Genomic DNA, 72,089 nt, shown 5'->3' with positions numbered 1-72,089 from the left:
CCCCAACACCTGGTCTCCCAACTTATTAGCCTGTCCTTCACTGAGGAGAATGAATTTGGACTCGGTAACACTCCTATCTAGCTAGCAAGCTGGCCACTGGAACTGAGTGTTATGGAAAAAACAGGCCAGCCAAGAAACAAGCACCACTCGGAGGGTTGGAGTACTCAGATTTATTATGCCGGCGGGCTCAGAGCGGCTTCTGCTCCGAAGTTCTGAGCACCTCCAAGACGTGCACATGAGGTTTTAAAGGGTTAATTACAAGTAAGGGGTATTAGCCAATAAGGCTCAAACAACAAAAATCAAGGAATCAGTACACTGGAGCTTATCAACTTGTAATAGATCACGTTAGTGACACTTGTTGAGCTTGGATTTACGAGTTAGCTTGTTAGCCCAGTAAACTGACACTAAACTTCAGATTTACGAGTTAGCCCAGCAGAATTTAGATCATTAAACCGACAGTTATCACACTAAGATTTGTGACTTAGCTTGTTAGCCCAGCTGGGCATTTCCTTCACATGAGGATAGCTCTCCCACACCCAGGGAACTACTGTGAGCCCTTGATGGTTCCACTAGGGTGGGGTGTGGTTTACCCGGAGGGGATGGGGACTGTGCACCAACAATCAGGCAGTCTGCTCTGTCTGGGGCTCTGATCTTGTACCACCCCGCTCCCCGCCAGCCCAACACCTCGGAGAGTGGAACTAAGGCAGAGATCATGCCTGCCTGTTTCCCAGAGTGTAAAAGGGGAATATGTACTCTTCCCAAGGTAGTTCTGAGCGACAACACTTGCGGTTGCTTGGTTCCCAGAGCAACAGAAAACCCAGCTCCGCGTGGGGGCAACGGGTGTGATACCCATAGGGGTTCTGCAGAAGCATTGGATGGAGGGCTGGATCAGAGAGGTAAAACATGAGCTGCGGGCCTTGAAGGGTTACAGAATGGTACAGAGGCAGGACTGCAGCCTCCTTCGGGGCGCCTCCAGAGGTAAAGCTGTTTCTCTCCATCTCCGCTACTACCCTCCCCTCTCCAGAACCCTCCCTTTTCACTGCTCTTCCTGTCCATCTGTCTCCCTCCACTTTTCCCCTCCTCTCTTCCCGCTCCCATCTTCTCCCTCCCTCGCTGCCCCACCTTCTCTCGCAGAACCCAGAGTGGATCGCTGGCCCTCCTGCGCATGGGCAGTCGGTGCCAGCTGGACCGCGGGTTGGAAGCTCCAGCTCCGAGCCGGGGATCGGCCACAAAGGCTTCCCAGCACTGTTGACCGGTAGGCCTTTAGCTCCTGCCCGGGGCCGGGTCCTCTGGCTGTGGAAGTGCAAGGTGGGGGGCTCCCGGGAAAGGGGTCAGGCGGCTGCGGGAGGGTGGTCGTCATGTCACAGCCCCCCCAGGGCGACAGTCAGACTGTGTTCAGCTGAATTACTCGGGCCAGACCCCTCTGCCCGTGCCACCTACCCCGGCGCCCCGGCCACAGCTGTCCATGGCCAGGTGTGCACCTGCAGCCTCTCACCCAGCCGGGCTCCCCTTAGTCCGCGTCTGGCGTCCCCTTCCCGTTTCCCGCCCATGAGTCCTCTCCTCCCGGGCTGCCTCTCCTCGGCCGACGGCCGGTACCCGCCCCTTGGCGGGCTGTGTCACGGGCGGGCGGGTTTTCGGACAGGGAAGGTGGAGGGCGGCTAGGGCTGAGGCTGGCCTCCGAACTGGGCTGCAGCCAGCGTTTCCACCCCCCCCCACCGCTTTCCCTGCCCCGCGACCCCGGGGCTGCCCTGCTCTTCCTTTTCTGCTCCCTGAGGACAAGATCAGCGGCGTGGGCTCTGCTCCCTGGGCTGAGAGGATCCGGTTGTTAAGCCCAGCTTCTGGTGGAGTTGGGAAAGTGGATCATCAGTGCTGAGCGAGTTTCCGTTTCCCCCCTCAGTGTTTCTGCTCCAGGTAAGTACCTTGAACAATTTCAGGTGTTATGATGGCGGTGCTTGTTGATGTCACGTGTTTTTATAGTGCCAGGGATTACAGTGTTGAAAGCAGGGCTTGGTTCAGTTAAAAATGAGCAGAAGGCATGAGGCTGTGACATCCTCCTTCCTTCCCTCTCCCAGGGTGAAACGTGTGACAGTGGATTTTAAAAAGATACTTACAGCCCCTAACTAGCCCAGCCCAGCTAGGGTGCATTAACAGGAACAGCACCACCAGAGGCGTTGGAGACCCAGGGACATTGCAGTCCTAAAGAGCTCCTGGCAGGGTTTGGTTTGTTTTGGTTTTTTGTTTTTCTTAAATCGTGGGGCAGACTAGTAGTATGGAGGGAAAAATAATTGTCAAGAAATATTTTTTCATATAACAGCTTTATTGTGATATTGTTCACACACCATGAAGTCCATCCATTTAAAAGGTACAATTCAGCAACTTTTAGCATATTCACAGTTGTGCAACCATTATTATTCCAGAACGTTTTCATCACATCAGAAAGACCAGTGGAAATGAGTGACATATCCACCCCTCCCCAGTGGTGTTTCTAAAGAAGTTTCTTGGCTATTCCTGACCATAAATTAACTTGTTACATTCCATGAAAAATCTGGTAGGAATTCTAATCAGAATTGCAATGAATCTGTGTATAAAAACAGGAAGAATTAATGTCTTTATGGCATAAATTTCTTCTACCCGTGAATATATCTGGGACTATATCTTTTCATCTCTCCAGAGCCTGGTCCATGTGAAGTCCTCACTAATTTTTGGGCGTGTGAAAGATGAGATTCTATACATCGTTAGTTGCTACTGTAGCTTTTCACAGAAGAGAAAAGTAACCTCAGTGAAGCCAAGTGACTCTCTGATGGTCAGAAACAGTGACAGCCAATGCTGGAGTGTTCCAGTGGACTTGGTGTTTGCAACCAGGATTCTCCAGCACCTACAGATTAAGGCATTACAGTATTCTGGTTTTTTTTTTTTTTTCCTTAATGGCGTGGCTTTTATTTTTACTTATTTTTTTAATTTATTTTTTATTGAAGTGTAGTCAATTTACAATGTTATTTTCAGGTGTACAGCAGAGATACAGCTATAAACATATGCATATGTATATACATATGTTTTAGATTGGTTTTAGTAGAACAAATTACAAGAAATTGAATATAGTTCCCTGTGCTATATAGTAGGTCCTTGTCATTTATTTTATATTTATAAATGTGTATCTGTAAATCACCCTTTCCTGCCCGCTAAGCACAGTTTGCTTTCTATGTCCATGAGTCCATTTCTAGCAGCATCGTTTTTCCTAGTAACATACGCTGGTTGACTGCTTTCAGCTTCAGTAATTCCATCTTATCTGTGGGCACTTTTCTTCTGGTGGACCTTTATGTGGTTTGCACACGTGATAATAGAGATTTGTACTTGGGAGAACTCCAGGCCTCGTGTAGTCCCTGGAACAGAGTGCCCACTGAGTTGATGCTTGAACTGGGAAAAAAGCAGAGTAAATGTTGGAATTTCCACTATGGTTGAGACTTCCAGATTTCTATAACCTGTTTAGCCCACCTTAAAATTGGCTGCACACATACTGGGTAATTTGGTGGAATTTCATGTTATGGTGGTGTAGAGACAGGGCCTTGTATGCTTCTTCTCTTTCTTTTTCTAACACTCATTCTCCTGGTTCTCCCAGAACCTCCCCCAGCAGTGCCCAGGGCTGGCTTGGTGCTGCGCTGAGGCAATATTTGTTAATAAGGCCCTTTCCTCATCTCTTCTGACCCTCCGTTTCTTTCTCTGCACAATGAGGGCTTACACAAGATAAGTGCTTTTCAGTTTCTTTTAAAGCCATGTTTCCTTTGAGAAACAGAAAATGCAAATCTCTCCTCCCATCCCAACACTTTAGATTTTGTTACGTCCTGCAAGGAGTGACATAGCTCTTTGTGGAAAATTGATGTGATTGTGATTCCAGGTGGCACAGAAAATACTCTTCAGAAATTTATTGCAGGGAGAAGGCAGGAAAGGGGCAGCATGTCACACTATCTAGTGTGAGCACTGGAGCAGGGGCTTGGATTTAAATACGGTGTCTGACGTGGCCTCTCTCTAATCTTGTACAATATGATAAAATTCTCTACCTCAGTTTCTTGATGTGTCAAGTTGGGGTGATAATATTTTAAGGCTTTTGTGAAGCATTATACACATAATCTATTTGTGTCTCAGTAGAAACAAGACCTGCAAGGGATTCAGGGATTAAAAAAAAAAAAAATCTTGCCCATAGTACTATGTCCCTGTGTACTTTAAATTTCCTGGAGGGTGAGGGTTGAGTCTAAAGTCCATCGTGGGACAGGTGGCCCATAGTTCTCTATGCCCCAGATTGCCCCCTCCTCCCCAGTCCTCTTCCTCAGTCAAGGATGAAGTTCCCTAGTAGATTTACACAGAGGTCTTGTGGAAATGGCTTTTCATTTTATTGTTTCACCAAGAAGGGCTGCCATCATGATCACTGTGGTCAGGTTTTGAAGGGCTGCCATCATGATGTCTAGTCAGGTGAAGGCTATGCAATTGGTAGTTTCTATTTAATAAAAAGAAAAAAATTACAAATAGAAAATTAGTACAAGGGTGGTGACAGGGTCTCTTGGAAGTGAGCAACATTAGCTTTGTTAGCTTCAGGTGCAGTGGCCTCTTGCCACGAGGACCCATCCTCTTGCTCTGAAGTTGGAGGGATCAGTGGGTTCAGTGGGAATGATAACTGAGTGTATCTCATGTGCTGGGCATTGTCCTATTTGTTCTGTGTGTTCCTTTTTTGAGACAGTGAGCTCATTTAACCTCAATAGCCTCTTTAAAAAAGTAGAAATTTTATTTTGAGATATAATGTAGATTCCCATGTAGTTGTAAGAGATAATATGGAGAGGGCCTATGGACCCTTTGCCCAGTTTTCCTTAATGTTTCCATCTTGCAAAGTTGGGGTACAATTCATTATGGACTCACTAACAATTTGAGGTTTGTGTTATTGCCCTCATTTCTATTCACGATTAAACTGGGGCTTAGAGAAGCACACAGGCCTGACCAAGTCACCCACATGGTTAGTGTAGAGACGGGTGGAACGTGGGCTTGGGATTTCCAGGCAGTATCATCATGATGGTCTGTGGCAGGGATCAGCATTCATTTTGCTGGTTTATTCATTCATTCAACAAACATTTATTGAGTAACCTCTGTGGGTCAGATGCTTTCATAGGGTTTCTGATTCTTCAGCAGTACTGAGAATCAGGTAATGTTTACTTTTTTTTAAATCTGAGAAAATTAGCTCTGAGAGGTTATAACCCCCCCCGAAGGAAATATAGCTCATAAAGGAGGGATAGTAAATTTGTAGTCACCCCTTTTTATGCAGGTGGTACCCTAGACATTTTACATTTTCAAACTTCTGTAATCCAGATATATTATTTTAAGGCAAGGTTTTTTTTTTTTTTTAATTGAAGTATAGTCAAGTTTACAATGTTGTGTCAATTGCAAGGTGTTTTTTGAATTTTGAATTAAAAAGTATTTTTTGAGGAGGGTAATTAGGTTTATTTATTTGTTTCATTTATTAAAATGTGGTACTGGGACCTCGTATATGATAAGCACGTGCTCTACCACTGAACTGTACCCTCCTTCCCAAGGCAAGTTTTCTTATCCATTATTCTGCAGCTTAGGGGTTCAAATAAATTGGAATTGAAATCCAGATCTTTTGCTCCTACTGTTGTCCTTTTCTTTATATTCTGCTGAAGGGGGTTGCGGAAAGCAGTTCCTTTTTTCATTTCTTTATTCAGCATTTTTGAGCAGTGACTTTGCATCAGGGCCTTGCTAGGTGCTTGGAAACAGAAAACAAGAAATGACCCTTCTCTGCAGGTGCAGGAAGCCTAGACCAAAAGCTGGGTAATGTGATCCAAGCTACAGTAGCCATGTGCAGGCTCTGAAGGACAAACTGTACCCCCGGATTTGCTTGGGCTTCCCCTGCCTTCTGGCTGGTACACACCAGGTCACCGCAACCCAGAGGGGCCTGTAGCCCACAGCACAATATTTACCTCGATCTCCTCTCCCCTCTCGGCAGGGCCTGCAACATGAGCATCCCTGACTACGTGCAGTGTGCTGAGGAATATGAGACTCTTCCCGTGGTGGTCCAACCAGTGGGGATCAACTCAGAGGAGAATTTCTTTTGCATCTAAAGGCTAATCTCCTTGGTGAGCCAGATCAGCCCGTGCAGCTCCCAGGGGGCACTCTGTATGCACTACAGGCACCACTATGCACCCGAGAATGGATGGAGTGGCTTCCAGACCTACCGCAAGGTCGTGGGCCTTGTCACCATTACCGACTGCCTCTCGGCCAAAGCCTTCGAGAAGCTCAAAGTGCAGAGGAGCTGTATGGCACCACGCTTAATGACTCTCAGCTCTTTGTCTTTGTGCTGCATGGGGAGGTAGCCAAGCAGAAGCCCACCGACGTGGCCTTCAATCTACGAGGACTGCAGGGTGGTGGAGAAGAGGATCGAGGACTTCACTGAGTCACTCTTCATCTGGCTCAAGTCCAAGTGGCTGGATGGGGCCCCTGACAAGTCTGGGGACAAGATCCCACTCCTCTGCATGCCGTTTGAGAAGGAGGACTTCATGGGACTGGAGACAGACAGCAGATAAGTTTACCTGGAGGGCTGTCCACCATGGCTCTGTGCCGGGTTTCTTCCCTCCATCCGGAAAGGGTTCAGCAAGGAATAGGACTGTCTTGTAGCCAAGGGGGGAGGGAGGTGCAGCCTGCCGTTTTACAGACATTTAAAAGTGAATCCACCTTTGTTTCAGAGAGATCCTTTTAGTGTTAGTGAGGACACTTACTCCTGCTTTTCAGCCAGGACCATGGTGGGACCCCTGGAGTTGCTGTTCAATAGAGTAGCCACATCCACTGATGCTAGGAGCACTGGGAAGGAGGCTGGTCTGAGCTGAGATGTGCTGTAGTTCAAATGCACATGAGAAGCAAAAAAGGAAAAAGATATTGATTCATCCTGAGAAAACATTTTTCTGAGAGTCAGCAGTGAAGAGGGTGAACACTGAAGAAGGTGATCTTTGTTCGATTGAGACGAGCCCCGGGTTGTACGGAGTCAGCATCCTTGTCCTGGACACGGCCAGTGTAGAGCTGCGTGGTGGGTGAGGCGGCGCAACCGTGCAGGGAACGCGGATGCCGGGCTGTTGGGCTGTGCTTAGGCCCGGTGGGGCTTTCTCCTAAGGGCAGTGGACCGTCATTGACAGATTTTAAATAGGGGAGTGGGGTGCTCTCGTAGATCACTTTTGTCTTGTAGAATGCTTAGAAACATTTAGAAGGCTCGGCAGGAGGTGATGTGATGAGTCAGATTAGGGTGGCTGCAAGGTGTAGGAGTGTAGAATTTTCAAGTGGCTTTCAGTCCCAGTTTTGTGGCTCAGTAGCCTTGTGACTTTAGATGATGCACTCAAGGAAGAGAAACAATTTATCTAATCAATAAAAGCAGTGATGTACCGACCTCCCAGGACTGCTGTGGAGATCCAGTGAGATAACGTGTGCACAGCGAGCAGCATGGTCCCCAGCACAGAGTCAGTGCTGAGGGAGTGCCAGTGAGAGCCTGGTAGGTGAGGTGTGGGTGGTGGGACTCGTTGACTGAGGAAATTGGGCCCTGAAGGAGGGGTCCAGTCACATCTGTGAGTGATGGGCCTGAGCTGGGAGAGGCAGAGAGACCTTGTCCCCCGACCAGGGGCCCTGGGCAGGACGGCTATTGGAGGAGCACCATGAAGTCAGCTCTTTGCAGGTGGAGTTGGAGTTGCCCTTGAGACACCTAAGTGCAGAGTCACGAGCTCAAAGAGGATGTCTGGGCCCAGGCTGTGCATTTTCCTATAATCTTAATCCCTGAGGACGCCGAGGTATTGATCACTGAACGTGAAGACATACTTTACAGGACAAGTGAATAGTAGTATCATCTCTGTCATCAAAGCTCACGTCTCTTTATTCATCACCCACTTTGCTAATTGGGTACTTACAGAGCTCACTTCACCGCCCTCCCCTAGGCTCAGGCTCCACAGTAAAGAGCTGGTGAGCCTCCCTGCTTTCCAGAAGATGACACATTTTGCTGGTAGCCTTCTGTACCTCGCCAGCCTTAGAATTTTAATTTGTTGATTTAATTCTATTTTCTGTTAGCCATCTCCTTACAAGAGAGACCTTTTACCTCATGGTCATATTTCAATTAGCTGTTACTGAGAATTGCTGATCTGATACATAGAGTAAGTATTATATTAACCTTGTAGAGTATTTATTATTTTTCTGTCTTTGCCCTTTAATTTTCTATGCCCTTTCTCTATCCTATTTGGGGCCTTTTTTTTTAATTAAAAGATGTCTTTTTGCAGTTAAGAAAACAAAAGAAAAAATACACATGATAGCTAAACTTAGAAAATACATAGTGTGTTTTCTGTCTCGGCAATGGAGGGTTGTAGAAACTCTTGAAAAACTTCATTACACAAGTTTGTTAAAATGCTGATTAAGAAATAATACCTTCTTTCTTCATCTTTCACGCTGCACAGCTAATTGTCAAGAAGGTGAGGGGAAATCCTCAGAAGCCCAGACAAACCAGAAAGCAGGGATTCTGGGTGATACATGAGCCTTAGAAGCCCTGGGGTGCCTGTTGGCTCCTGTACTGAGTTTCAGTTGCCTTGACAGTAGGGCAGGAGGTGAGCCCGAAGCCTCTCACACTGGGAGTTGGATGACTGATCATATGTAAGGCCAAACCCATCCCGAGAAGCATGGTTTACTAAAGGGTGAACTAGGAAAAAAAAAATTCCTCAAGGCAAGACAGTAAGGAAAGTCAATTTTGTTGGAAGAGGGGAAAAATAACAAATCCAAAGTAAGGATATAGTTTAAAGCTCTTTTGGCATGAGAGTGACCACAAACTCCTGGCAGAGAAGCACAGCTTCTCCTGGAATGAGAAGCTGTGATTTGAATGAATCAGTGAGCAGCCATTCCGAAAAAGGCCTCCAGAGTCTTGTGGATCAAGATACTGGAAGGCAAACACCTCTCTTCCAAGGTCTCATTGAAATAACCGGAAATGTTTTAAAGGAAAGAAGCCATAATCATAGTTCTATTTATTAACATTACTGTATGCTAGGAATTCAGAGGTGACTATGGAGTTGACTCCTCATTTATGGACCTTACTTTCTCTTTGGGGAGACAAACTGACATAGTTGGGGAGCTTGGTGGAGGGAGGTGTTAGTCTGTTGCAATTAGCCAGGAGAGGAGATTAAGAAAGCAGTGAAGGGTGGGTGAACTTTTTAGCTGAGGACAGTCTTGTTCAGTTGGCTTTTAATTGCAGGCTCAATGAGTAGTCACTGGAGGGAATAGATCTTACGGAGGATGGACTTAGCTGAGGCCTCTTTAGAATGGACAAGTGAACCTGGAGAAAGACAGTCAAATCTGTGCAGAAATTGAAGTTCACTTGAACGTGCTGTATCCCTGAGCCAAAGATCGGACAAGTAGAAAGCACTTCTTGAGGATAGAGGAGTGGTTTTTAAGGTTCTCCAAGAATGAATCCCAGGGAACCGAGATGGCCAGTTGTCAAACTGTGACTTTGCTCTTTGGACGGTGTACCCACCAAGGTTATTGGCCTTTTATAGGTTACCATTTCTCTTTAATACATGTCAGGTGATGAATACGTGGGCACAAGTATTTGACACCTTGTCGAGGCGACTTTGGTTACCTGCCTAGAAGCACGGGCACAGCTACGGCTGTGTCATACATCTTGCCAACCATCCTGTCCTCCAGCTCCGTGATCACGGCAGAATGGTTCCTTGTTGACATGTCCATCTCCTCTGTGACATCATAACCCATAAAATGACCGGAGCGTATTAACTTGGCTTTGTTAACGTCAAACGAACTGATCAAATACGGAGTCAGATTTGTTCTTTCCTATTTCAGTAGTGCCATGGAGAAGGCAGTTTGGGCAGCTTTTTGTAGGGCCCTGGAGGCTTTCTCTCAACCTCTGGGCACCTTTACTGAAAACCCTTCATAGCTGTCTGGCGTGCTGTAAAACCACTCTGCCTGGTTTGCCCTGAAGATGTGTTCAGTTTATTACTCATCTCTACTCCTTGGAAAACAACTCAATAAAAACTCAGTTGGTTTTCCACCAGCCATGGGCAGGGGTGGGGGATACCTTGTTATTATTTCATAAAATAAAAATAACAATAATAATAGTAGTAGTAATAATAATAATAATAATTAATTATAATAAAAGAAGTCTTAAAACAGCACTGGGCACATTGGAGAGAGTCAATAAATGCTTCCTGGCTTAAGTCAAAAGTGATGACTCAGTGATTCCATGGCTGCTGTATTTGTTGAGCTAATTACTCCTTTGCTCCATTACACATTTTTTTTTAACTGAAAAAGAAATACATGCAAATGGTTAAAAAAAATTGAAACAGCACAAAAATACACAAGTGAAAGAAGTTTACCCTCATCCTCTGTTCTTTCAGCCCTCCCTGGAGATGCCACTGTTTACTATCCTTTGGGTGCATTTCCAGATATGGTATGCACATTCCCACATATGTATGTAAATTCCTTTAAAGTTTTAGTTATTTTTATCTTAAAGGGATTTAAATCCTCAAGTGGCTTCTGCCCGGGTAATAAAACAGAACAAATCTGACTCCATATTAGATCTTTTCATTTGACTTTAAACCTATGCTCTGTCTCCTAGGCTTCATCTTGCTTGTAAAACAATGTTGCTTAGAGCCTGAAATATACAGAAGAGAGCTATTCTGAAGGCTCTGACCTTTAAGGATATTTAACACATTTTCATTCATAAAAAGATAACAAATTACAGAATAGAAAATAACGTTTGTTTTGTTGGAGGTTTACAGAGATTTGACCCAGGCAGATAGCTGCAAGAACAAAGGATTCTAACAAGAAGGAATTCCTACACCAAGAAGATTGCAACAACCAAGCACGTAGGAAAGGAGCCTGAATTCTGACTTGGGGAGATGATTTTCCAGGACATTAGTTTGCCATCTAGGTCTACAGAAACTTGCTATTCCTTGCCCCAACACCTGGTCTCCCAACTTATTAGCCTGTCCTTCACTGAGGAGAATGAATTTGGACTCGGTAACACTCCTATCTAGCTAGCAAGCTGGCCAATGGAACTGAGTGTTATGGAAAAAACAGGCCAGCCAAGAAACAAGCACCACTCGGAGAGTTGGAGTACTCAGATTTATTATGCCGGCGGGCTCAGAGGGGCTTCTGCTCCGAAGTTCTGAGCACCTCCAAGACGTGCACATGAGGTTTTAAAGGGTTAATTACAAGTAAGGTGTATTAGCCAATAAGGCTCAAACAACAAAAATCAAGGAATCAGTACACTGGAGCTTATCAACTTGTAATAGATCACGTTAGTGACACTTGTTGAGCTTGGATTTACGAGTTAGCTTGTTAGCCCAGTAAACTGACACTAAACTTCAGATTTACGAGTTAGCCCAGCAGAATTTAGATCAGTAAACCGACACTTATGACACTTAGATTTGTGACTTAGCTTGTTAGCCCAGCTGGGCTTTTCCTTCACATGAGGATAGCTCTCCCACACCCAGGGAACTACTGTGAGCCCTTGATGGTTCCACTAGGGTGGGGTGTGGTTTACCCGGAAGGGATGGGGACTGTGCACCAACACTCAGGCAGTCTGCTCTGTCTGGGGCTCTGATCTTGTACCACCCCGCTCCCCGCCAGCCCAACGTCTGAGAGTGGAACTAAGGCAGAGATCATGCCTGCCTGTTTCCCAGCGTGTAAAAGGGGAATATGTACTCTTCCCAAGGTAGTTCTGAGCGACAATACCTGTGGGTGCTTGGTTCCCAGAGCAACAGAAAACCCAGCTCCGCGTGGGGGCAACGGGTGTGATACCCATAGGGGTTCTGCAGAAGCATCGGATGGAGGGCTGGATCAGAGAGGTAAAACATGAGCTGCGGGCCTTGAAGGGTTACAGAATGGTACAGAGGCAGGACTGCCGCCTCCTTCGGGTGCCCCCAGAGGTAAAGCTTTTTCTCTCCATCACCGCTACGACCCTTCCCTCTCCAGATCCCTCCCTTTTCTCTGCTCTTCCTGTCCATCTGTCTCCCTCCACTTTTCCCCTCCTCTCCTCCCCATCCCATCTTCTCCCTCCCTCGCTAACCCACATTCTCTCGCAGAACCCAGAGTGGATCGCTGGCCCTCCTGCACATGGGCAGTCAGTGCCACCTGGACCGCGGGTTGGAAGCTCCAGCTCCGAGCTGGGGATCGGCCCCAAAGTCTTCTCAGCTCTGTCGACCGGTAGGCCTTTAGCTCCTGCCCGGGGCCGGGGCCTCTGGCTGTGGAAATGCAAGGTGGGGGGCTCCCGTGAAAGGGGTCAGGCGGCTGCGGGAGGGCGTTCGGCATGTCATAGCCCCCCAGGGCGCCATTCAGCCTGTGTTCAGCTGAATTGCTCGGGCCAGACCCCTCTGCCCGTGCCACCTACCCCGGCGCCCCGGCCACAGCTGTCCATGGCCAGGTGTGCACCTGCAGCCTCTCACCCAGCCGGGCTCCCCTCAGTCCGCGGCTGGTGTCCCCTTCCCCTCTCCCGCCCTAGAGTCCTCTCTTCCCGGGCTGCCTCTCCTCGGCCGCAGGCCCGTCCCCGCCCCTGGGCGGGCTGTGTCCCGTGCGGGCGGGGTCTGCGGACCCGGACGGGGGCGGACGGCTGGGGTTGGTGCTGGCCTCCGAGCGGGGCTGCAGCCCGCGTTTCCACCCCCCCCCCCCGCTTTCCCTGCCCCGCGACCCCGGGGCTGCCCTGCTCTTCCTTTCCTGCTCCCTGAGGACAAGCTCAGCGGCGTGGGAGCTGCTCCCTGGACTGAGAGCCTCTGGCTGTCAAGCCCAGCTTCTGGTGGAGTCGGGAAAGTGGATCCTCAGTGCTGAGGGAGCTTCTGTCTCCTCCCTCAGTGTTTCTGCCCCAGGTAAGTACCTTGAACAATTTCAGGTGTTATGATGGCGGTGCTTGTTGATGTCACGTGTTTTTATAGTGCCAGGGATTATAGTGTTGAAAGCAGGGCTTGGTTCAGTTAAAAATGAGCAGAAGGCATGAGGCTGTGACATCCTCCTTCCTTCCCACTCCCAGGGTGAAACGTGTGACCGTCGATTTTAAAAAGATACTTTCAGTCCCTAACTAGCCCAGCCCAGCTAGGGTGCGTTAACAGGAAAAGCACCACCAGAGGCGTTGGAGACCCAGGGACATTGCAGTCCTAAAGAGCTCCTGGCAGGGTTTGGTTTGTTTTGGTTTTTTGTTTTTTTAAATCGTGGGGCAGACTAGTAGTATAGAGGGAAAGATAATTGTCAAGAAATATTTTTTCATATAACAGCTTTATTGTGATATTGTTCACACACCGTGAAGTCCATCCATTTAAAAGGTACAATTCAGCAACTTTTAGCATATTCACAGTTGTGCAACAATTATTATTCCAGAACGTTTTCATCACATCAGAAAGACCAGTGGAAATGAGTGTCATATCCACCCCTCCCCAGTGGTGTTTTTAAAGAAGTTTCTTGGCTGTTCCTGACCATAAATTAAGTTGTTACATTCCATGAAAAATCTGGTAGGAATTCTAATCTGAATTGCAATGAATCTGTGTATAAAAACAGGAAGAATTAATGTCTTTATGGCATAAATTTCTTCTACCCGTGAATATATCTGGGACCATATCTTTTCATCTCTCTAGAGCCTGGCCCATGGGAAGTCCTCACTAATTTTTGGGCTTGTGAATGATGGGATTCTATACATCGTTAGTTGCTACTGTAGCCTTTCACAGAAGAGAAAAGTAACCTCAGTGAAGCCAAGTGACTCTCTGGTGGTCAGAAAGAGTGACAGCCAGTGCTGGAGTGATCCAGCGGACTTGGTGCTTGCAACGAGGATTCTCCAGCACCAACAGATAAGGGCATTACAGTATTCATTTTTTTTTTTCTTAATGGCGTTGCTTTTATTTTTAGCTATTTTTTTAATTTAATTTTTATTGAAGTGTGGTCAATTTACAATGTTAGTTTCAGGTGTCCAGCAGAGATTCAGCTATAAACATATGCATTTGTATATACATATGTTTTAGATTGTTTTTAGTACAACTCATTACAAGAAATTGAATATAGTTCCCTGTGCTATATAGTAGGTTCTTATCATTTATTTTATATTTATTAATGTGTATCTGTTAATCTACCCTTTCCTGCCTGCTAAGCACAGTTTGCTTTCTATGTCCATGAGTCCATTTCTAGCAGCACCGTTTTTCCTAGTAATATAAGCTCTTTGGCTGCTTTCAGTTTCAGTAATTCCATCTTATCTGTGAGCGCTTTTCTTCTGGTGGCCTTTATGTGGTTTGCACACGTGGTAATTGAGATCTGTATATGGGAGAACTCCAGGCCAAGTGTAGTCCCTGGTACAGAGTGCCCACTGAGTTGATGCTTGAACTGGGAAAAAAACATAGTAAATGTTGGAATTTCCACTATGGTTGAGACTTCCAGGTTTCTGTAACCTGTTTACCCCACCTTATTATTGCCTGCTCCCATACTGGGTAATTTGGTGGTATTTCATGCTATGGTGGTGTAGAGACAGAGCCTTGTATGCTTCTCCTCTTTCCGTTTTCTAACACTCATTCTCCTTGGCCTCCCAGATCCTCCCCCAGCAGTGCCCAGGGCTGGCTTGTTGCTGCGCTGAGGCAATATTTGTTAATAAGGCCCTTTCCTCATATCTTCTGACCTTCCGTTTCTTTCTCTGCACAATGAGGGCTTACACTAGATAAGTGCTTTTCAGTTTCTTTTAAAGCCATGTTTCCTTTGAGAAACAGAAAATGCAAATCTCTCCTCCCATCCCAACACTTTAGATTTTGTTACGTCCTGCAAGGAGTGACATAGCTCTTTGTGGAAAATTGATGTGATTGTGATTCCAGGTGGCACAGGAAATACTCTTCAGAGATTTATTGCAGGGAGAGGGCAGAAAAGGGGCAGTATGTCACACTTTCTATTGTGAGCACTGGAGCAGGGGCTTGGATTTAAATATGGTGTCTGTCTTGGCCTCTCTTTAATCTTGTACAATGTGATAAACCTCTCTACCTCAGTTTCTTGATGTGTCAATTGGGGTGATAATATTTTAAGGCTTTTGTGAAACATTATACACATAATCTATTTGTGTCTCAGTAGAAACAAGACCTGCAAGGGATTCAGGGATTTAAAAAAAAAAAATCTTGCCCATAGCACTATGTCGCTGTGTACTTTAAATTTCCTGGAGGGTGAGGGTTGAGTCTAAAGTCCATCATGGGACAGGTGGCCCATAGTTCTCTATGCCCCAGATTGCCCCCTCCTCCCCAGTCCTCTTCCTCAGTCAAGGATGAAGTTCCCTAGTAGATTTACACAGAGGTCTTGTGGAAATGGCTTTTCATTTTATTGTTTCACCAAGAAAGGCTGCCATCATGATCACTGTGGTCAGGTTTTGAAGGGCTGCCATCATGATGTCTAGTCAGGTGAAGGCTATGCAATTGGTAGTTTCTATTTAATAAAAAGAAAAAAATTACAAATAGAAAATTAGAACAAGGGTGGTGACAGGGTCTCTTGGAAGTGAGCACCATTAGCTTTGTTAGCTTCAGGTGCAGTGGCCTCTTGCCACGAGGACCCATCCTCTTGCTCTGAAGTTGGAGGGATCAGTGGGTTCAGTGGGAATGTTAACTGAGTGTATCTCATGTGCTGGGCATTGTCCTATTTGTTCTGTGTGTTCCTTTTTTGAGACAGTGAGCTCATTTAACCTCAATAGCCTCTTTAAAAAAGTAGAAATTTTATTTTGAGATATAATGTAGATTCCCATGTAGTTGTAAGTGATAATATGGAGAGGGCCTATGGACCCTTTGCCCAGTTTTCCTTAATGGTTCCATCTTGCAAAGTTGGGGTACAATTCATTACTGACTCACTAACAATTTGAGGTTTGTGTTATTGCCCTCATTTCTATTCACGATTAAACTGGGGCTTAGAGAAGCACACAGGCCTGCCCAGATCACCCACATGGTTAGTGTAGAGACGGGTGGAACGTGGGCTTGGGATTTCCAGGCAGTACCATTATGATGGTCTGTGGAAGGGAGCAGCATTCATTTTGCTTGTTTATTCATTCATTCAACAAACATTTATTGAGTAACCTCTGTGGGTCAGATGCTTTCATAGGGTTATCTGATTCTTCAGCAGTGCTGAGAATCAGGTAATGTTTACTTTTTTTTAAATCTGAGAAAATTAGCTCTGAGAGGTTATAACCCACCCAAAGGAAATATAGCTCATAAAGGAGGGATGGTAAATTTGTAGTCACCCCATTTTATGCAGGTGGTACCCTAGGCATTTTACATTTGCAAACTTCCGTAATCCAGATATATTCTTGTAAGGCAAGGATTTTTTTTTTTAATTGAAGTATCGTCAAGTTTACAATGTTGTGTCAATTGCAAGGTTTTTTTTGAATTTTGAATTAAAAAGTATTTTTTTGAGGAGGGTAATTAGGTTTATTTATTTGTTTCATTTATTAAAATGAGGTACTGGGACCTCGTTCGTGATAAGCACGTGCTCTCCCACTGAACTGTACCCTCCTTCCCAAGGCAAGTTTTCTTATCCATTATTCTTCAGCTTAGGAGTTCAAATAAATTGGATTTGAAATCCAGATCTTTTGCTTCTACTGTTGTCCTTTTCTTTATATTCTGCTGAAGGGGGTTGCGGAAAGCAGTTCCTTTTTTCATTTCTTCATTCAGCATTTTTGAGCAGTGACTTTGCATCAGGGCCTTGCTAGGTGCTTGGAAACAGAAAACAAGAAATGACCCTTCTCTGCAGGGGCAGGAAGCCTAGACCAAAAGCTGGGTAATGTGGTCCGGGCTACGGTAGCCATGTGCAGGCTCTGAAGGACAAAGTGTACCCCCGGATTTGCTTGGGCTTCCCCTGCCTTCTGGCTGGTACACACCAGGTCACTGCAACCCAGAGGCGCCCGCAGCCCACAGCACAATATTTACCTCGATCTCCTCTCCCCTCTTGGCAGGGCATGCAACATGAGCATCCCTGTCTATGTGCAGTGTGCTGAGGACTATGAGACCCTTCCCGTGGTGGTCCAACCAGTGGGGATCATCTCAGAGGAGAATTTCTTTTGCATCTAAAGGCTAATCTCCTTGGTGAGCCAGATCAGCCCGTGCAGCTCCCAGGGGGCACTCTGTATGCACTACAGGCACCACTATGCACCCGAGAATGGATGGAGCGGCTTCCAGACACACCGCAAGTTCGTGGGCCTTGTCATCATTACCGACTGCCTCTCGGCCAAAGCCTTCGAGAAGCTCCACATGCAGAGGAGCTGTATGGCACCACGCTTAATGACTCTCAGCTCTTTGTCTTTGTGCTGCATGGGGAGGTATCCAAGCAGCCGCGCACCGACGTGGCCTTCAATCTACGAGGACTGCAGGGTGGTGGAGAAGAGGATCGAGGACTTCACTGAGTCTCTCTTCATCTTGCTCAAGTCCAAGTGGCTGGATGGGGCCCCTGACAAGTCTGGGGACAAGACCCCACTCCTCTGTATGCCGTTTGAGAAGGAGGACTTCGTGGGACTGGACACAGACAGCAGGTAAGTTTACCTGGAGGGCAGTCCACCCTGGCTGTGTGCCGGGTTTCTTCCCTCCATCCAGAAAGTGTTCAGCACGGAATAGGACTGTCTTGTAGCCAAGGGGGGAGGGGGGTGCAGCCTGCCGTTTTACAGACATTTAAAAGTGAATCCACCTTTGTTTCAGAGAGATCATTTTAGTGTTAGTGTGGACACTTACTCCTGCTTTTCAGCCAGGACCCTGGTGGGACCCCTGGAGTTGCTGTTCAATAGAGTAGCCACAGCCACTGATGCTAGGAGCACTGGGGAGGAGGCTGGTCTGAGCTGAGATGTGCTGTAGTTCAAATGCACATGAGAAGCTGAGGCTTGTCTACTAAAAGCATATAAACTATCTTGTTACTTCCTATATTGATTACAGGTCAAAATGATAGTATTTTACATACAGCAGATTATGTAAGATATGTTCTTAAAATCAGTTTCTAGTACTTGTTTTTTGTTTGTTGGTTTGTTTCTTTGTTTACCGTTTTAAATGTGGCAACTGGGAAACTTTCTTTACATGGCTCTCATTTCATTTCTGTTGGGCAGCCTTTCCTGGGACAGTCTCATCCATTTGCTTATAGATGAGATGCTGAATCCTGAGAGGGACAATGAGGAGCTGATTGAGCTGGCTTGGAGCCAGTGTCTCCTGCCTCCCAGGCTCAGCACCTGTTCTGCTCAGGCCCTCTCTTCCTGCCCGACAGCCACCATGCCACGTTAGGACATCAGAAACACCGCCAGGGACCTCCGAATGAACTCCTTATGCAGGGAAAGGCGTATCACGGAGTATGGGGAAGAGCAGAGAAATGTTCATCCTCACTTTGTCCCAGTGATTAAGTCAACGGCCCCACTTTGCCTCGGAATTACAGACGAGCTCTTCTGTGCTGCCTAACCCCCACCTTCTACTCTGTTTCCCCGTGTATCTATCGTGCTCTCCCTCGGGCAGAAGAGGGTGAGATGCCTTTGCCGAGAGGTGGTCCCCCTTTGCTGGGGAGAGTGAGGGAATCTGTGTGCCCCCGGCCTACGGCCTCGGGTCTTGAGTCCGGAGAGCGCTCATGGCGGTCTCACAGGTGACGGTCGGAGGGCCTGGCACATGCTGCTGGGCCCGCTGTGGAGGCGGTGCTCTGTGATTCTTGAACTTAACTAAGATCAGCTTCTACTTTCTGGTTGTTGGTATGTTGGAGGAGAAGATGCCATAGAATTGATAAAAAGAATATCCAGAACAGCCCTGTGAGTGATAGGCAAGAGGACCCGAGTCCCACCTGCGTGAGGTGCCTAGCGGGCTCTGGATGAATTTTCTGTTACTTCCGGACATGCTTAAGGAAGGGGCAAGGCATGTCGTGGCCATGATCTGTTCTTGTCCTCACAGGGCCCTGTGATCTACATGCCCGTGCTCCCCATCTGCTCCTTGGAGATGAGGTGTCAGGTTTAGGAGCCTGGGCACTGCTGAGGGCATGGCTGCCAGCACCGTGCTACACCGAGGCTGGCTCCGTTCACCTCACATGTCACCTCCTGCTGATCCCCTAGGCATCAGTCAAGGTAGGTGCATCGGTGCAATGTAAGCAGGGACCATGTTCTCCCCCTGGACAGACTGGTGGGTGAGCAGCGGAAGCCTGGAGCCCTGCCCCAGCCCCCAGGCCAGTGCCTCCTCTTTTGTCACAGGAGGCACTGGTGACATTTTTGCTCAGCAACTGCTTGGCTCTGAGTCTGCTGACCCACTAGAGAATGCCAGCTTGTTTTTGCCTTTTGAAGTCTGCTCTTGGGATTTGGCGGAGTAGCTGGATATGTGCTTAGCCCATAGCGGTTGACAATGTCACCATTGTTTACCCAGAACCTCGTGTACCAGGCATGGCTCCCGGCATCAAAATATAGCAGCTCATTAAACCTCCCTCCTGGTGCGTCTGTCTGTTTTGGTATCATAAGGTCTCAGCCAGCATCTGAACGTCAGTGAGATAACGCGGCCAGTGAGCTCGGGTCAAGCACGTTCTCCTCCAGTCACTTTTACTCCATTGTTGCTTTTACTATTCCGCAGACATTAATTTTTTAAACAATGCTTTGGTGCAGGAACAGAGCCTAATTCTCTCCTGCTACTCTTGGTGGGAGTGCGAAAAACTGTCCAGCCTGAAATGTGACCACAATTTGTAGCTTAAGACCTGCCTAGACCCATGTAGGTGGAGTTTTGGTTAGGGGCGCTGACCACGTTGGGGTCCCCCGGCAGCGCCGCTCCCCTCAGGCCCCTGCCTTCCCTGGAGCAGGAGGTGAGGGTGGGTCTCACCATCCCCGGGTCCCTGGCCTCACACACTCACGTAAATTCTTGTACGTGCTGTCAAACTCATTTTTGTTCTTGTGTGTTTCTAATTTTCTCTTGTTCCTCTTTTCCTTTTTCTTTATTCCTTTTTCTCTTGTACTGCCCTATGAGCATGTTGTTGCGTCTGAAAATGTGGGCTGTGCACACCCTGCATTGGAAATAGCTAGATCGCCCTCCGTGCTGTCTCCATCGCTTTAAAAATCAAAAACTTAACAGCTGCCCTGATCCTTGTGTTATCCTTGCCATCTTTTTTTTTTCTAATTTTTTGTTAGCACATCACCCACTGGTGTTTGATAACTCTTAAAATCCTTGCTTTAAGGAAACAGTTTGGTCCTCCTTATATTTGGTGACAAATGCACCCTTATTAAATTTGTTTGATTGTTTTGAAGAAGTGAGATGCGAATTGATTTAGGCGGCTGCTGAGGGATGCTTTTCATGGAGTATTTAAACTTGTAAAGCCAAATTCTGCAGCATCTTGCTCGATTCCTGCTTTTACACAAATGTGCTTGGCACTCGGTTCCTGGCTGTCGCTGTGTGACGTGCGTGACGGCGCTGCCTGGCCGGCGGTCACTGGTGAGGAAGTGGCAGGCTCGGGGGTGAGCAGCTGTTGGAGGAAGCAGTCACCGTTTTGTTATTTAACTTTTTTTTTTTTTTGCATTTTACTTCCCGTGCCATTTACTTTACTTTGCCTTCATAAAGGGGCAGAAGTGCGTCTAAAATCCATGCCACTATTTTGTTCCCTTTACGAGGCTGGTTTTTCTGAGTATCAGGACAACATGTCCTTCTCCTAAGTAGCTGGCTCACCTGCATCTGGTGGATATAGGGACTGCTAAAGGGGACCGTAGCTTCCTCTCTGCTCCAGCCAGTGGGCATTCAGAGCCGGGTCGGTGGTTTGCCTCAGCAGCCATGCAGGCCTCCCTGCACCGGCCTTTACTATTGACCCATGTTGGCAGTAAATTAAGCTGACTCCGTGTCTGTTGCAGCTGACGTCCACCAATGTCGGCCTTGTCGTTAGTTTGCTGTAGTGAGTCTCCAACACCCCAGTCAACTGTGAAGGAAGATGCTTTGGCCGACCTATGACCTTGGATTCTCACCCCCACCATGGTTCATCTCACCCGGTGGAAGGGTTTGGCCACCACCATCATGCTGACCATGAGGCCTTGTTTCTCCTTTCATGCTCTGGTCCAAATGTGGACACTTCATTTTTCACTGAATTTGTCTCGCTTGAGACAGGCCAGAATATCTGAATGAGTCCATCACATTGTGGGTGGGGAACAGATCAGAAGTAAATGTCACAAGTAGAAGGAGTCTAGTCTGTCCGGGTTGGCAAATGCAGGCTGGGATCTGTGATGGCCAGGCTATGCCCTGGACACAGGCCTTTCCCGTGGCTCCTGAGAGCCCAGGGGTTGGAGTGAGAACAGCCTTGCCTAGGTTCCTCCATCCTCATCTGCTTACTGGCAAGTGTGTCTGCTAATTAGAAGCTCCCCCACACCTCGGGTCCTTCAAACCTCAGACCACGGGAGAATCTTGTGTCCCTTCTCCTGGGCCTCCTTTGTGAGAATCCAGTGCCTTCTGAGGTGACCAGTGGCAGGAGATGCCTCCCCCTCCAGGGAGCACCCTTTGGAGGACTGTGACTCAGTGCACCATGCTGTGAGCTTGTGGGGTTCCGGCCGTGGTCCCTGCAAAACCAGACTTGAGATGGGCTTAGCGACGGAAATAACAGGACTGATTCCAGGGCAGGGCTTGGGGTAGGGAACAGTGGAAATTGAATGTGACCTCAAACACATAGGTGGGTGCTGGGGCTGTTACTAAAATGGGGTGTCTGGGAGGTACCTGCCAGGAATCGAATTCCAGAGTAAATGGTGGACATGAGGCATTTTTAAGATGCCATTTGTCATCCAAGTTAGGACTTCAAAGAGGCACTCGGGTCTATGGCCCTGGGGCTCAGGTGAAGGAGCCGGACTAGAGATACACGTTGGGAGTCGTCATTCTTAGCTGGTGTTCACAGCCTTGCATGTGAATTAGATCATCTTGAGAGCTTCAGACTGAGGCTGAGGCAGGCAGGGCTGTGCCTGGGTTGGAGGAAATCCCAGACCATGCAGCTTTGGTGTGTCAGTCAGCGGCGTTTGCGATTTTCACACTAATGCCATTTATCCTTAAGGGGCCGGGGGTTGGGCAGGGCCAGCCAGGAAGAAATCTGAAGGGAGGGTCGTGGCCACGTGTGTGTCTTGGGCAGATGCAGAGTCTGCAGGGTCAGGGAGGGTAGAATTCTAAGGAGCTGGAGTTGGAGTGGGGAGAAAATAGTCACACTCACCTGTGAGGGAGGGAGGGAGTCCTTGGGAGTCGCCACCCTACTGGACTCGCTTTCCAATGAACAGAAGGCAATCAGACAGAGGATCTGAGGTGAGAAGTGATGGGCGCTGGGAGGGAAGCCAACCTGGGGAATGGTGCTTGCAAAGTCCTGGAATAGTCTCCCTGAAAAATAGAGTTAAAAATACCCAGAATCTTAAGAACATTGATAGTGACAGGGGAGGAGGCAGTTGTTTTCCTTGCCTCCTAAGGGTAATGCATGTATCCAGGGATACACAGAAGATTCGGGCAGTCTGTTTCAGGGGTTTGATCCTTATCGGGGGAACAGTGCAAGTTTAAAGGGGGACAAGGGCAGCGGAGGGAAGCTAGCCAGGCCCCGTGTCAGGTACCAGTCGGCAGCCCTACTTGCGTGTTGCATTCTCATCCATGCCTCCCAGGTTGGCGGTGGCAGCCCCCTTTTGCAGATTGGGAAGACTTCTCAGAGGGGTTAAGGAATTGGTCCGTTTAGCGGCTAGTAAATGCTGTAGCAGGATTCAAGCAGGGACTTGTCAGACTTCAAGGGCATGTTTTCTCTACTAATTCTGGTACCTCCCTGTTGTACCTGGAATGGTGAAGTGGGTCAGTTTTGGAGCCTTTCAGAAAAAGTGCGATTTAAGTGCCTCAGGACTGTTTCACAAAGCTCAGTGTTCTTTGATGGTTCGGAAGCACCGCAGTGCTTTTCGCCCCACAGAGGTAAGGTCTTACTCCTTGACGATGACGTGGTTGCAAATGACGTACAGGTGCAAAACCAGACTTAGCAGCTTCTGAAGGGAAACTCTCCAGTTCTCCCTTGATCTGCTTTCTTCCACGGGATGTAACTGCTGCAGCGTAGGCCTGAGCTTTCCATATGGAGTGAGGGTTTGATATCCAAAGTTAGCATAAAACGGTCAGATGAAGAAAATCGATGTTGACAATTTATTTTTGGGTTACATTAGTAAAGATATTCTATCAGTTAATGACCCATATATCGAATGAAATTGAGTACAGAACATTGCATTTCTTACTTTCTATTTAGAGTTTTCTTACTGCATTAGTTTGCCTGCTTTGGAACATCAGCTCCTTCACAAGGGCGCTTGTCAGTGTGTTGGTGTGATTGCATTTACACAGTGAATGTAATCTGGGCTTCCTCAGCCCAAACTCTCTAGTGCAGAATCACGGGCTGTAGCCATCTCTTAGTCACGCAAATACTTCTAAAATTATATGATGCCAGAAAAGAAAGAAGAGAGAGAGAGAGAGATTGCTTTTATCAAAATTCCTTTCAATTCTGACTGCAAACTTTTGTTGAGCAGCTCTGGTTTCCTTTGGATATGAATATATACATTTCTTTGCATGTAACCTGGGTTTTGGACTAGAACACCAAGCCCTTGCTTTCCGCAAGCCACAAAAATAGTAGCCAAATTGCACACTTGTGAAATATTTTATTCTTTTTCTGAGAAAGAATATTTGAATTTGGGACTTCAGCTGTGATTTTTGCTTTTTGCTTCTCCCACCCCTCTTGTAATCTCTCACTCCTTCCCACATGGCCCCCAATAGGTCGTGGTCCCAAAGGAGCAAGCAAACACCCAGTTGGTCACCATGCAGTGCTGTTATAGAGGGAGCCCTGCCAAGACCTAAAGGATATTATCAGAGAGGACTTCCTGGAAGAAATGGGCTCTACATTCAGTTCTGAAGACAGAGTAAGGGTCAGCCAGTAGAAAGCGTGAAGACTGTGGCTCATGTGGCAGAGCAGCCCGGGTAGAAGCCTGGAGGCTTGTGCAGTGGGGACTCGGGGAGAGTGCCATTTGTGGTCCAGGGTGGTGGGTGCCCCTGCTGGGGAGGACACTGGAGAGGGCCTGGGTGGAAGGATTTGGAAGAGCTTGGGTTTTACTAGAACTGACACAGGAGGCAGTGAAGGGTGTCAGCAGGAAGTGACCCTCCGGAAAGGTACTTCTGGTTTTGCTTCTGATATTCTACAGTAAGAAAGGTCGGGACGGGCGAGAGCAGGTCTGGCTGTCCCTTTGAGACCCACCCCATCATTCATTTATTCATAACAGGCACACTTCTGAGTGTCTAGGGGAGAGAAGTTGGACCCACATTAGTAAGCAAAATGCTCCTTGGGAGCTTAGCAGTGTCAGAAGTTGACTTAGCCTATAATGTTCTAGGAACAGAGGACCAAATTGCAGAGGTTGGAGGGAGGGTAGGCTTCCTTGAGAAAAAGTCAAAATGAACCTGGAGGCAAGTGGGAAGTAGGAGCAGGTCAGGGGGCCCCTGAGGTCACTAGGGACCTGGGTACTGAGGTGAGGATGGGCGAGCAGGGTCGGGGTGGAGCTAGAACTCTACCAGGGAGCCTCTGAAGGGTTTGAAGTGGGGTGATGTAATCAAATTTATGCTTTGGGAAGGCTGCATTGGCTCCACGTGTGTGTGTGTGTGTGTGTGTGTGTGTGTAGCGGGGAAGAGGGGGGGTTGCCACCAACTGGGAGTGACATTAGAAGACCATTCACAGGCTGGGAGGCCACAAGTGGGAGAGGGGCGTCGGGGCTGCTTGAGGAAGGCAGGGGCAGTGTGGATGCCGGATTTCCTTATGGGGAGGACTTGTTAGCTGGGCCGCCCTTGTGGCGCCTTTTGGCTTGAAGAAAACAGATGGAGACTGCCAGGTGGACTTTCCTCTTTTCTTCTTCCCTGCCGTGTGTGATGATCTTAGCTCAGCCAACATTTGGAAGAGAAGAGCTAAGTTCCAGGGTAGCTCAGGACTTTGTTGACCTCGTTCGAGTGATATCTGATAGGATTTAGGCTTGTGTTCAGATCTGCATGTTCACTTAGCTAGAAACGTCCTGTCTTTTGAATTTCCATAGGGGTTTTTACTCTTGATAAAGATTGCTTTCTTGGTGAGAGGAAATTTAATACAGCTGTTGTCTTTCTCAAAAAAATCATATCTTTTAAGAACTTTAATATTCAAAAAATAGAAATATTTAAAAATGATAAAGTAAGGCTTTGGTGTAGTTTCTTTGGTTTCCTGGTTAATGTGGAGTTAGAGCCTTTGCATTACTTAATAGCACATCCTTATCAGTATTTAAAGAGCTGTTAGTGAGCGCCCCAGGCCCCACCTCTCAAAACATCATTAAAATTTGCTCTGAAATAGGTCATAAATGTCTTGTTTGCAGAAGCCAAACACTTGGTTTATAATATGAAGCATAGCTCCATTTATAAAATAATAATAGGTTCAAAATTAAGAAAGTGGAAGATAATTGTGTTTTTTAAAAGCTGAAACATAATCTTTCTTGTGCTAATGTTGAACTGGAAATTTCGAAACGAAAAATCCTACTGTAATATCATCTACGTGGAATACATATATGCTTTCCCGTTTGAAAAGTAAGTGCGCAGTGGTTTTTGAAGTCAGGAGCGTTCCAGCTCAGATACTGGCAGTTATGGTTGCTGGTTTTCAATGGCAGAGCCTAAATTTGCCTTCTTAGCTTTTTTTTTTTTTTTTTTTTGTAGTGAGAGGGTTGAGTTGTGCTTTGCCAGCATGATTTTGTGGCAATTTGGGGGCAGATGTCGTACACCAGCAGTGAGATATTTCCATGCATTTTATTTTCCGGACATCACCAAGGCACATGTGGGGTTTGTGCCTGCAGGCTGGGATGCTGCAGGACTCCCTGGTCCATCACAGTTTTGTCCTGGAGCTGCTCCGGTCAGTGAATGATTTTCTGTGGCTTCGAGGTAAGTTGGTCTGATGAGATGATCAGATGTGTAGTTAAAGTGCTATTACATGAAATAAGAGAAACCTAGACACATGAGGGAGGAGAATTGGCTGAGCTGATTTCGGTGGTGAGTCTTCTCAGGTGACTCCCGCTCCGTGATTCCTGCCAATATCCTCCCCAGCCCTTCACTGTAGTCCTGCCGAAGCAAGCATGCACTTTGCTCAGAAACAGACTGAATTTCCTTGTGCCTCTGTTTGTTGGCTTTTTTTTTTAAAGCACATCTTGCACTTTGCTTAAATGCCATCCCTGCTAGTGACCTCTTACACTCATTCTTCTGGACGTCGTCCATACATAGCTGCTGAATGGATGAACTGAATGTAGTATCTCCATGTAGTGGAATATTATTCATACGTAAGGGTGAATAAAAAGGAAAAAAAATAAAGGGTAAGATGAAAAAGGCCACCTGTTATGGGAAGTCCACCCTGATTACTCAACCCGCCCTTTTCCCTTTGAATCCCCACCCCTTATGCTCCTCTCTACTCTTTTTGATAGTACTTACCACCTTCTAATAAACTTTAACGTTTTCAAAAAAAAAAAAAAAAAGAGAGAGAGAGAAATGTTGATACCACTTCAACATGAACAAGACTTGATAACAGCACGTTAAGTGAAAGGAACCAGACACAAACGGCCACATATTGTTGACTTCAGTGATATGAAATGCGCAGAATAGGCAAATGCAGAGGCAGAGAGCAGGTGATGGTTGCAAGGGGCTGGGTGGAAGGGGGTTGGGGAATGACTGATAGTGACAGGGGGGTTCTTCTGGGATGATGGAGTGTTCTGGAAATAGATGGTGGTGAGGGCTGCACAACCGTGAGTGTGCAGAAGACTCCTGAGCGCTGTCTCTGGGAGTGCCTGTGGTTGGTGCGGCTTTATTTTGTTCTCACCCTGCAATGTGAACAGTCATCTTGTGCTGAGGCAGTTCTACTCCTGTGAGTGGTGAGGCTCAGAGACTTTGCAGAGTCATGTTTCTTTTCTCCCCCTTGCTGAGTGTAGGCAAAAAAGGTTTAAGCCTGAGAAAGTGCTCCATCTGCAGAAATGTCTTTCAGTTTTGCATGGTGTAAAAATCTTGAGAGGTTTTTAATCGTTGACAACAGTCTGTGGGGGGAAACAGCCCGTGAAGCCTGGATGCGACCTGGAAGAGCCGCACTTCCCTCCCTGACATGGGTGGGGATTTCACCGCCGTTCAGGCAGTGAAGGGCCCAGACCCGTGAGCGGAGTTGACAATCATGAATATTTACGTGTATCCGCTGCTTCATCTTGGATATTAATTTCAAGTTCAGTCAGTTTGTGGCGGCAGCCTCATCCTACATCAGGAATTTATAGTATCTGCTCTTTGAAGTGGAGACCAGACAGACTTTATTATTTAACAGTCTCCCTTGAATTGATATCTCAGATTCCTTTGTAAAAAGTAAAACAGCAGAAATACAGACGTCCTTTAATGCCAGTGTGACCTGGATCGGGTTTAGTCTCTGTGCCTCAGTGGCCTTAACTGCGGGTGGGGAAGATGATAACAGTGCTTCCCTCAGAGGGCCTGGTGAGGGGGGATTGAGAAGCACAAATTGAGGACTTACACGAGGTGCTCATGAATGACCGAATTTAGTGCTCTCAGCATGGTGAGGCCTCAGGGGCAGAGATGTCAGAACAGAGCATTCCTAGCCGGAGCTCGATCCGTGTTGGCAGCTGTTACAATCACTATCACCACTGTGGGTTATCAGGTAGTTTTAAGACTTGGTAATATGAATTCTTGAATAATGTTAAAAGACTAGACATCTCAGATCCAGTTTACATAGTTTTTAAGATTTCCTCTGAGAAATGAATGTTTTATTCCCCATCAAAAGTCTGAGTTGAGTCTCTAAAAAAATTCTGTATTCCTCCAACTTTTTGCTTTAATTCTCCATTTCTTAAAAAAAAAGTTTTTAAATGGAATTACTGGGGACTGAACTGAGGGCCGCATACATGCTAAGCACATACTCTCCCAAATGAGGTATAATCTCCCCCATAATTCTTTTTAAACTTTACTTTCTTAGTATTCAGAGTTTAGAGGCCTCTAATTCTTTTTCTGGAGACTTGTCCATGAACCTGTAAATCTATAATTAATGGACAAATTTTGTTTTATTAAAAAAAATCAATAGAATATTCTGCAATCCATCCAAAAGGAAATGCTCATTGATTTAAATGTTTCTCCTTTATGGTGATTTCTACTTTCTGGTCTAGCTTAATTTATTAACACCCATCCTCATCATCATAATGACCAAACTCGCTCTGAGTGGACACCTACCTAAGGCTAAAATGCTTTCCTCATCTTTTACTTCATAGCAGGTGTTTGACGGTAGGTATTATTGTCTCCTTTTTTGCAGCTGAGGGATTGAGAGATGGAGCAGCTTGTCCCAAATTACACACAGCTGGCAGTGGCTAGCTCGGTGCTGGAACCCTGGCTGCACAGGATGCATTTTTAATTGCTCCTCTAATCAGCCTCCCGTTGAGTGGTTTCCCGAACTCCTGTGACTCCATAAATGGCCAATTTTAGTGATCTCAGCCTGATGAGGCCTTCAAAGGAGAGACACCAGTGAGAATGTGAGACAGAGTGGCATAAATTAAAATTGTACATTTTTACAACAGTTTTATTCTCAGGTAATGACTTAAAAAGTTAATTTTTTTTAATTTTAGTGCTCTGTGAGCACTAAAAACAAAACATTAAAAATAGTTATAGTGCAAAAGAGAAGTGGGCTTTGAAAGTCCAACCATTGCTAGTGATGTTACTTGCTTTTCTCTAGTGGCCCTTATTGACAGAAATACTTAGAAAGACTGAATTGGTTTTATATAGTCTTAGTATGGAAGAAAAGATTGTCAGTGAATATTGTAAGTAAAATCATTACTCTTTTCTTTCCTAATGATGAATAGGTAAGTTGTTTTTATGGCTTAAGTACATTTCCTCATTTGTGAAATTTGAGTAATATCGTTTTCCTTGTCTAACTGTGAGAGTTAGACGCCTTGTATACAAAGCACCCAAGAGGTGCTTAATAAAAATGTGCTGTCACAATGACAGGTATTTTAGAAGGATCAACTCTGAATACTAAAGGGTGTGGCTTATTTCTGATGCATATTCAATATGTATATATATGATATATATGAATATGACTTAAAGTAACAAGGATTCATTTATTTTTTTTAGTGCACTATGAAGTTTTAATGAAATCTGTATCATTCTATTGAGACAGGGACTAGTTAAATTGCCTTAAGCAGACGACCTTGAAGATTATTTACACAGAATGTGTATTGTTACAACTCAGAATTCATGTTGCCGTGTAACATCCACTCAGACATTTAAATTCTTGGATTCTGACCAGATCCATTAAGTTTAGAAATATCCACATTTATCATTTTCAGGGTATAATCTTCTCTCTTTTGTGATTAAAGAAAATTTTGATTTTTTTCCTGCACTTTTAACAGTTTTAAAATATCAAAACATTGATTTGACATATAACATTTTTAATAGAATAAATCTCATGCTGTTTTAATATGTAAATAAATGTTTTTGTATTTCAACAAACTTTTACGATTTCCTGGCTCTTTGAGAAGTATTTTGCAAGATACTTAGATTACCTACTGTTGGAAAAATATAGACGTTACTTTTATGAATATAGGCCTAGTAAAGATCTGTTGGTTTTTGCTACAATGCAAGACATGAGGCCTAGGAGAGCTTTGCTGCCGATTGCCAGGAGGACAGATCCCAGGTCTCAAGTCTCCCCTCCTGTAAACTGAAGAGGCTGGACTGGTTTCTTTCCTCCTCTAAGATGAGTTTCCATAAGCCTATGTCTTTTGTTTATATTCAGGAGTATTAGCAATATCAGATTAAATACTGAATACCCCTCCCTTACCCCGAAACAAAGTGCAGTATGTGCAACATAAGCTTTTAGTTATCTGATTCTCATTTCTGATCCTACAGGCAATTTTGTGTTGCATGTTTCCCGGCAACCTGGAAGGTCTTTTTAGCCATAGGAGGCGCTGTTGCACCTTCATACAGTCTTAATTTTCCTGTTTGTAAAAGAAGGCTTAAACAACGTTATTTTATTTTGATTTCTGTGCTTAATGCTTCAGAATAGCACAGTCTCCATTATGTCTGTCTACCTGGAAAAATTATTCTGCTTATAACTTAGTTTTATTCTGTCATCTCGCTGTGAGCATTTCAGACTTGCTGTGCAAACAATGGCAAAATCCAACTTTTCTTCCAGTGCTGGAAACCAGTGAGCCGGGAATTTATAAAACAGCTAGAAGCGGCCTCTGGAGCACCTTAAAGCTGAAAAGTGTACTGAGTTCCCTGAGTATTGACCCCGCCGCTTTGTGTTAATTGGTGGTAGGAGATTTGGTACATATAGGAAGGGGTGTAGTTTTTTGACTTGGGTTTGCGTGCACACGCTGCCACTGAGCCACGTGAGCCTGAGTCAGTTCGTTCTGAGATTTTCCCTCGTCTGTGAGATGGGGATGCTCATATCTGCTTTGTAGAATTGTGAGGATTAGAAATTATGTAAACTGTTTACCACACTGTGTATGTCAAGAGGGCTCATAAACTTTAGCTACTATTTTGTGAGAAGCCATCATTTGATAGTCTTTGGCAATTACTAAGAAACAGGAAAATAAGGAAAGCTGGTTTTATGATGAAAGATATTTGAGGAGGTTCCATAGTTCCTATACCCATAATTTAGCATCAGCAAAGTCAGAGCTGTTACACAGTTGCCCTGAACCGACGTTAAACCACAGAATTTTTTGTTACTTCAAATATGTTGGGGCTTAAGGGGATCCAATACTCATACACATGTTGTCTCCAGCAGCCAACTGAGAGATGACACAAAAGAGTAGGCAGGCAATAAATGTCTTCTTTGTTACTGATGAAGCCACGTTCTCCATGAAATTCAGGGTTGTGGGAAAATGCGTGTCATTATACTGTGTCCCAGAAGTAGAGACTCACCCTGTCCCAGGTAACTCTGGGCCACAGCGAGCCTTCCCTTGAGAGGATCTGCCCCATCATGCACAGGGCTGTCCTGCCATGGAGCTGAGCATCCCATGTGTTTCCCAAGTGTGGCCAGCACTGGAAGGAAAGGAACGGTTTCACATACCCTGCTTGTCTCTCAGGACTCACACCTCACTCTGTTAGTGTGATAAAGGCTAGCTGTGGGCCATGGGTCTGCGGTGTGGAGAAACACTCTCCGTGGCCAAGAGGAGTGGGGAGGAGGCATCCCCTCCCTCAGTTTAAACAAGTGGTGGTATGGAACATAATGGTGCTCCCCAAGAGTTTATAAAAGGAGAAATAAGGATTTTTTTGGGGACTTAGTCTAGCCAGGAAACACAGAAGATGATTAGAAAGGAGACTTTTAAATCACTTTAATATTAAGTTGATATTTGTTGAGCACCAATTATGTGCTACATTCTTTTCTGAGAGTTTTACAGAAATGAATCCTTCAATCTTCTCAACAATCGAGTAAGGAATCTTTGATTTTTATCCCAGTTTTACAATGTGGAAATTGAGGCACACAGAGGGTAAGTAAGTTGGCCAAGGTCACAGAGCTAGTAAGTGGCAGAGCTGGTATTTAAACCCTGGCTGTCTTGTTTTGAGGCTCCCAGGGATGGGCTTTGGGTGTTTAGAGGTATCAGCATCCCTGGATCTCTGTACCTCTGTGCATCAGTTTGCCCAATAAGGACAGGGAAAGGAGAGTTACACAGGTGCTCACAGTCGTGTCTCAGCCACTGTCCACTAAGAGTGCACCGTGATTAGCATTAATTGTTTTCCAGGCAGTAGATCTGTTGGTATAACAGAAATTTAGTCCATTGAGTTAATCTAGAAACCCTTCCTGCTCTGCTTCTGTCCATGTTTGCCATGTGACTGCCTGCCCGTGATTAGGCCGTGGAGGAGAAACTGCACTCATGGTTGAACTCTGATATTTCAGTCTGGTTCATAGTTTCACATATTCTGTTACCTTAATAAGTTAAGTTTGTGGTTTTCTTACATCAGTGTCTCGTGAATTTGGTTAATGTGAAACCAGCCCATGGGAGCCCAGGGGTGCTGACGGTATAATTTCTGAGCACGTTGTGGCACTTCTACACGTGCAGTCCTGACTGGAGGATGTCCGACTTCCTCACTGATTTCTCCCAAGAGCAGAGTCCTCTCCCACTCCCGGATGTGAGGCTGGGAGCTCTCTGAGTAGGCCAGTCAGCGGCCAAGTCCACCAATCAGAAAATGATGAAGTACCTGGAAGTGGGTTTAATAGAAGAAAAGGGCTTCCAGGTAGTCCGATGGGCTGTTTGAGTCCATTTGGTGAAAAGCTGTCCACTGTCTGTGGTTGAGCTGCTGCTTTGCTGTTGAAAAGTCTGAATTAGATGAAGGGATTTTAAAAAGCAGAAAGGAGTGATTTCAGGTGGTACATCCACACCGTTGAGAAGTGATGGATGACCGCCTGTGTGAGGCATAGACAGAGTCTTACAAACTTCATAAAACAGTTTTAAAAGCTCTGCTGTCTGAGTGCACTTCATAAGGGGTCCAGATCATCACTGGTCACACTGAGAGGGCAAATAACTGATGATGGCATAAAGGACACAAAGGCATCAAAAAGGTCTCAGTCATGTTCCCTATTTAAAGGATGTGGCACAGTGTAATATATTTGAGCTGGTTTTTCACTGAACAATTTTTCGTGTTTTCTGGGACTTCCAGCTCCCGAAGTTTCCACGCAGCTGCATGTCCCCTCACTGCAGCTCTGTCAGCACTTGTCCTGGGCTGACGTGGTGTCACGGGGAGCAGGACGGTCAGCGTCCCCGGCTCCTCCGAGCTCCGCCTCCTCATCCGCAGTGCTGGGTTTCTCATCCGTGTCTACTTAGAAGGGTTGCTGAGAATCACACGTGATGGTTGTCAGGGGTGATTTGTGGTTGTCCCTGTGTTTGAAATACAGTCAGTATTTTATAAAAACACATGTTTTTTATTATAGTTCTGGCTTCTACATTGCAGTGGTTTTTAGTCTGCATTTTTTTTATAACTTTTTTCTTATTTTTAAATAAACACTTTTTTTGGGGGGGGCGGGAATTACTGGGGATTGAAGCCAGCACATTGTGCATGCTAAGCAGGTGCTCTACAACTGAGTAATACCCACCCTCCTTGTCTGCACTTAAAAATAAATATTGCAATAAACAAAATAGCTCTTAAACACCATCATGGGACCTATTTTCTGTATAGACAATTGAATACATATGCTATTTCAATAAGAATAAATGTTGGGACATACCTTTCTGAATCTGTTTACTTGTTTAAAAACGATCATAGCTAGTGATAAACACGAGTCTTTGATCCAGTACTTCTTAGGGTCTGCTTTGACATCATGGGAAATTACATTCTACAGAGAAGGCAAATTGGGTCTCGTTGATATTTGGATGATTTAGCAGATGATCAAGTCTTTCAAAACTTGACAGTTTTGTATTTTAAACTAACTGCAAAGTTATCTTCTAGAAGTTGGAATTCCTAAGCTTGTGAAGTGCTCAGTAACTCAGTGTGTATGTGTTTGTGTATGTGTGAACGTGTCTGTGTCTGTGTGAACATGTTTGTGTGTGATTTCAGGAAGGTAGAAATAAGTTCCACGTAGCCCTCTGATACCTTCCTCCTCCAGTTCAAGATGTAGGCATATATTTACACAAGTAAATTGATATTCTTTAGTCATTTGACATATTGGTGGGAATACGAGGTTCTCACACTTGTTTCAGAAGGGTTGGGGAGCATCAGGTTTGAAAACAGGAGGGGAAAGAGGCAGGGAGGCACTTCACACTTTGTGCAGGATTTGAGGAACAGTAGCTTTTCTTTTTTCTTCTAAAGCAAACTGGCACTGAATTGTAACATACTATTACTCAGAATTGCTTTTCTGATCAGATACAAGTGCCTCAGAGTTTTCAAGGCAACATGAATGATGAAATCCATTTTAGGAGTTATCTTTAAAGTAGTGTTAATTTTCAAGTTAAAGGCTATAGCCTGTTCTTTCTTCGAAGGGTAAAAGACGTTCTCATTGATCCAAGTGCATGATCAATGTGCTTAGTTTCTTTGGGGTTTTTTCTTTTTTTTTAAATGCTTGTTTCATTGTGGTTTGAATGAATGTTTAAAATTTCTGAATTTTGTTCTTTAGAACATGCTGATTTATCAAAACTGTTAAATCCTGATTGGTCTTTCGTCTTTGTTTGGAGGGGCACCCTTTAGATTTCTGTTGTCTGTTAAAGAGGGAAATTCTTCCTCTAGCCTGCAGATCATTAAGTGAATGGTTTGCAGTGTGCCTTTAAAATTCTTTGAATGCTTTGAGCATGCTTGTCTAGTGAATTTTGAATTGACTCATAGTAATGACTTTGTTGATTCTGTGGCTTTTGCTCCTCTCCACAAGAATTTGAATTCTCTGTTGCATTTTGTATACGTGTTCTTAACAGGGGAAGAAATTTTACATTTTTTACAAAGGTGGGTTTTCCTATCCCCTCTGAATGCCTTCTATAATTGATACAACAAATATCTGTTATTGCAGTGCTTAATTATTTCATAAACTAATTTTTGGCTTAATCAGAATCAATGAGAAAGAGTGATAATAAAAAATATGAAAACCTCCCTTCCTTTGAAGAATAGAAATCAGGTGGTCAGGCTCACGCATGTTTTGTGCTTGACACACTTACTTTCATGACATTGTGTATCATGATTCGGAGATGGAGTTGCTTCAGGTTTTATAGATTTTTGTTTTAACATTTTTGTTGAATTCTTTCTCCAGGCTGATGTTTCCTGTTGGGTTTGTGGAAAGCGTAGAAAGGAAACAAATTTTTTGTTTTATTTTCAGGAGGCCTGAGTTGCTGATGAGAAAAGAGTTGAGGGTGGGCTGAGGAACAGAGTGACACTCCCTCTCCTCCCGGCTGAAACTGATGAACAATGAAATCAATTAAGTGTATCAGTATTTGACCAATAGAATTCAGCGAGCCCAAACTGGCAAGTTATGCCCAATGGAAAGTACTGAATTCACCTGCAGAATTAGGTGCTTTACCAATTAGAAGCAGCTTAGAGCAATCAGAAAAATTAGTTCATATGATGAGATATAAAAGAATGTAATATCTTCTATTTCTGAAACTTTTCTTTGTTAAGTTGTGTAGAGCTAAAATTAAGTTTCAAGTGCCAGGAGTTAAGAGTGTGGGTGGTTCTGTGGGATTGTTATTCAGGGATGTGTCTAGATCCTGCTAGAGTGTCTGAAGCTGGCAGGAAAAGACCCAGAGCTAGGATTTGATATCCTAGGGTGTCCTCCATAATGGTTCCATAATGGTTACATGCGGGAGCCCAAGATTAGGTTAACAAATTGTAACAGACCCCAGCCGCCTGTCAATGTTAAGAAGAAAAATGTGTGCTTAGTAACTGCTTTGCAAGCATGAGCCTGTGCATCCTCACTCCTGTCTCCTTGCCTTAAAAAGCAGAGACAATGCTTTGCTTGCATAGTTGATGCTTTAGATAGCACTCGGCTTATTGCAAAGCAAGGACCCAGGCCCTCAGCTATAAAAGTTGGGCTTGTGTGCTTCTAGATAGTCTATTATCCCCAAAACAAGGACCTGGCTGGTCTCGTGGTCTGCTTTGTAATTCACATATCTAAAGAATGTATCTTATTCCCCTCACCCCATGACTTCCCTAAAGATACACTAAGCCTTTGTACTCATTGTGGATTCTACAATCCCTGTCTCCTCCCGTCTTTCCTCAAGTTCCTACTTACTATCACACAACTGTTAATGACTTTTTCCTTTCATTATACACAGTAAATATAGGAGCATTTGAGAGGCTCGTGGAGTTGGCTCCCTACTCCTTCTCTTTTCTGGACTTTTCCCACAGAGTCTTGAATAATCATTCCGTGTCGGTACGACTTCTGCCAGCCATAACCCACAGTTCCAGGTGAGAATGATGCAGGCTTTCTCTCTCCTACCCAAGGGAGAGAGAGAAGAGAATTGAGATCTGCTCCCTTGTGGTCCCTTCCTTCCCCAGGGCCACTCCAGTTCACCTGCAGCCTTCTGGCCTCTGCTCAGAGGGCCTCTGTCCCAGGAATGACTGCAGCCTTTTCTTCCCTTGCCAACATTTCCTGTGCCTTTCAGAAGTTGGTCTCTTCTCTGCAATTCAACCCTGGCAGATGTGATGGTGGTCAGCGTGCTGGTGGGCAGTCACCTGGGTACTCCCAGGAGCCATGCTGATTCTCCTGAGTCTCTCATTCGGGGTTACAGAACTGTCGAGCACCGGAGGAAGCCCATTCACCTGAGGGCAGCACAGCATTGCATCACTTTCATTTTATTTTTGAAATTTCAGTGGAGAAATTATTTGTAGCAAACTGTTCCAGTTTTTTGCCTGACTGCTTTCCTCACCACCATTTCCTTGTTGGATGTGGTGCTTGTTTTAAGAACCAGGTTTCTTCTCTGGTCATTTCTAGCAGCTGGGCTTGCCGAATCCTTGATCTGCATTTGAAGCAGAACGTTCATCTTGATGTCAAACTGATTTTCTTCATTCTGAATATTTCGTGTACACTCAGCAACTGTTTCAAGTGAACTGCTCTTGTCCAATTTCGGTTAACTCACATTTGCTGATCTCCTGCTTTCATGCTGAGGGCAGTTTCTTCTTCCTGTAATAAAAGTTAGCAATTTGCATTTACTATGGAAGGTACTGGCCCGAGGTGTTTTTGTTCTTAACAGTTTTAATACAATTCACCCATTAAAATTTACACCGGTTTTTACTCTATGCCAAGAATTGTGCATCCCATTCAATCTTAGAATATTTTCATCCCCCTAACAGGAAACCCCGTACGCATAAGAACTCATTCCCATCTTCCCCGTCTTCCCCAGCCCCAGGGAGCCACTCTTCTCTCTCTGTGGATTTGCCTGTGCTGGACATTTCATGTAAATCGAGTCAATTCATGTAAATAGAACCGTCTATTGTGACTGACTTCTTTCACACTGAGTAACGTTTTCAGTGTTTGTCCACGTTTTTGCCTGGGTCAGTACTCCATGCTTTGCTATTGCTGAATAATTTTCCACTGTATGGCTGGGCCCCTCTGTTTACCCATTCATCAGGTGATAGGCATTTTGGTTGTTTCTTCTTTTTGGCTGTGATGAATAATGGCGCCGTGAACATTCCTGTAGGAGTTTTTATGTGGACATTTGTTTTCAGTTCTCTTACGTGTGTGCCCACAGAGCAGAATTTGCTGGGTCATTCAGAAACCAACTGTTCAACTCTCTGAGGTCCTGCCAGACTGTTTTCCAAAGTAGCCACGCAGCGTTACATCCTCACCAGCAAGGGCTGCTATCTCTGATTCCTGTGTGTCCTCATCAGTTCTTGTTATACTTTTTTTAATTATAACCTAATGTAGTGAGTGTGAAGCGGCTTCTCCTAGTGGTTTTGACATGATTTCCCTTACAGCTAATGATTTTGAACATCATTTCATTGTGCTTATTGGCCATTTGTATATTTTCCTTGAAAAATACCGTTTCGGATCCTTTATTCATTGTTTAATTTAGTTGTCTTTTTTATTGAATTGTAGGAGCTCTTTTTTATTTGGAGATACAAATTCCTAATCAGAAAAATTATTTGAAACTATTTTATCCTGAGTGTTGTTTTTTCACTTTCTGGATGGTGTCCTTTGAAGCAAAGTTTTAAATTTGATGAAATCAAATTTATCTCTGTTTTCTTTGTTCCTTGTGCTTTTGGGGCAATATTTAAAATCTGAGGTATTTTATTTAAAATTTACATATAAAATAACTTAATTCTTAGGACCGTTCTAGGAGACGGGTGCTGTTGTTGTCCCCAGTCTATGGATAGGAGGCTGAGATGCAGAAAATTTCACTGACTTATCAGTGTCACAACTACCCAGTGCTGTGGGAGTTCAGAGCCTCATGATTGTCCCCAGCATCTGTGCTCTTCACCACCATGCTCCACTACTGCCTAGCATCGTTAATGAAAAAGTCTTTCCTTTTTTGGTTTCTTGTTTGTTTGTTTTCTCATTGGGAACCTCATCTCCTCATTTTCCTTGCAGAGATCAGTGTAGGTTTATCTTAGGTCTCATGTATGCAGAAGAATTGCTATCAGTTAACTTCTTTATTACTCACTCTCCGGTGATGATTGTTGCTATTTGACCTAATCAAGTCATGCTTAAGTCTTTCCTGCTCATGACACTAACAGCAGAGTCATGACTTACAGAATGCTCAAAGAAGAAAATAATTGATTGATTTTATTTTGCTACCCAATCAAACCAATCAAATAAAAACCCCGGTGTTGACACAGATGGTAAGCCCTCCAGAATAGGGTCACTGTCTTCCTTGTGTTTCGTTTGTTTGGTCACAGTGTCTGGATAGTGACTTGCTGTCCAGCAGTTTGTGAGGATACAGTGCTCGTGAATCATTGTAAGGACAGAATTTTGACAACAGACTGTATTGGTCATTTCACGAGGGAAAAGATAATATAGAAATACTGCTCAGATCTATTTTAAAATTAAGTTTGGAATGTTGAGAAGAGTTCAAGAAACCATACAAAGATCTTTTTCACTTATTTTAGATCTATCTTAGGCACATTATGATTACATAGCAGAGTAATTTATCAACTAGATTTTACAAGAGGGGTGTATTATTGATTATTTGTTTTAGTTGAAATACTCTACCTGGGAAAAAGTAATCAGTGCCCATAAATGAACAAATATGTTTGTATTTCTATGTAACATGGGAGCAGACTTCATCTGTTTCTATATAATATATATGACTGTGTGTTTTAATCTGTCTGTCAGTATATTTATAGTTTTTCAGCAATGTTTTAACTTTAGAATTCTTCTAAGAAAATCACCCCCGATTCCAGCGCAGTTTGTACTGTGTATCCTGTCTTATGCATGGGATTCCACTGTCTCCTCAGTGAGGAATTTCCTCCCCTACTGAAGTAGTAGCAGAGTTAAAGGAACTGTGATTTCTAGGCCTTTGCTCTCCATGTGTTTGCATTTGGCTGTCAATCGCGATTTTCTCTTTCTTGAATTTTCATTGTTCAATTAGAATTTTTGAAAATAAGTGTTAATATGTTGTATTTGTCTCCCTAGAAACTTGATGTGTTTGTGCTTTTCAGTTTTCAATTTCTTAAAAATGTAAATGCACTCTTGTTTTTAAGTAGTCCTTTTTCACTAGATATTTGTTTACCTCTTTATAGTTAAAATACTTTTTTTTCCAATGAATGAATCGGTGTCCATGTTTTAAAAGATACCTTACTTTGTATTTTCCTTATTATAACAATTATATTCATTCTAGAGAATTTAGAAAATAAGGATAAACACAGTAATAACTTAAAAATGGCCTCTAATCTCACCTAGAGATACAGTTGTAAGGTTTGAAATTGAGAATTACAAGTCCTCTCATGTTGTTCTTCTTTTTCAAGTACTTTTTGGTTACTGAGACCCTCGAATTCCCATATGAATTGTAGCAGCAGCTAGTCAGTTTCTGCAGAGGAGCCCGCAGGGATTGTGATCGACACCACGTTGAATATACGGATCGTTCTGGGGAGCACTGCCATTCCAAGAGCACTGTCTTCTGATCCAGGAATGTGCGTGGTTTGTCTGTCCAGGTATTTAGGACTTCTTTAATTTTTTTTCATCAATGCTTTGAGTTTACAGAATATTATTTTACTTTTTTCTTTGCCTTTATACTGAGTAAAAGTGTGCAAGGTACCTTGATCAGAAGTGTATTTTAGCCCCGCCCCTTGCTGCCAACATGGTCGCTGCGCTCTTGCTTTGCCTTGTGTACAATCTTGCACAGAATAGGACCTCAGTAACTCTCTCTTGAATGAATGATTATATGATTGTTGCATGATGCTTGAGAGTCCTTGTGATGATTTTTTCCTCCAGCATTTCCCCAATTCTTAACTATGCCCTTTCTCTTCCTAAACTCCAGCCTGGGTTTCAGACCTCCTGTGGCATTGATTTTCCCTGTCTGTAGACTCTTCCTTTCACTGGTTCACGATAATGTTACATGTGGGCTGTGGAAACTTGCTAGATGTCAAGAAAGAGCAAATCCATTGCATGCTAGTATTTTTAGAGTGTGGTATTTTTTTATCGATTGAAATTAAATCAGGCTGAACCTCTGAGCCCTCCCGTGAGCTCTTTTCACTTTCCTACATCTGATACTGCTCTGGTTGCTACATGTGCCCTTCCCACAGACTTGGATTTTGGGTTGAGTAAGTATCATCAGTGGAGCCCTCTCTTTAAAAGATGAAGAGAACATTTGCCTCTTCTCCCTTGTTTGGGCCTTGGATGAGATGAGATACCAGATAAAGAATGGAGCTCCACCTCATTCTGACCCCCGCTCTTTCCGTTCCGTTCTCCAGAGGAAAAGAGTACAATTCAACAGTATAAAGATTGATTGTGAGCTAATGAGATAGACAAGACAATCGATCATTTATTAAATATCCTTTCATGCCAGAAACAAATGTATTATACACACAAAAATCACACAAAGCATGATAATATCGTGCTTACAGACGTGGGTCCGAGTTCGAGTCCTGCTCTGGAGTGACCAGTCCTGTGAGATGGAGAACTGGTAGGTCGGCTTAGGCTCTCCAGGACTGGTTTTCTGTCCTGCAGTGATGGGGCTCGCTAGGCGTCCCTACCCCGTAGAGGTGCTGTGGGGTGTAACTGTCATGCGTGCACAACTGCTCGTTCCTCGTAAGTGCAGGATAGCATAGATTTTGCGGTGACGGCTTTATGACCGCCCCTTGTAGACTCTCAGTGCTCCAAAGGGATGCCTTGTGGTTTGGAGATGGGATTCTCATTTCTGTAAATACCCAAGGATTGTGTTATTGGGCCCTGCTGATTTGAATCTATTCTTTAGAAACTACATATTGTAGATATATTTTTCAAGCATGCATGCTTTTTTCTTTTATTTTTTATAGTTCTACCCTCTCATCTCTTGGTGTGACTTTTCATGGAATCCAGGAAACAGTCCTAAGCTACCAGCCTCTTCACTCTTCTCCATGGTGTTTTTCTTCCATGACTATAAAAGGGTTTTGCACAGGAAATTCTATTTGTTCCCCTTTTCTTGGAGTCTCTCTTTCGGTCTGCCCATCTCTCACCTGTCCATCTGTCCATTTATCTACCCACTCATTCTTCTGACTTGTTCCAAAAAGCATTTCAGGCAGCTTACAGAGGAACAGATACCAAATAAACAGGTTAGAAAATGGGGCCAAGTTCAAACTATGAGGCTAGGAGGCGAGCCTGTGTGAGGGTTGCAGCCGTGAGACACACGCCTCTGCCCTGTGGCTTATAAGATCGACAGCAAGAGTGTACTTGATGCTCCCAGCAGACAGAGGGTAACAGGGCTTGTGGGAGATGCTCACCGGCTGTGAAATAAATAAGTGGATCAGGGAAGCCCAACCTTTCCAGCTACAAAGGCTTAGGAGAATATTTTGTGTGTCTTCCAAAATCAGGGTATTGCATTGTTTCTTTTGTCAGAGTTCTACGTATAGTTGGTTACATTGTATACCTGGAAATTTCTCCAAAACTCCTTACCAAGTGAGTGCCATTGCTTGGGAATGGGGTGGTTCTGCTCATTGACGGGGGTTGGCCAGAAACCGAAAATGACAGCTTCAAAGGAGCCTGGGATTTGTCAGTTATGTTTTGTCAGTGCTGTAGATTTCAGGAAATGCTTTCACACTTTCTCTCCATCTGAGGCAGCAGCGTGCTCTCTTAGCAGCATCAGGAGCTCAGAGCCACGGGATGTTGGGGGCTGACTGCACTGCCGTCAAGACAGCCAAGCTAGTCACTGCAGGCGTGGTCCTTTCGCGTAGTGCATTTCATGTTCTTTAGTAGAAGGTTTCAACAGGGAGTTAATTAAATGAGTTAATTAACATTTAATAAATATGAAGCTTTGATGAAAAGACGGTTATAGGCAGAATATGAGCTGTGAAGAGTTTAAAAACGGTTTCATTACTGAAATTTCAGTAGGGAAGATACACAGTTTATCTTATTTATGCCTCTCTTTTAAAGTAACAAAGAAATAAGACAGAAAAGGCAGAGGATGATTTTTGTTATTCCTCTCGGCTTGCAGGTGCCCTCACATCCAGTGGCATCCATCCAGACACCAACACTGACACTGGCCATGCTCAGAACTGCCTCAGCCCTGAAGACACAAGTGACAAATAGAAGGGGGCCGCGCCCTGTTACAGCAGGTGCTCTCTCTTTGTGGGTCCTTATGTAACTGTGCGGTGTTAATCAGGATCGCCCGTTCTACATTGTGTGGCGCTGCTGCGGTGTCTCCTAGTTATTTGTTTCTGTAAGTACTCGTGTATTATTCTCCAATGTGTGGTACTACACATCTAAAAATGCTTTTTTCAAATGAAAAATAATGTATATTTAGTATAATAAGTCTGAAAAAAGGGACAAAAAAGGCTATCCAGGTCCCACTACTCAGAAATAATAATTAACGCTTAACATCTACTTTCTGTTCTTTTCATCAGTGTGTATCAGCTCTGTCATAAAAACTAGTGAGCACTCTGTGCCTTTTTACTGTGTGGAGACCTCCATTTTCCATTCGGCTTATTACATGTTTTTCTACAATATTCTATCTCCCCTGGCATGATTTTTAATGACCAGTATAGCATTCTGTCTTGTGGAGGCATCGTCCATTTTACTTCGGACTTAAATAAACTTTTAAATTCCAAGTATACTTAACTGAAATACTGAAAAGAGAACTGTGGTGGTACAGGAAGGCCCCTAACTCCCTTCCCATTATTTCCTGAGTGTAAAAGCTGTTGCCAATGTGGTGTATATATTTCATGACCTTTATGCCTATGACATATATATATACCCATATATACATACATACATATGAGAAATCTATGTATATGTGTGTATATATGCTTTTTTGAAAAATAAGGCCATACTATATGTTTTCTGCAGCTCGCTTTATTCACTCAGGGGTATATCATAGACGTCCTCCCACTCCAGACTCACCCGGTCCTTTCAGATAGAGTGGAGCGGTCTCCTGATGTGCAGGTGTGGTCTCTTGTGCAAGGACACCTTTGGTGGGAGAGTGCTGTGGACAAGGCCCTGGGCCATGGGGAAACGCTGGCCCCCTCAGTGCCCACAGCTCACCGTGATTTACCGCATCATTGTCTTGATGGTGGACACTTAAGTTTTCTCCATTTTCCACTGTCAGAAAGGATGTTTGACTGGCATCTTTCTTTAACAGACATTCCTGTGATCTTGTATGAGCATGCCTTTAGTTAAGTCTTCTGGAAATTTAGTCCCTGGATGTGACATTTACGTTCATCACAGGCTACTTTCAAGTGACTAGAAATTCCTTCTCCAGTGTGGAATGAAAAATGTAGAATTACTTATGTAATCAATTCTCTATCGCTGGATATGATTTCACTTCAGCTTTTCTTCCCACCAGTGTAAACAGTACATCTATTTGAACTGATTTTTTTTCTAAACGAAACGATTCCTAGAAGTGGGGTTGAATCAGTGTGTACACACGTTTTTCAGAGTTTACATATCCATTGACATGTCATCCTCCAAAAAGGTCGCTCACAGTTTTTTCTCCCACAGATGGACACTAGCTAGAATATCTTTAAAAAATATTTACCAATAAGATGAGCAAAAGTGCTTTTTCATTGTTTTAGTTTGCATTTGATGACCAGTGAGGTATTGAGCATTTTTCACTGATTAGCCATCTGACTTTTGAAAAGTGAATGATCCATTTTGTCCTTTGCACAAATTTAAGTGAGGAAGCTTCTTTTTGCTTTGTGACAGCTCTTTGTATGTTATGAACATTAATCCCTTGTCTTCATCAACATCTATCACAGAGTTTTTCCTTGTCATTTCTTTCGTTTCATTTTGTTCAGTAGGTTTATTTTTATTGTGGCTCAAAATATTCTTAAGATAGTAAATGTCTTCTTTTTGGGTTTTATCTTTGGTATTATTCTTAGAAATACTTTCTTATAATGGTATAAATCTCTTATGTAGGTTTATTTAATGTCTAAGATGGAGATGATAATAGTACTTGTTATAGTGAGGGGAAGTTGAATTAATGTGAGCGCAGAGTTGTATTTGCTGTTATTAGTATTTTAATATTTACATCAGTATCTGTAATTTTTTTTGTGGTCATTATGACAGGAATAGAATTTGTTCTTTCCAGGTGATTCTCTGATTGTCCCAGGACAATTATTGAATTCATACTTTGCTCTTTGATTTGAAATCCCACATGTACAAAATACTTATGTATACTAGAGTCTCTTTTTGAGCTCATGCTTTATTTCTGTCAATCTTACTTCCTTACTCCAGCGCTATATCTTACATATTGTAAAAATTAATTATTATCTGACAGTGCAATTTTTTTTTTGTTCTTTTCTTCCATCTCAAATTTTCTTGGCTATTATTATGATTTTATTATTCCTGAAGAATTCTAAAATATTTTGTTCAAGTTAAAAAAAATCAGATAAGAGTATTCATGGGATTTTTATTAAGTTTTGAATTATTTTTAGGAGAACTTCCATATTTACAAAACTGTTTTCCTCCATCGAATATGTTGATGTCTCTATATTCACACCTCTTATTTACCCCTCAGTAAAGTCCTGTAGTTTTCTCCATGTATAACATGGGCATTAATTTTGAGTTTATTCCAGATTATTGTAGATGTTTTTGTTAATTTTGTAAGTGAGAATTTTTTGCTATTATATTTTTTAACTGTTTAAACTGACACCTAGGAAGGCAGATTCGGTTATTAAATACTCACTTTGTAACAAATCATTTAAAATTGTAAGTATTAAGTAATTGTTCCAGGATCCTTTCTTTTGTGTTTTTAAAAATTTGTTTCCAATATTATCAAAATGGTCATAGCTAAGAAGTATAGGTGTGGAGACAGATGGAGAGAGGTAGTGTGGCTCATGTACAAACTGTGAGCACTTTCATGGCTGCCTTTAGGCTGGAGAAGCCCCAGAAGAGCCCAGGTTGGACCAGGGGTGGCTTTGTATGCACTTGAAAGCCAGCTTTCCTACCTTTATGGTGAAGCCTGGTGGGCGTGGCAGGTAGATGATCAAGGTCTGATCAAGGTCATTGGCTGCACAGAGCGCTGTGTCTGTGAGAACTGGAGTCCATCGCCATGGGAAATGCTTGGTGCCAGGAACACTGCAGGGGAGCTGGGGAGTCTGTGTGTTAAGGATTTTCCAGTCCTGGGAGTGGGAAGATCAGACTCTGCATTCAGATCTGAGTTTGAATTCATCCTCTCTTGTTTACTGGTCCTCTGACTTTTGTCAAGTTATCTACCCTCTTTGAACTCCTATTTTCTTGTCTCTCAAAATAGGAGAATTACGGCCTGCTGCTAGAGTGTTTGATCAGTGTAAATGATTTGTGTCTATAAGATGCCACGTACAGTCACAAGCTCAGTGAGAAATGGGCTGTCACCTCTTCATCTGCTACTCAGTGCTCGACAGGACATCGGGGCAAAGCCAGTCTGTAATTTGTTTGTGATGCAAGTAGGAACAAAATTAATGTCTTGCCTTTCCCTTGCAGTATTCTTACTCCTTTGCTTCATTTACTTCTTTCCTCCTTTCCTTTCCCCTCCTCCACCAAAAGATCCTGAGACTCTCTCAGAACACTAGATTCAAATTACTTTAAAGGGTGTCTCATCCTCATGAAATGACAGTAACTTAAAAAAAATCTGTACAGATCCCAGACGTCATTGTATTTGATTTACACACACACACGCACACTCACCCACACACACAATCAGCCTACCTCCCACTTGCTGAGGGAGAAGGACCAATTTTTCTGAGTTTTCATTCACTGAGCGTGAGAGCAAAGTCTCTTATGCAGACTTTCACCTTGCTTAGTGCATGGTGTTTTTAATTGGATTTCTGCTTTGTGGCCATAGAACTATTCTCCTTATAGAAGACAGGATGTGGAGACATAGACATTCTGCTGAGATATTGGTGTCAACATCTTTGAGTTGGAAAGGACTTAGGACAGCATAGAGTCGTAAATTTTATGGGTGAGAATTCATGATAGTATAACTTGGACAAGAACCTAGGTCTTCTGTCTTCGTGTCCACGTGGATGAAGAGGCAACAGGGCGGGAGATGGCAGGGATCCTTCTTGCTTGAGTTCCAGGGTCTTTCTTGTTTTCATTGCTCAGCTGCCTTTAGTTTAGGTCCATGTGGTCTCTCATGGGAAGGTCACTCTGTCTTGATAGACTGAGTTTCTAATCAGCAAAAAGCCCTGGACCCACTCATATTTCCCAGAGTTTTTCTGCTGTCCTGCTGACAGTTTATATAAATGTTACCTAAGAAACTACTGGATATAAAATCCTTATTGTTATCATTTGCCCTCAAGTTCCATAGGAATGGGGTGCTGTCTCAGGCTGTCTGAGGCTACATCTGAACAAAGATAGGGTGATATGCTGTGCTGCTGGACCCTCCCCAGTCGAAAGGGATTTCCACCTTAGTTTTTAGAATCAGACAGATGAGTTCAAATCTTGCCTTTACCAGTTATTAGCTTTGTGAACTTGGGGAAGAAACTGTACTTGTTTGTGTCCAATTTTCTTTATCTGTAAATAAGTTCAATATTTACTTTAGGGTTTTTGTTTTAGAATTGAATGAGCTAATTCCCTCATTTATACCTAAAATACTGATCACGTGGTTCTATGCTGGTGCCTTGGTAGAAGATTACTAAGGGACTCAGCAGTGAAAATGCAGGTGGGGGACCCCTGGATCATAGAGCTTATATTCCAGGATATGCTTGTAAATGACTGGATGTGCAGTGGATTTTTAGTAAATGTCCATTCCTTTCCTTATCCAAATTGATTGTGTATATATCTTTGTACAATATATGAACAATTTTTTATTGCAATTTAAATCTCTTTGTAGTATTTAAATTATGTAGCTATAACAAAATACGTGAAATAAAATGATTTGTCTTTTATTTTCTTTTCAATATGCAAAACAAAATAAAATAGAAAAGAAAAAAGGTTTTGAAGGAGTAGAAATAATTATAATTCTGTGGAATCAATTCCCTATGTTAGGTTTTATAATTGTGTTGTTAAACAGCATATAAAATTGATAGGTTGTGACTTCAGTGTTGATAGCTAGGTGAGTGTAGTTTCTTTTTGTGGTTGTCTTTGATGAATTATTTGCACTAGATCATAAATGATGTGCATGTTACATATTGGAAACGAGGAATGAGTGGAGACATACTACCTCCAATGCAGTCATCTTGTTACCAAGTCGAAACTCGTACTGCTTGCTGCATGGTAGGCCAATAAATCGGGAGATTGAGGTGTTGGAGCAAGGAATAGTGACTTTATTTGAAAAGCTGGCAGACCCAGAAGATGGCAGAATGACATGCTGGAGAATCGTCTCCCCCAAGTCAGAAATCAGTCCGCTTTTATACTGAAAAGGGGCGGGGATGTGGTTGGTTGTTGCAAACTTCTTGCGGTATGAATTGTTTCTCCTTGGAATTCTTTGTTCTTGCAGCTGTCCACGTGGGTCAAATCATGGTGCCCCTCTAAAACCTCCAAAAAACCACAAAGTTTATTCTCTATTTTGCAACTTGCCATCTCTACATAAGTGCAGAAGAGTTAACATCGTGAAAGATCAGAGCCCGGAGAAGAGTCTCTCCTGGATATTTCAGGCTAAAGGCAACTTTCTTTTACAAAAGTACAGAGCTAGCAAGTCTGAGCCTAGAAAACGGCAAAGGTTTAAAGCCAAAGGAACAGATCTAACATGCAGTCAAATTTATTCTTTTCTATTACAATTTCTTTTTCCACCTCATAAATAATTTTAGTAAGAAACATGAGCAATTTTTTTACTTTTGCTTCTTAGTAACGGATAAGTGGGCCCAATACATTTATGAGAGCAGGGATGCTGTGCGGGCATTGGGGTCACAGCAAACTCTTGTTGGGGGTGGTCGACTATGCAACATGTCTGATACCCCGTGGGTGTTGGTGAGGGACCCCATAACCAGGAGTTCTCTTCAGGAACCAGCATATGGGCATTGACCTCTGGAGACCTCTTTTTCAGCTGCCGGAAATTTTTTTCAGATACTGTGACTGAAAAACCACTTCAGCTGGTGATAATTAAGGAATAAAGAAAGAGGAAAAGGGCTTGGATTAGATTAGTAGAGAAGGACAGAATATCAGGGAACATGGGGGCTTGGCAGTGGGTCCTTGGGAGAGAGGGGAGCAGAGGTGGGGAGGGGCACGGCTCTGGAACCAGCTCCTGCACCTGTCCCAGGGCCCAAGTCACACAGCTTTTAATTGGCCCAGGACACTCTCTTGTCTGGATGTCACCCTGGGCAGAAACTTGAGAATCGAAGGTAAGGGGTGGGCAGCACTCACATAGGGGATCACTGAGGACTTCGTTCAAGTCCACGGTGCATTTTCTGGTCATGTGTCTTCACTTGCCCTTTATCTCAGGATCTGAGGAGCAGGAGCAAGGAACGCTGGGAGAGATCCAGGAAGACATCTGACTGTGTTAAGAGACGACAGTCACAGCCACACGGGGAGCGAGGACACTTGCAGCAAAGTAAAACGACTTCACAACTATTGCATCAGAGCTGCCGGTGTGAGAGAGCCTAAGCCTGTCTCAGAGTGCAGGGGACAAGAGGAAAGGAATGGTAAAATTAACATTGACAATTGAAATTTTGTTAAATAGCCTGCTACTATTAATTGTATCACTTGAATGTATGCCGGTGTATTTCTATGAGCATTTATAGGTTCACACAACCTCACCAGCCCCTCTTTCTCCCAACGGGGATAGGATTTCTCAAGCACAGTGCCCCTCCTGCTTGGGTGGGCCACGCTGCGGGTCCTCGCCTGGGGCCAGGCTGCTGCAGGGCACTGAGTCCCCGAGGCACGGCCTGGGAGACATGACAGAAACATCTCTACTCATAACTGAGATCCTCCGTTTCCCCCTGCAGTGTAAGAATGCCGGTGACTCAGTTAGAAGCATGCATCCAACCCGTCCTTCCATGTCATCACCATCTAGAATCAGTGCCTGAATCTTCTGAATTTCTCCAGAATGTGGTTTACAATCACCTTCGACAATTGAGTGTGTGTCCTCTTACAAGTGGAGGAATTGCTGCCGTTTCCCTGGAACTTACTCACCACTAGTCCATCTGATTTTTCTGTGCTAGGATTCAGTATGGCATGCTAAAAATTCTGCAGTCAGAGCTTGAAACACTGATGAAGAGGATTATTTATTTTATTTCTTTATATGATAGTGTTTTACTTTCATAAATCAGAGTTTTTGGTTCTTTCAAAAATTTTTTGGGGGGTTGGAGAAACAAATTTGCTCTTACCATCTCTGTGACCTGTTGCTATATGCCTCTCACCTGTCTTCTGTCACTTGTGAGGCGGTTCCATTTGTGACCCTGTCCGGGTTGTTCATGTTATAAAACATATAGTCTGTTAAAGTACAGTCCCTTTTACTCCTAAGACATTCCACAAATACTACTTAAATCTGGGTGTGGTTTTAAGAAGACAGAATCATTAGAACATGTACTTGCAGGTTGCTAGTGCAAAATCCCCAGATCAGTAGTCTAGCTCAACATCTAAAATCTTTCTAATCTACCTTGGATTTGTATGGATAATTGAAGCAGTTTGCTAAGAACTCAAGACCACGGTTCGAATACAGGCTGGTGTAGCTCAGCAGGTCCTCCCAAGCTGATGCTCTGCCAGAGAGTGGGTCCTAGGGGAGAGGGCGTGTCCTCCCCTCCCTGAGCTGACATTTTGATGGCAAAGACCTTCACCAGGTGAAGAACTTGGAGTTTCCTCTAAGAACAGTGGGTTTGAAAACAGTCCTAAAAGCGTGGGAGTGACACAATCCCATTTGTCTCAAGTAGGGGAGAGTGGCTTTGGGGCCACTTGGGAGACTCGTGAGTCCAGGTGGGCAGTGTTGGTGGCTTCCACTTGAGCAGTGGGACGGTCAGTGCGTAAAAGCGAACAGATTGAAGGCATGTTTAGATGGTAAAAAGGAAAGGATGAATGCTGTCTGTGAAGGTAGGATGGAGTAAGGAACAGGTTTCTGGGTGGATTAATGAGGTAAATGATGGTCCTGCTGTGCTCTGAGGAGGGAAAGCTGCAGAGGGAGTTCTGGGGGGTAACTGATGAGTTCAGCTGTGGGTATAGTGAAAGGCTGTTAGATGTGTGGTTTGGGAGCTCAGGTGAGAGCCAGTAGTGAGTAGGGGGAGGGGAGAGAGACCTTCAAATCAGTTTGTCTTGTAAACATACAAATAAGGATGAGTAATGACACACTTAACACCTCTATATTCTGTATTTAAAGCCCAGTAACATTTTGCTGTATTGACTGCAGAGGTTCTTAATATTTTTTAATAGAAATAAAATAAATAGAAACAAAATAGTGGAGTTAATGAACATCTTAGAGTTGATGTGTGTCCTTGTATGTATTTTGATACCTCGTCTGTTTATAACCATAATCTACAAAAAGTTAGCTTGCTTAGCATAAGAGTTAAACAGAGGGACGTGACACACAGTGTTGGGGCTTGAAACTGATCTTCTTGGGCAAATTATGTCACCTCTCTGTGCCTTAGTTGCATCTTCTGTGACTGCCCCAGGGCCCCTCATCACAGCTGATTTCCTAGACTAGATGTTGGGAGGGAGGCTGCTGAAGGGAATAAGAAGTGGCAACTTCTAGGGATATTGAAGAGAGAGACAAAAACAGAGTAAAGCCAATAAACTGAGTACAAATACCCTCAAAAGAGAAGGAATCCCGCAGGGTTTTGAGCCACTTAGCGTAAGGGAAACAAAATCAGGTAGACCCAAAGCTCTTGAGCATGTGAGTATTGTGGGTGGGGGGGTGTCCTCACAAAAGTGTTGAGAAAAGGCCTTTTCATTTCCCTTGACACTTCCAATAAGGATGGGGAGCAGAAGAGAAAACCCCCTGCTTCACAGTGGAAGCTGCTGTTTTGTGCAAAACTTACCAAAGGTTGGAGACCAGTCATCAGCGGTGCTGGAAAATGAAGAGACTTCTGGATTGGGTGGGGCACTTGCTGCGACTTCCAGGTGACCTGCTGGCTGGGGGCTGTGAGGCGGGCAGTAGGTTTGCAGGGTGACCCTGGCATAATCCCTGGGTCTGAGGCTGCTGGTCTGACTAGCAAACCTGGGCACCCGCAGTCCTAATGGGGCAGCTTGGGATGTGGCCTGGGACCACTGCCATGCTGAGGGCGAGAAGAGGGCTTCCCTGAGTGGGTGTCATGCGGAGAGTGGGAACGTGTTCCTGCAGGTTAGGAAGAGCCTCTGAGCAGTGGGCCGGATGCACAGGCAAGACCAGCCTGAGCACGGAGGCTTCTGGGAGCCAGAAGTCATACAGTGGCCCAAACCACCTTGTTCCTACGAGACTGCAGGGAAAAGATGCTGAAAAGGTAGGCTAGGGTCACACCCTGTGGTGTTTTATGAGTGACAGTAAAGGACTGGTCAGGCAGGCACGAGAGATCCCTGTGGGCGTCCCAGCTGGGGCGTCACACCGGAGGGAGGAGCAGAGTTAAAGGCTTTGCCACTTATTAGCTGTGTGACTTTGAGCAAGATCACCCCACCTCTCTCTATATATATCTTCATCTGTAAAGTGACAGAGTGACAAGCTCGTGTCACCAGAAGGCTTAGTTTAGCTCTGATCCTCTTTGTCCAGTCCTGTCAGTGCTGCCCTGTGAGGTTCTGCAGCGGCTGCTCTTACCCTCAGATGGGAGGGTGTAGAGGGACCTTGTAGCACCCAAGGGCAGGAAGGGGTTGCTTTAAAAGCAGACATGTTGCCGCCTGCAGCTGCAGGCCTGCAGGCAGTTTGGTTGAAGGTCCTGCAGGGGACTTTTGAGGCCTTAGGTCGTGGAGAGTACTTTGGAAGCCTTAGCTTCGTCTTAAGTCTTGTTTTCCCTTGCGGACCGGATTTGCCTTTGCAGATTGATGCTGAAGATTTGGGCTTCTGGCAAAGCTGTTTTCAGAGATGTGTATATACGTAAAATATCGTATAAAATAAAATGATTTATTTAACGTGTGGGACTTCGCAGCTCTTGGGAACAGCTCTGTTGTCCTGGTCGTCACGGAGGACACCAAGGGTCAGCAGAGCGTGCCGGAGGGCAGGTAGCCTGCAGTGCTGCTGCGGGGTGTTCTCCCGAGTAGAGCACTCTGCTGAGTTGACTCTTCTCTGAGTTTGGTTGCCAGATGAGCAGACAGCAAATTAATGAGTTCTGGTGGGATTGTATAATGACAGGAAGAAAGAGGAAACCGTAGTTTTTCCAGACTAAAACACGCTTTTGTTTCCTGATCCAGTGTGTTCCATTACAGAATTGATGAGTTGTGTCTATTCTGGGACTTCATTGAAATAAACATTCAGCCTAAATATTAAGAGTTATGTTTTATTTGGCTGGAGGACTCGAGCCGGGATGGCAACCTCTCAGATCACTCTGAGGGACTGCTCCCAAAAGGTAGGGGAGGAGATAGGATATATAGAAATTTTACAAGAAAGACCAGGTAGTTGGAACAATAAAATATTGCTTGTTATCTAAAGAAAACCAGATATCTCAAGATCAAGTATTTAGTGCTTTTCTATGTATGGGAAGAAGCAAATATTTGTGTCATTGAATTCATCCCTTTGGCAAGTACCTTGCTATCTAGGGCCGGTATCCTGTCCTTTCTTATTCTGAGTCTGCTCAGAGGGCACCATTGTGAGTTGCTGCAGCTGCTGGGCTGCAGGCCTGTCCTCGCTGGGGGTTGGCAGCAGCCACTAGTGACTTGGTTTCAGCATTCTTTGTTTACTGACATGGTTGCAGTATTTTCATTCACATTGTAGTATTTTCATTCACGGACTGATTATGGATAATCTACAACCTTGGAAAGCAACCGAGATGGAATTACTCCAGGTACCTTCTACTTTAATAAGCCATGTGCAAACATAAACATGGAGGAAGCATACATTTGGATTTGGTGGTGTAGGGAAGGGTTTCTGCACATTACAGGAGAACGCAATGCAGAATTCCTTAAGTCCACCTTTCTTTTCTGTAGTGGTTTCTGAGAACAGTTTATGGTAATTAACCAACATTGACAAACGGTGGCACACATTGCATTTAAGAGCTGGCCGGCTGCAAACTTGTGTATTGGACAAGTGGAATTCATAGGCAAGTGGTCAGGTGGATGGGAGAGAGATGGAGCCTAGGCCTGGGCCCAGATTCCGGTTTAAATCGCCATTTCCTCACCATACGGCCTTGGACTAGAATGTAACCTCTCTTAACCTGTTGGTGAATCTGTGAAATGGGCATGATAATATTCGTTTCTTCCTGGGATTGTTGTAAGTTCTAAAGAGTATTGTAGCACACATGAAGCACTTAACACACTGGCACTTAGCAGTGTTCACTGTGTGCGGCCGCCACGCTTGGCGTGTGTCAGAGCCGTAAAGGCAGCATTTGTCTGTTGAGGATGCACTTGTAGCCCCTTGAATAGGTTGTGAATTTGGTGATTTCCTTTAATCTTGGTAACTCTGTGTGCCATGGGCAGTTATTTTCATGGACAGATGAGGAATCTCATGGTAAAGAAGACTGTGTAATTTGCCCAAAGTCAGACCATAATTTTGGGTGCAGGGGCCTCGGTTCAGCACGGGCCCCAGGGCCTTCTGCCCTCTCCGTTCAGCACCAGAGCCAGATGTGTGGTCGGCTGTTTCCCAGCCCAGAATATCGGGCAGGCCGCAAGACACACCTGGCCCTGCGCTTCTTGAGCAAAAACTCCGGAAGAGAGGAAGTTACAAAAGGGATAAACATAAAAACAGACGACAGCAAACTGATCAGCACTGAGAAGGAAAGGAACACGCCTCGCAATGCAGAGCTGCGAGCTTTCCCGTCGGGGCTGCTCTGGGGGCGTTCATCTCAGCTAAACAAACTCTGCTGCTGCACCAAGGCAGGAAGGCAGGAAGCTTGTGGCCAGGTACACAGGGCCTTGTTAATCATACTCATTCCCCATTAAGCTGCAGCTGTCACGGGCACTTACCTAGTAAACAGATGTCTTCCATAATCATCACGCACTTTTCTTGGTTGTTTTATTGCCCCACTTTTGAGATGAGGTCATTGAAGCTGGGGAGTTTGCTGCATACCCGTGATCACCATGGAAATACCCCCACTGGTCTTTCAACCTAGACTGGTGTGGCTGTCATGTCCCAGTCCTGTGAATGGCATCGTGTTGCTTCTCCCAAGCGGCCCAAATGACTGACATTGATATTCTTAATTCGTAGGAAATGGTATGTGGCAATAAGAGAAAAAGGTAGTAAGAAATTGTTTGGAAAACTAGAACAAAATCCAATTCTTCCCCAGCTGGGGGAGCGTACGCTGTGTCACTCACCCCACTCACTGAGTGTCACCTCCTCCCTGCCAACTCCACGTTCAGAAGCCAATCTGAGCCTTTGAAGAACATTTTGCCTCATGACACTGTTGACTAGGACCTGCAAACTCTCTGTCCCTGGTTAACTCTCTCTTCAAAGCCATTTAAATTTTATGCAGGCTCCTCCGCTCAGATGTAAGAATAGCCTCTTTCAACTTCTTGATTCAGCTCCTTAATGAAGATCTTGTGAAGGAAACTTAGTCAAAACCCGGGATGTATGCACACAGTGACTGCAACCTCAGCACTTTATGAAGTTCAGAATCAGATTTGTGGGTGACTCAGGAAAGGCTTTTTTAAGGTAACAAGGGGAAAGTGAACGGACGCAGGCTGTGTGAGACTGAAACATCTCGGTCCCAGCCAGCAAGGCACCTGCGTTCAGGATGGTGTGTGGGGAGTGCAGAGTTCTCACAAATATAGAAGTTTTGGGATGGAAGGGAGGACACTTAGGTACTTTACTGTGGAGGGAAAAAGTGGGTTGAACATTTCCTGGTTGAACAAGAGGATTGTGACATGATGTGCTTGTATTTTGGAGAGAAGGGTTTTGTGGGGACAGACCTAGGGAGAACGCTCTGTGGCTGGGGAGTCAGCACAACAGAGAAACACAGAGAACCGGGCAGACCCCAAGGCCCCTGCTGGGGAAGAGGCTGCCCGCCAATTCAAGCCCTGGGGGCTGCTTTTGTCCCTTAGCTGGGGCCTCAGAACTCCATTCACAACCCAGTCCTGTTGATACAAGAAAAAAAAAGGTGAGGCATGAAAAGGACTGTATCCCAGGCTTTTGTTCAGCCCCTGGGATGTGCCCCGCTAGATGTTGTTCCTTGGCTTCATGCAGTAAGAGATTCAAGAGCAAGCCAGTGTTGAGTAAAGGTAGGTTTATTCAGAGAGATACATTGAAAAGCAAGAGAAAGGCCACGAGGTGCGGGGGTTGGATGCTCAGATTAAAAGAAAGTTCATACTCCACAGACAGAGTGTGGGCCTTCTCCTAAGAGGGAGAGAGTGGTGACCTCGAGGAGGCTCTGTGTTGCTGGTTTTCATGGGCTTGGTGGTTTTATTTGCTAATATGTAGAAGGACCAGCCTAAGGGCAAGGGACTGGGATTCCCAGGGAGTTGGCCATTTCCCACCCTTTGACCTTTTGTGGCTAGCCTTGGGACTGCCATGGTGCCTAGGGCATGTTATTCACCATGTTACTAATACAATGTGTGTATAATAAAGCTCAAGCTCTGCTAGAAGTTAAATCTCTTCATCCTGAGCCTCAAGGCCTACTAGGGGTTGAATCCTTCACCATTTTGATGTTAATTGCTGTGGCCTTCCTTGAATGGCTGTGCCCTGCCCCCTTCCATCCTGTCTCACTGTGATGACACAGAGAGATCAAAGGCCAGGCCCTGCCTGTGCTCCTGCGTTTAACAGCGGGAGGTGTGGTGTGGGCTTATGATGACTCTGAGTGGTGAGAATGATGTTTCAGATTTTCTCACATGAGACTTGGGGACCTGCCAGCAGCCATCACAGATTTATCTCACGGGCATTATCGCTTGTGTTGTTACGGAAACAACAGGCCATCCAAGAAACAAGCACTGAGATTTATTACGCCGGTGGGCTCAGAGGGGCTTCTGTTCCGAAGCTCTGAGCACCTCCAAGACCTGCACATGAGGTTCTATAGGGTTAATTACAAGTAAGGGGCTATTAGCCAATAAGGCTCAAACAACAAAAAGCAAGGAATCAGTACACTGAAGCTTATGAATTTGGAACAGATCACGTTACTGACAATTGTTGAGCTTGGATTTACAAGTTAGCTTATTAGCCCAGTAAACTGACACTAAACTTCAGATTTATGAGTTAGCCCAGCAAAACTTAGATCAGTAAACCGACACATCACACTTAGATTTGTGACTTAGCTCGTTAGCCCAGCTGGGCTTTTCCTTCACAGTGTCACTCATCTTTTCTATATTTTTTTTTTAAGTATTTAATCCAAATTTAATATCAGGTTTTTTTGGAAAGAAATTTCTCTTTTTCTTTTCTTTGGGGCTCTTTTGGGGGGGTAGGTAATTAGGTGTATTTATCTGTTAGTGGAGGCCCTGGGGCTTGAACCCGGGACCCCGTGCACGCTAAGCACACGCTCTACCATCCCCCCATGATCTTTTCTTTTTGCTTTAGCTGCCAAGAATCTTACAGCTGAATTTCTAGTTGGCCTTTAACACTTGCCCTGACTCCAGGGAATCCATTTTTAGGACTTTACCTCCCCCTGGTTTCATTTAAGTATTAAATCTCCAATTTCTCTTCACTCTCAGTTTTGCCTTTTTGTTGTTATGGTTGTTAAGCTGTGTTTAAAAAAATTGTTTAATTTCTCTTTTAGCAGGAGGCTGAAAATAAATAAATATGTAAACAAGCAGCACACTTAAATGCTTTTATACATTCTAAGCTGTTTAGTAGTTACTTAAAAACCGAATTGAATATTAAAGTGATAACATTTTTAAATTATTTTTTAATTTTTTACAAAGATACAGCTAATTTAAAATATGATATGTTTCAGGTGTACAATAGATGCTCCATTTATAGTTACTGTAAACATTGGCTGTATTCCCTGTGTTGTAAGATACATCCCTGTAGCGTGTTTACATTACATGTTGCAGTTTGTATAAGAAAGTTGGGTAACGCAGAGTCTGGGGCATGGCTGTGTCTGACCCAGTGTCACGCTCACCCTGCCTGTCAGAGCCCAGGCCCTCACTCCTGTCTGCAGGGCAGCGAGTAGAGGCAGCCCTCATCAGCGCTGGCACCACCCTCTGAGCGGCAGTGACAGCAGTGTCTGTGTGTGGACGTGCAAAGTGTTGTTCCAGGAGCTTTACATGTATTTCTGCATTTAATAATTAAAGCCTTCCTGTGAGGAAGCGTTTTATGATTTTAATGAATAATACATTTTATTTTGATATTGATAGACTTCAAACCTCTGGAAAATTTACAGAAGTAGTACAGTAAACGCTTAGATACAGTTCACCTTAAAGGGCAGTATTTGACCTTTTGTGTCTGGCTTATTTTAGCATAAAGTTTCAAGGTTCATCCATATTGTAGCCTGAATCAGTACTTTATTCTTTTGGTTTCATAATATCCTTTTTCTTTTTTTTCGTTTTTGGTCTATTTAAAAATATTTTCATTGAAGTGTAGTCAGTTTATAATGTTGCATCAGTTTCTTGTGTACAGCACAACAATTCAGTTAAATAGGAACGTACCTGTATTCATTTTCATATTCTTTTTAAACATGTTACTATAAGATATTAAATATATTCTCCTGTGCTATACAGTATAAACTTGCGGTTTATTCTATACATACTCAGTATCTGCAAATCTTGAACTCCCAATTTTTTCCTTCCCACACCCTCTCCCCTCTGGTAACCATAGTTTGATTTCTATGTCTCTGTGTCTGTTTCTGTTCTGTGGATAAGCTTATCTTTCTGTGTCTTTGTTTTTTGATTTTTTTTTTTTTTTTTTTTAGATTCCACATGTGAGCAATCTCATATGGTATTTTTCTTTCTCTTTCTGGCTTACTTTTCTTAGAATGACATTCTCCAGGTCCATTCATGTTGCTGCAAATGGCATTATTTTATTATTATTTTATGGCTGAATAGTAGTCTATTGGAGAAATATACTACAGTCTCTATCCAGTCATCTTTCAGTGGACATTTAGGTTGTTACCATGTCTTGCTATTGTAAATAGTGATGCTGTGAACATTGGGGTGTAGGTGTCTTTTTGAATTACGGATCCTTCTGGATATATGTCCAGGAGTGGGATTGCTGGGTCATATGGGAGGTCAATTTTTTGTCTTTTGAGGAACCTCTATACAGTTTTCCACAATGGCTCCACCAAACTGCATTCCCACCACAGTGTAGGAGGGTTCCCAATTCTCCGCAGCCTCTCCAGCATTTACTGTCTGTGAACTTCTGAATGATGGCTATTCTGACTGGTGAGAGGTGAGACTTGATTGCAGTTTTGATTTGCATTTCTCTGATAAAGATATTGAGCATTTTTTTCATGTGCCTATTGGCCATTTGTATGTCTTCATTGGAGAAATGTTTCTTTAGGCCTTCTGCCCATTTTTGAATTGAATTATTTGTTTTTCTTTCTTATTAAGTGTAAAAGCTGTTTACATATTCTGGGAATTAAGCCCTTCTCAGTTTCATTTATTGCAACTATTTTCTCCCATTCCATAGATTGTCTTTTTGTTTTGCTTTTTGTTTCCTTTTCTGTGCAAAAGCTTGTAAGTTTAATTAGATCCCACTTGTATTATTTTGCTTGTATTTCTATTGCTTGAGTAGACTGCTCTAGGAGAACATTGTTGAGATGTATGTCAGATGTTTTGCCTATGTTTTCTTCTAAGAGGTTTATAGTGTCTTGTCTACATGTTTATGTCTTTAAGCCATTTTTAATTTATTTTTGTGTATGCTGTGAGGGAGTAGTCTGACTTCATTAATTTACATGCAGCTGTCCAGTTTTCCCTACACCATTTGCTGAAGAGGCTGTCTTTATTCCATTGTATGTTCTCACCACCTTTGTCAAAGATTCAATGACCAAACGTTTGTGTGACTATTCTTGGTAATTTTGTTTATCCGTTCATTGATGGATGGATATTGTTTGTAAATTTTGGCTACTCTGAATGATACTGCCATGAATATTGATGTGCAAGTTTTTGTGAGAATATGTTTTCATTCTGTTGGCTGTACAGTTGGCCCGCCATATCTGTAGTTTCCACTTCATGGATCCAGATGGCTGATTGTAAAGGGACTCGAACATCCTTGGATTATGGTATCCAGGATGGGGGTTTCCTGAAACGAACCCCCCGAGGATACTGAGGGATGACTCTATATGTAGGAGTGGAATTGCTGTGCCATATAACTCTAACCTTTTGAGGAAACACCAGGCTTTTCCAAAGAAGCTGCACCATTGCCCCTTTCCAACGGCTGCGTATTGAGGGTTCCCATTTCTCTGCCTCCTGACCGACACTTGTTATTGTCCATGTTTTGATTATAACCATCCTAGTGAGTGTAAAATCAGATCTCATTTTGATGTTGATTTCGCTAGTGATGCTGAACATCATTTCATATGCTTATTGGCTAATTGTGTATCTATTTAAATACTTGGCATATTTAAAAATTGGGTCGATTTTCTTTGTATTGGTCAGTTGTAAGCATTTGTTTTATATCCTGGATACTAGTCTCTTATTACATATATGCTTTGCAAAATTTTTCTCCTATTCTGCAGATTGTCGTTTCACTTTACTTTTTTTAAACATTAAAAAAATTTCTTTCTAGGGGAGGTAATTAGATTTATTCATTTTCTTTTTCTTGCTAAGCATGCACTCTATCACTTGAGCTACCCCCTACCCCTTTCATTTCACTTTCTTGATGATGTCCTTTGTAACAAATGATTTTAATTTTGATGAAGTCAATTTTATCTTTCTTTTTTTTCACTTGTGCTCTTGGTATTGTATCTAGGAAGACATAGACTATCCTAGGACCACAAAGATTTAAACTATGTCTTCTTTTAGAAAATTTATACATTTAGTTTTTACGTTTCTGTCTGTGATCCATTTTGAATTAATATTTTATTTGTTATATAAAATACGGGGGTCCAGATTCCAGATTCATTCTTTTGCCTTCAGATACCCAGGTGTCTCTGCACCATTTGTTGAATAGACTATTCTTTCAATGGAGTGTTGTTGGCACATTTCTGGAAAAATGACTGTAAATGTAAGTTTCCCCCCTGGATTGTTTTATTGTGTCTCATAGATTTTTGCATCCAAACTTATGTCAGTACCATAATGACTTGAGTACTATAGATTTGTAGTAACCTTTGAGTGAGTCCTCCAACTTTGCTCTTCTTTTTCAAGATTGTTTTGGCTGACCTGGGTCCCTTGCACATCCATATGAATTTTGGCATCAGTTTTTCAATTTTTGCAAAGAAGTCAGCTGGAATTTTGATAGGGATTCCATTAAATTTGTAGATCACTTTGGGGAGTCTTAACATTTTTAACAATGTTGTCTACCATTCCATGAACATGGGATGCCTTCCATATATGTAGATCTTTTAATTTTTTTTGGTGATACTTCAAATTGTTCAATGTGCAAATCTTGTAAAATTTTGTTAAATGTATCTCTCATTTTATTTTTAATGCTGTTGTAATTGGAAAGGCTGAGCTTCCTAAGAGTGGGACTATATATCAATTTATTTATTTCTAAGATTCCTACACAGCAAATACCCTAGATTTATATTTGCTACATAAATCTATCCACAATTCTTGCCACCCCCGTGTCATAAGGAACCAAGACCCAGGTTAAGCTACCTGAACACCTATGTGGAAGTGAGAAGTGAGACCCTTGGGTGGGGCTTTGTGCAGATTATACTGAAAGCTTATTCATTATGGCTTCATCTGAATTTCTTTTAAACCATCCTTTCAGTGTATATAGTCAGATACATTAAGAACATGCCCTTTTGATGTGTGGAGGAGCTAAGACTATAATTTTCAAATAATTTCTAGAGAGAGTGTTGTACTTGAAACCTAATTTGCATCAATCTTTGAAGATTTATGTTTCAGGAGCTTTGACTATATAATACCTGTCTTTATTCAATAACTACAACTAAATGCTCAAACAACATGTAAGATTTTGAGCAAACTGCCCCTGCCCCATAGTGCTGGTTGGCTGCAGCTGTAACTGGAGTCAAGGCTTACCTATCCCAGTACGCTTGGGCTGATCTGCTCAAAGGGGTTCGTCCAATAGTTTGTTTGTAGTCTTTTGGACAAAGCCATAAAGCATTGAGTTAAGGTTGCTGGAATGGAATCTATTTTATTAATATTAAGTAAGCACATATTGAGTGCTTACTGTATGTTGGGAATTGTCCCTCAGCTTCACATGGATATTATTTCACTTAAAACCTCTCATATTTCCTTGTTATTCACATTTTACAGATAAGGAGACTGAGGATTAGGTCTTCCCTCTTTTGGGGGGAGCTCATTACCAATGATGGAAAGTTGTAAGGAAAAAGATATTGATTCATCCAGAGAAAACATTTTTCTGAGAGTCAGCACTGAAGAGGGTGATCATTGTTTGAGTGAGACGAGCCCCGGGTTGTACGGAGTCATCATCCTTGTCCTGGACACGGCACGTGTAGTGCTGCATGGTGGGTGAGGCGGCGCGGCCGCTCAGGGAACGCGGATGCCGGGCCGTTGGGCTGTGCTCAGGCCCAGTGGGGCTTTCTCTTAAGGGAAGTGGAACATCATTGTCAGATTTTAAGTAGGGGAGTGGGGTGCTCTCGTAGATCACTTTTGTCTTTTAGAATGCTTAGAAACATTTAGAAGGCTCGGCAGGAGGTGATGTGATGAGTCAGATTAGGGTGGCTGTGAGGTGTAGGAGTGTAGAATTTTCAAGTGATTTTCAGTCCCACGTTTGTGGATCAGTAGCCGTGTCACTTTGGATGACACACCCAAGGAAGTGAAACAATTTATCTTATTAATTGAAGCAGTGATATACCGACTTCCCAGGACTGCTGTGGAGATCCAGTGAGATAACATGTGCACAGCGTGCAGCATGGTCCCCAGCACAGAGTCAGTGCTGAGGGAGTGCCAGTGAGATCCTGGTAGGTGAGGTGTGGGTGGTGGGACTCGTTGACTGAGGAAATTGGGCCCTGAAGGATGGGTCCAGTCACATCTGTGAGTGATGGGCCTGAGCTGGGAGAGGCAGAGAGACCTTGTCCCCCGACCAGGGGCCCTGGGCAGGACGGCTATTGGAGGAGCACCGTGAAGTCAGCTCTTTGCAGGTGGAGTTGGAGGTGCTCTTGAGACATCTAAGTGCAGTGTCACGAGCTCAAAGAGGAGGTCTGGGCCCGGGCTGTGCATTTTCCTATAATCTCAATCCCTGAGGACGCCGAGGTATTGATCATTGAACGTGAAGACATACTTAGAGGACAAGTGAAGAGTAGTATCATCTCTGTCATCAAAGCTCACGTCTCTTTATTCATCACTCACTTTGCTCTTTTGGTACTTACAGAGCTCACTTCACCGCCCTCACCTGGGCTCAGTCTCCACAGAAAAGATCTTGTGAGTCTCCCTCTTTTCCAGAAGAAAACACATTTAGCTGGTAGACTTCTCTACCTCGCCAGACTTAGAATTTTAGTTGTTTATTTAATTCTGTTTTCTGTTGGCCGTCTCCTGACAGGAGAGATATTTTACCTCATGGTCAGATTTCAATTAGCTGTTACTGAGAATTGCTGATCTGATCCATAGTGTATGTTTTCTATTAACTTTGTAGAGTACTTATCATTTTTCTATATTTGCCCTTTAATTTTGTTTCCTCTTCAATGTTCTATCCTATTTGGGGCCTTATTTTATTTTTTAATTAAAAAATGTCTGTTAGCAGTTAAGAAAACAAAAGCAAAGAAAAAATGCACATGATAGCTACATTTAGAAAATATCTATTGTGTTTTCTGTCTCGGCAATGGAGGGTTCTAGAAACTCTTGAAAACCTTCATTACATAAGTTCCTTAAAATGCTGATTAAGAAATAAGACCTTCCTTCCTCATCTTTCAAGCTGTACAGCTAATTGTCAAGAAAGTGAGGGGAAATCCTCAGAAGCCAAGTCAAACCAGAAAGCAGGGATTCTGGGAGATATGGAAGCCTTAGAAGCCCTGGGGGGCTTTTTGGCTCCTGAACTGAGTTTCAGTTGCCTTGACAGGAGGGCAGAATGTGAGCCCCAGGCCTCTCACACTGGCAGTTGGATGGCTGTTCTTATGTAAGGCCAAGCACATCCTGAGAATCCTGCTTTATAAAAGCGTGAATTAGAAAGAAAAGTAAAAAAGCATTCCTCAAGGCAAGGAAGTAAGGAAAGTCAATTTTTTTGGAAGCGGGGAAAAATAACATATGCAATGTAAGTATTTAGTTTAAATCTGTTCTGGCATGAGAGTGACAACAAACTCCTGGCAGAAAATCACAGCTCCTCCCAGAAAGAGAAGTTGTATTTTGAATGAATCAGTGGGCAGCCATTCCGAAAAAGGTCTCCAGAGTCTTCTGGATCAAGATACTGGACCCAAACACCTCCCTTCCATGGTCTCATTTAAATAACCAGAAAGGTTTTAAAGGAAAGAAGCCATAATCATAGTTCTATTTATTGACATTAATATATGCTAGGAATTCAGAGGTGACTATGGAGTTGTCTCCTCTTTTATGGACCTTACTTTCTATTTGACATAGTTGGGGAACTTGGTGGAGGGTGGTGTTAGTCTGTTGCAATTAGCCAGGAGGGGAGATTAAGAAAACAGTGAATGGTGGGTGACATTTTTAGCTGAGGACAGTCCTGTTCAGTTGGTTTGTAATTGCAGACTCGTTGAGTTGTCACTGGAGGGAATTGATCTTATGGAATTTGGACTTAACTAAGGCCTCTTCAGAATGGACAAGTGAATCTGGAGAAAGACAGTCAAATCTGTGCAGATATTAAAGTCCACGTGAACGTGCTGTATCCCTGAGCCAAAGATAGGACAAGTAGGCAGCACTTCTTGAGGACAGAGGAGTGGTTTTTAAGGTTCTCCAAGAATGAATCCCAAGGAACCGGGATGGCCAGTTGTCAAACTGTGACTTTGCTCTTTGGACGGTGTACCCACCGAGGGTATTGGCCGTTTATAGGTTTCCATTTCTCTTTAATACATGACAGGTGATGAGGACGTGGGCATACACTTTTGACACCTTGTTGAAGTGACTGGGTACCTTCCTAGAAGCGCGTGCACGGCTACAGCTGCGTCACACATCTTGCCACCCATCCAGCTCCCCGGCTCCGTGATCACGGCAGAGTGGTTCCTTGATGACCTGTCCGTCTCCTCTGTGACATCGTAACCCAACAAAATACCGGAGTGTATTAGCTTGGCTTTGTTCTTTTCCATCCTTCCCTTCGAATGATGATGACTGATAGTGGACCCAGTTACGTTTGCAGATGATTTACACGTAGGATTTTCAGTACAAACCTTGTAATCCCCACTGTGTGATCTAGAGAAGAAAGTTACATTCTTTCCAAATTGTTTTGATGCACTTATGTGGGAAAATGATGTACGTTTGACTATGTATTTCCTCTCTGAATCATCATGCCTCGAGATGAATATTTGTAGACATGGAATGAGTTTTCTGTATTTGAACTGTATGGTCCCCTAAATTCTCCCCGGCTTTTTAAAGTCATCACTGGAGTGCTACCTCCAGAGTGTCCCAAAGCATCCTCCACTTCCTGTTCTTCGGACACTTTGAGTTTCCAAGTTGGAGAAGGCTGCTGGCTGTTGAGGCATTCTCTGGCACATCTCTGGCTGGCTGATGTGAACTTAGCACACAAGACTTGGCAGACAGTATCTAACCACGGTCACGTCCATTTCTGGAACACTCATGGAGGATTTTACACCTATGCTAGTGGCATACTTTATTTCATTTAGTTTTCCCAACAATCATAATTAGATTTTATCCCCTGTATTAATAAGGAAACTGTCAAAGCGAGTGACGTGCAGAGTTTGGACTGGAACACGGGTCTTTCTGATCCCTGTCTCTGTTCCCTCCCTAGCCTATACTTCCAAATGGCCAGGAGACTCTTCCTCAGTCTTGAGTTTCCCGCTGATGCTACCACTCTCTTTGTTTCTGGAGAGGAAAACAAGTCTAAACTTACTTTCCAGTTGGAAATGGAATGGAGAGTTAAAGTTGGAAGCCGGGAGAGTCTGTCCTGTGATGAAGCGGCCTCCGAGCCACTTCCATTGGGACGTCACGTCACTGTCTGGGCCCCTTGCACATCCTGTGCACAGGTGATGAGCCAGATGTGCCGAGCAGTCCTCCCGGAGAGGGCATTGCGTTGGAAATGAGTTTGGGGATTTGGTTTCATTACATAGGTTCCTGAGGGCCTTGGCCTGGCACTTCGAGTGGGACCACTCCCTGTCCCACAGACTCGTGCTATGGGCCCGTGCAGACCTGACGTGGCCACAGCCTGAGGCTCAGGGCCCGTGGTGATGAGGAGCGTTTTAGTCCAGTGTCTGCTGGAGGCTCTGACACTTCTGGATCTTGGGACTTTGTCCAGGATGATAATAATTCCTCCCCGAGTTTCAGATTTCCTTGCCTGTGAGCCGGGGTAGTAATAGTTTCTGAAATGATTGTAATGATTCAGTAACGGGCACAGTGTGTGCTGGCAGGTAGCTGGTGTTTAAGGAGCAGAAGTCGCAGTCACTCTGTCAGCCTCTCACTGTGTGCTCTGTGCTTTGAGAAGATGTGTGTTTGGTGAAAGTCCGGCCCAAACTCTAGGGTCTAGATGAACTGTTGTTCCTTTACTTTCCCTTCCTTTTCCTCTTTCCCTTCTCTGTGTCCCACGTTTAGGTAGCAGATTCCTCTGTTTCAGGGAATACGGGCCTTTCTAGTAAAAGGAGAGGCGGAACTCGGAGAGGTGGGGCCCATATGGGGTCTGGAGCGTCTGCACAGCACTGCTTCCCTGCATTTCTGCATCCGGTCCCATCAGTGCACGAAGTCAGCCTTCCTCTTCCTTCCTGTGTCATTGGGTCTCTGTTTTAAGGGAAAATTTTTTACGGGTCTTTTTTCACTTACATGATTCGTTCAGATGCTTGTTGCTTTTCTCCCTGGGCTTCAGCGTACCTAGGAGAGAATTCAGCAGCGCAGCATCCTCTCCGAGCTCTATGAGTTGATCGGCTTCCACCGCAAGTCCGCCTTCTTCAAGCAGGTGGCCCCCGTGCAGCGCGCGGCCCCCGGCATCCCGGAGCATGGCGGGAAGGCCTGCTACCGACTCCTGCAGACGCTTCCTGGCTACAGTCTGTCGCTGGACCTGCAGGACTTCAGCAAAGGTGTTGGAACTAAAACATTGCTTCAGTCCCATTAACCATGCCTGGTTTGGGCCCTGCTGTCCTGTCTCATCAGGGTGAATTCTGATTCGTTTAGAACAGGGCTCAGCAGACTTTTTCTGTCAAGGGCATGGAAGTAAGTATTTCAGGGTCTGCAAACCTCCTGATCTCTGGTGCAGCTGCTCAGCTCTGCTGTTCAGACGCCAGAGCAGCCGGACCGTCCACACACCAACAGAGCTTTATTAACAGCGGTGGCTGGGGCTGGATTCGGTGTATGAACTGCAGTTTGTCCCCACAGCCTGCTCACTATTGACGCCTGCAACAGAGCGTGCATTTGCGACAATGTGTGAACCTGTACTGACACGTCATCATCACCCAGAGCCCAGACTTGACACTAGGATTTACATTTGGTGGTGTGCACTCTGTGGGTTTGGACAGATGTACAATGACATGTATCCACCGTCACAACATCATACAGAGTAGTCTGTCTCAGTGACCCTAAAAATGCTCCGTGCTGCACCTCATTCATTGCTCCTTCCCTCTAGCCTCTGACAGCCACTGATCTTTTAGTCTCTGTGGTTTTGCCTTTCCCAGAACACCATACAGTTGGAATCAGACAGTTGCGGAACCTTCCCAGATTGGCTTCTTTCACTTAGTAATATGCATTTAAGCTTCCTCCATGTCTTTCCATGCCTTGATAACTCATCTCATTTTAGCACCAAATAATAGTCCATTTTCTGGCTGGACCACAGTTTATTTATCCATTCACCTACTGAAGAACAGCTTAGTTGCTTCTGAGTTCTGGTGATTATGAATAAAGCTGCTATTAACATCTGTATGCAGATTTGTGTGTGGACATAAGTTTCCATTTCGTCGAGTAAACACCAAGGAGCACAGTTGCCGGATCATATGTTAGGAGTACGTTTAGTTTTGTAAAAAATTGCCAGACCGTCTTCCAAAGTATCTGGACCATTTTACATTCCCACCAGCAATGCATGAGAATTCCTGACGCTCCACATCCTCACCAGCATTCGGTGCTGTCAGTGTTCTGCCTTTTGGCAGTTCTGACAGGTGTGCAGTGGTACCTCGCTGTTTCAGTCTGCATCCCCTTGATGACAGATGCTGTGGAGCATCTTTCCATAGACTTCTTTGGCATCTAGATTTCTTCTTTGATGAGGTGTGTGTTCAGGCATTTTGCTCATTTTTTAATCAGGTTGTTCATCCTTCTTGTTGAGTTTAAAGAGATTTTGGTATATTCTGGATATCAGCCCTTTATCAATGTGTCCCTGCCCTTCACCTGCAGCACCAGAGTTGTCATTTGGGTCTCAGTGGAGTGTCAGCTCTTCAAAGAGGTTCCCTGTCTTCCCTCAGCCTAAATACTGTCCTTGTATTTTTCACTTTCATTGACTCATTTTGTTCTTTTTAAATAGCATTTCCCATAATTTGTAAGTACATTAAAAAAATAAAAGGGCAATGATTGAACACCGCCTCCCCCATCAGGCTGTGTGCCCTGTGAGAGCAGAGGCCCTGTCCCCACTCACCGTTTCCCATGACAGCACATGGCACATGTCCATGTAAAAGTGTGTAACGTGGGGCCAAACCTGATGAGCAGCTATGATGACATGTGTTCGCTACCATTTATTGAGTAGACTTTGTTTCTGATCTTAATTATTAAATCACATGAATGAAACTTGTTTGTTTGAAAAATAAAATAACAAAGCACACCTCCATTTGATTGGTACTTTCTACTTAGCCTTCTGACCCAGGAGGGGATGTTCACCATCATTTTGTGGAGGAGGTTGGGGAGGTAAAGTAAGAGAGTGAGATCAAATAAAGTAAAAATGATAACTATCAGTTGGCTTTATTTTCACTAAGACATAAATGTTACTTTAAACCCTATCTCAGCTGTTGTTCTGTTGTTTTAAACATTTCTCATAGAATTAAATGGAAGCCCACTAAACCCTGAAAGGGAAATTGTGTGCTCAGGTCCTGAAAAGTGTTTATGTCTATTTCTTGAAATGCACATTTCCCTGCTGGTTACAGAAAGTCGAGGCGGGAACACAGCCATGCGCTTTGTGTCTGCCGGGTTCACGGGCTGCTCACTGTCATTTTCACTTTCTTTTGTTGCAGTTTATGAAGGTTTTCCATGAGATATATTGCTCAGCCTTTTCCTGAATGAAGGATTGAATTTTCCACAGGAAATCTTATGAAAGAGAGTGACAAGGCACCTGGGTTTCCCAAAAAGGAATACTTGATGTAATAAACTCTCACTATGGTGTACTTTTTTAATACAAGCCAGTTGAAAATGTTATCACTAGGTCATAGGCCACAAATCTGTCTTAAGAATAAAAAGATTCAAATTTTGTAGAAGAAGCAGTTTGAATCAAGTAGAAATTATGATTTGTACACTAGTTGGTGTTAGAACTTATACTCAGTCTTATCATAATTGCCTGTGGTAGGAACTGGATCATTATTTATTTATTAAAATAAAAAAACCACTAGGTGTTATTTGCCCCATTCTTGATGCAGCAGTGCTGAGGTTAGTTAAGTTGGGCCATTTAGGATTGTTAGCTAGGTTTTCCGGACATTGATTTCAGCCTCTTTATCTTTTTTACAATCTCTTCTTTTGTATCAGCCTTTGGTCTTTTGACAACGTGGAAATACTGCACGGATCTGCCTTTCCCTTTTTTCCTGTCTTTGTGGGAAAAGATTTATGAAAGACAAACTACTAGGATATTAAGGATTTTATGTGGGGTAAGTTTGTTCAGTTCTAAGGATTTCAATTAATACGTATTAATACTTGCTATTCAGCTAATGACAGTAAAATTATAAACTAACTTAAGTATACATCAGTAAGTATAGTAAAATAAGCCCATCACCCAGATTAAGGAATTCACAAACTTTTCCATATTTCCTTTATTCAGACCTTTGTTCTTTTATTTGTCCTTTGTTGAAGTATTTGACAGCAAATCCAAGAAGACATGTCATTTTACCCTATGTGCTCAAGTAGGCATGTCTGAAAAATGAGGGCCTTTTTTTGATTAGGATTTTCCATTTGACCCATGTGCTCATTAAGTACCAGCTTTATCAGGCATCTCACTAGGCATTAGGGATCCTTGGAGCAATGAGACAGTCCTGGCTCCCAAGGAAGTTAAGGGCTGATGGAAGAAACCAACACAGGAGCTTGGGTGCCTCACTTAAGGTCCCTACTGGATGACACCAATTGGACAAAATTTGTGCACAATACAGTAGGATTCACAGAAGGGACTGGTCAGACTTGTAGGGCAGGCCATGAGAGAGGCGGTTAGCAGGGCTACAAGAGGAGGACTCATTTGATCAGAATCTGAAATCCTTTCTGCCAACCTTTCTACCAAGCCCCCAGGGCCCATCACACACAACCCTGTGCTGTAACTCTTTTTGATTCCAGTTACCACATCTCCTTCAGGAAGGATTTTAAGGTGGAAAATATTTAAAATCCGTAATTGTTGCCAGAAGGGACATAGAACAAGGAACATGTAAACAACACAAATGTCCATCAGCACATGACTGGATAAAGACGAGGTGATACATATATACAATTGAATACTACTCAGCCATAAAAGATGCCATTTGCAGCAACATGGATGGACATGAAGACTGTCATTCTAAGTGAAGTGGGGTGGAAAGAGAAAGAAAAATGTCATATGACTTCATTTATGGGGAATTTAAATTAATAGCAATAATAATAAGACCACAAATGAACTAAATATTGTTTTGATTTCTTGAATATATGCAAGCACATCTGACTGTCCTTTGTGATTGGATTACCATATTCTGTTTATTCTTTTGTAGATGTCCTTATTCCTCTGGTAACTAATTTTAAAAATCTAAAGCTCTAATCTGTTCTTAGAAACAATAATTAGTACATATATGTAAACTAAAAAATGCAGTATGCTCTATACATGTATTTACATGCAATATGTGTATGTGAAGTTGAACTGTAAAAATTCTACCTAATAAAACTGAAAAAGGAAAAAAATAAAAAATTTATTGTAAAAAATCACCCCTCTTTAGATATTAAAACGTTCATTTCTGAGATTCTGTGAAAGACAGCATGGAAGTAGGTTTTAAGATTTTCTCCTTGTTCCTCGGTGAGCAGCCTGGGCTGCACAGCTTGGCCGCCACAGGCACCCAGGACTTGCCGGCTTGCTCCTCACTTGTTGGGAGGAAGATTAGCTGCTTCAGGAATATTTATGTTCTTAGAAGTTGCTGAAAACCCCACAGAGCTTCTGTTTACATGGAGTGTATCTGTCAATATACCCCATTTTAGAAATTAGAACAGAAAATTTAAACCCAAGAACTGACAAGCACACACTGTCCCAGCACGTGGTCAAAGCAGTGCTGCCACGGTGGCGTGTGTTGGTTCTAGAAAAAATGCACAATACACTCAAGAATGAGGGTGAACCCATAGATCTCATCTCAGCAATGCTATGAAGAGGTGGGACGCAAAGCCCCTAAAACAGTGCTGAAGTCCCCAGATGTCTCAGAACACACAGAGCCATGGGATCAAGAATCCAGTGTCTCACGGATCATCAGCTGTGGAGACCGCGTCCTGGGTCAGGAGGAGCAGAAGTAGGGATAGAAGGCACACAGTCCTATTGACAGCAAAGCTTCAAAGGTTTTGAATTGACTGAACGTTTGGCAAAGATTTGCATTTAGACTACTACATTTCCTCTCCTGGAGACGTTAGAAGGATAACACTGATTAATAGAGGATGATTGTAATGGATTAATTATGATACTGATGACATGGGCTGCGAACACTAACCCTGCACTCAGTGTAGACTAAGCCTTTATGTACACACATCATTAGGTCTCCACACCCCTGCAATGTGGCATTAAGCACTCATACAACCATGAAACCAGTGACTATAAAACAGTCACAAGCCTTCCTCTCCAGCATGAGGTAGCAAAACCAGCAAAGATTTTCAATGACAAAAGCCAAAATCATATATTTTTGGGAAAGAAAGCAAATGAAACACTGAAGAACAATAAACCAAAAGAGCAGATGGAATGGAAAATTTTATTGAAGAAAGCAATGATTGATTCAATTAAAACAGCTAATGTCCCTGGTATAATTGAACCATCAATCCAAATTTTTGGAAAAGTGGGTTGTGAAATTACTGTCTCATTTAATATTGGAATTCCTATTTGGACCAATTTGATATGCACCACTGGTGTGAGGTTAGATATTTAGGTAAATAACAATATTCCTATTTTTTAAGTTAACAGGAAACATAACACAGGACTCCAGATTTAGGGAGAGAATGCAAAAAACTACTATCATACTCCATCCAGTAAGGACAAGTGTCCCTGCGTCACCAAAGCAATGAGAATTTGCACAAAGAAAACACAGTTCTCCAATTGTGACAAATACGAGACCGTGAGCCGTGAGTTACGAGAACAAGAAACCGTTTAAATGCCATGGGCAAATTTTTTTTATCATCTAGAAAACATCACTGATGTTCTAGGTAAGAAAAATAATAGTTTTACTAACAAATCCAACTGACACAGGGGTTTTTCCAAGTGAGAAGGTGATTCCAAAAAGTGCAGTAAAATGAGTAAAGATGATCTGCGCAGTGACGGAGATGGTCTTAGACTAACCAGCACCACGATTCCCGGTTTTACACTTGCTCTCTGCTCGTCACCTCTGACACAAGAACTCATCAAATGATTGTTTTTTCTTTAGGGAAAAAAAAGATAAATAAAATCTAACTACAAGTTGTGGTATGTAAAGCGGTAATGAAGTTTTCTAACCTTATAATGCAGCCAATGTAATGTAGCACTTATTCGGGCACTAGAATTTTTTAATTTATTTCTTTTATACCCTATTTCTATCATAAAGGAG

The 72,089-nt window shown here is 43.7% G+C and overlaps 1 pseudogene; it reads left to right on the top strand.

Moving 5' to 3' along the window:
• Positions 1-16,982: 16,982 nt before the first annotated feature.
• Positions 16,983-70,245, top strand: LOC141579765 (trafficking protein particle complex subunit 9-like; annotated as a pseudogene).
• The last annotated feature ends 1,844 nt before the right edge of the window (positions 70,246-72,089 follow it).

Source organism: Camelus bactrianus, chromosome 14, assembly GCF_048773025.1.
Source record: "Camelus bactrianus isolate YW-2024 breed Bactrian camel chromosome 14, ASM4877302v1, whole genome shotgun sequence".
In the NCBI taxonomy this organism is placed as follows: Eukaryota; Metazoa; Chordata; class Mammalia; order Artiodactyla; family Camelidae; genus Camelus; species Camelus bactrianus.
The sequence above is the reverse complement of the archived record's forward strand: the minus strand, read 5'-3'. Positions and strand labels throughout refer to the sequence as shown.